Source organism: Hypanus sabinus, chromosome 1 (assembly GCF_030144855.1).
Source record: "Hypanus sabinus isolate sHypSab1 chromosome 1, sHypSab1.hap1, whole genome shotgun sequence".
Classification (NCBI taxonomy): domain Eukaryota; kingdom Metazoa; phylum Chordata; class Chondrichthyes; order Myliobatiformes; family Dasyatidae; genus Hypanus; species Hypanus sabinus.
The window spans coordinates 107,644,428-107,716,516 of NC_082706.1; the positions used below are offsets into that span (position 1 = coordinate 107,644,428).

Sequence of the window (72,089 nt, forward strand, 5' to 3'; positions counted from 1 at the left end):
AGCCCTAACGAGCTTATTGAGGTCTGAGACCTTGGTAGAAGTTATCTGAGAGCTCAAATCTCTTGGGGTGCCCAAACTAAAATAATACACTAATCTTGCTTAAAATGTTGAAAAGAATGTTTCATCTTTAACTTTATGACTTGTGGAGATCAGTTCATCTTCTACTCAACTATTTACAGTAACAGAAATTTTGACTGGGGTACCCAAACTTTTGCATACCACTGTATAATTATGCCGAGAGCTGACAAGAGTGAATGCAGTCTGTTGCTGTAATGTTTGTCTACAGTTTGTAAGAAAGTAAAGCAATACACAGCAACCTCAAGAAATCAAGCGGTGTGAACTATATTCAGAAGCACAGCAAATGGCATCATCACACCACAGACTCTGCTATGGAGACTGGCCACCCTCCAGGCGAGTTGCTGAATGGGGTTGCCATCATGCTCCTGATATGCATGTTCCAACTAATTAGCATTTCATTGTGGTTGTATTTAACTCCCTTTCTTTTGTTTCAGTCTTGTTGAGTCTTAACCAAAGCACAGGAACAGCTACATTCCCTACTTACTTTAATCCTCATCTGGGAAAGAAGGCTACAATTTAGATTGACACTGTAAGGAGTGGAATTAATTTAGTATTAAATTACTATTTCCAAGCCACATATTGGCGTTAGCTTTGAGAGTTTTATTTAATGGCCCTGTTGTCCTAGTGTTTATTATTTTTCCTTTTGTTTCACAAAAAACTCAGTGAACTGTTCGGTCTGCTTCAATGTCTCTTCCTCTGCACCTGGGCCATCACCAAACATCATGTCAGCAAGACTCGATCACCAAAATGGTCCCAGAGGAGAGAGATCAGCTGACCATGGCTCTGAAATTCATTGGTCAGCTGGGAGAGAAATTAAAGTCAGTGCAGGCTGGATTGGCAAAGGTGGCCCATGCAGTGCAACAACCACTTTCAGAGTGGCCAGCCCAATTCAAGAAAGAAGAACAAGTGGCAGCACTTGTAGCAACAGTACAGAAACTCAACATTACTGCTCTCACTGATGCTATTCAGCAGCCTTCTACCAGGAGAGACCCAATCCCAGCATCAGGACCTACCATATCCTCTTCTGCAGCATTTTCATAAGCCTCAGCCACTAATGCCCTGGTTTCCTTGGCTTTTCCTGGACCTGAACTGAGTATTCCTCCATCAGGCAGATACTCCAGTAACCCCAATGGCTACAGGAACTTTATTGCCCAGAGAGAGCTGACTTTCCAAGCCTAGCCAGGTCAGTTTGGTGATGATGCACGCAAGTTGGCTCACATGGTGAATCTCTTAGATAAGCCCCCACTCAGCCTGTTCAGTTCTCTATGGGAACAGGGATCTCCTGCAGCCCAGTCTTTCTAGTGATGTGTCGTTGAGTTTAAGAGTGTTTGATCTTACCCCTCTCATCATAAGAGTGGCCATGGAAGAATACATCAAGGAGGCACTAGCCTTAGGATTTATTCATCCGTCAACCTCGCCAATAGGTGTGGGCTTCTTTTTTGTGAGCAAGAAGAATGGCAGCTCCATCCCTGAATTGATTATTGGCCCTTCAACAACATCATGGAGAAAAACCACTTCCCTTTTTCCTCTTCATTTGAACATCTCCAAGGAGCAACCATATTTCCAAGATAGATCAGCGTAATGCTTACAACTTATTTTGCATCCGAGAAGAGGACAAGTGGAAGACTGCATTCAACACCTCCACTGGCCATTATGAATACCTCGTGATGCCATTTGGTCAGGCCAAGGCCCCACAGCTGTTGTTCAGACCCTGGTCATTAATATGCTCCGGGACATGTTGGATCAGTTTGTTTTAGTGTACTGGATGGCATTCTCATCTATTCCCACTCTTGCCAGGAACACATCCATCAGATCCAGAGGGTTCTCAGATGACTCCTCGAGAACAGTCTTTATGCCAACCCAGAGAAATGTAGCTCCACAGAAGCAGGTGTCATTCTTGGGCTACGTCCTCACTGCACCCAGAGTTCGCATGGACCCATGTAAAGTTCAAGCAGTCACAGCGTGGCTTAGTTCATTGAGGGTCAAATAGGTGATGAGCTTCATGGGGTTTGCACTTTTATTGCTGTTTCATCAGAAACTTTGGTTCCATTGCAGCTCCCATAAATACACTCATCAAGAAGATCTCACCCGAATCCTATCCAAGCATTCTCAGAACTTCACCACTGCCCCAGTGCTGCAACATTCACACCCATCCCACCCATTTGTCATGGAGGTTCAATGCATCAAATGTCGACATTGAAGTTGTAATTTTTCAGCGCTCTTCTGGAGATAATCGGCTACAACCCCCGTGCTTTTCTTTCCTGTTGCTGACTCCTACACAGTGACATGTTTTTAGGAACTGAGAACTTTTGGCTGTCAAGGAGGCCGTGGAGGTGTGGTGACACTGGCTGCAGGGGGCAGAGCATCATTTTCTGTTCTGGATGGATGACAAGAATATCTCATACATCCATGACACCAAGAGAAAAAGCTGTCTAGCCTGTTGGGCTCTCTTTTCACTCGATTTAATTTCACTCTCACTGCCATCCAGGCAGCAGGAATACTAAAGCTGATGCTCTGTCCCGCCAGTTTGACATCTCTAAGGACAACATCCTCAGATCCCATTCTTCCTTGCTTGTGCATAGCTGCTCCAGTGATTTGAGGCATAGAAGCAGAGGTTCGAACTGCCTAGCAGTTGGATCCAGGTCCAAGTGGGCTGCCACTGTGTACCCCAGAGTATTAGAGTGAGGTCACTTCCCATCTGTTTGGCCATCCGGGAATTCAACAGACCCTGGAAGTTACAAAGAGATGATTTTGGTGGCTGTCTATGTCTCAAGCTGTCCACAAGTTTGTCTCTGCCTGTCCCATTTGTGTCCATAACAGCTCCCTGCTGGTTTGCTCTGCCCACTGCCTGTGCCTCTCTGCCCTTGGTCCCACCTCTCGTTGGATTTCATCACTGGTCTGTGTCCATCAGATGGGAACACGACCATCCTGGTTCTTTAAAGCAGCCCATTTTATTGCTCTCCCCAAGCTCCCACCGGCTCATGAAACTGCCACTTTCTTGGTTCAGCATGTGTTCAGGCTGAACGACTTCCCTCAGGACAGTGTCTGATTGAGGTCCACAGTTCATGTTCCACTTTTAGAAGGATTTCTGTTCTCCTTGGGGAGCCATAGCTAGTTTTTCATCAGCTTTCCACCCCCAATCTAATGGCCAGACAGAGGGTGATTCAGGAGCTGGAGACAACCCTGCACTGCCTTGTCTCATCCAATCCCATGACATGGAGCTCCCAACTCACTTGGACAGAGGTTGCTCTCAATAACCTTCAGTTGTCCTCTGCTGGCATGTCCCCCTTTGAATGCCAAAAGAGATTCCAGCACCCACTTTCCTCTGACCAAGAGATCAGCATGGGAGCTCCTGCTGCTGAACAGTTGGCACAATGCTGCAAGTGCACTAGGAGAAGGGCAAGGTGTTCTCCGCTGTGCCCTCAGAAACAATATAGTATGCCCGGCAGGCTAATCAGCTCCACTGACAGGTGAGGCTTCTCAAGTCAGGGGAGAAAGTCTAACTGACACTTAGAGACCTTCTTTTGAAAGTTGAGAGCTGCAAATTGGCCCCACGCCATGACCATTCATAGTGGAGAAGGCTAGCACCCAAGCTTCCTATAGACTGTGCATTGATGAAGATTCAATCAGTGTTCAATGTTTCCCAGCTCACGCTGATGACTTCCTCCCTTTCTCCAGTCATTTCCCCCCACTTACCCCTCCTTCCCGCTTGGTAGATGGCTATCTTGTCTATTCAGTGTGGAACCTCCTGGTTCCTTGCCGAGTGCAGGACAGGGTCCAGTACCTCGTGGAATGGGAGGGATATGGCCCTGAGGAACACTCTTGGATTCTGACTCAAGACATTCTAGACGAGTCTCTCATCCCAGACTTCTAGCAGGCACAAGTCTCTAGCATATCAGGAGCTGCACCTAGGGAGGGGAACCCTATCCCTACCACAGAGTCTGGGCACCCTCATAGGTGGCCAGTTGAATGTGGTCTTAATTGTGGTTGTATTGTAACTCCCTTCCTTTAATTTCAGTCTTGCTGAATCTTGACCAAATCACAGCAATGTCTATTCTCCCTGCTTACATCATTAGTCCTCATGTGGGAAAGAAGACTACAGTTTAAGTTGATGGAGTAAACGAGCAGAATTATTTAGTATTAAGTTACTGCTTCAGAACAGCAGTGTTGGCATTAGCTTTAGTTGAGAATTTTAATTAATGGCCCTGTTGGCCTAGTGTTTATTATCTTTCCTTTTGTTCTACACAGTTCTTATTAAAATTCAAAGGCCTGTTCAATTCGCTTCAGTGTTTCTCCATCTGCACTTCGACCATCACTGAACACCATGTCAGGCATAGTACAAGAGATTGCAGAGCATCACTACTGATCACATTGGCTGAGTCCTGAAAGATATTGCCAACAAGAGTGAGTTTTAATCACCTTCCTTTAACAGTCAATGCCATTGTCATTGCTAATTCCTCCACTAAAGATTCGAGTACAGGAGCAGGGAGGTTCTACTGCAGTTGTACAAGGCCTTGGTGAGACCGCACCTAGAATATTGTGTGCAGTTTTGGTCCCCTAATCTGAGGAAAGACATTCTAGCCATAGAGGGAGTACAGAGAAGGTTCACCAGATTGATTCCTGGGATGGCAGGACTTTCATATGAAGAAAGACTGGATCGACTAGGTTTATACTCACTGGAATTTAGAAGATTGAGGGGGGATCTTATTGAAACATATAAAATTCTAAAGGGATTGGACAGGCTAGATTCAGGAAGATTGTTTCCAATGTTGGGCAAGTCCAGAACGAGGAGTCACAGTTTGAGGATAAAGGGGAAGCCTTTTAGGACCGAGATGAGGAAAAACTTCTTCACACAGAGAGTGGTGAATCAGTGGAATTCTCTGCCACAGGAAACAGTTGAGGCCAGTTCATTGGCTATATTTAAGAGGGAGTTAGATATGGCCCTTGTGGCTAAAGGGATCAGGGGGTATGGAGAGAAAGCTGGTACAGGGTTCTGAGTTGGATGATCAGCCATGATCATACTGAATGGCGGTGCAGGCTCAAAGGGCCGAATGACCTACTCCTGCACCTATTTTTTATGTTTCTATCACTGTAAGCCATTATTGTCCAAAAACCCAACAACACCAGTGATATCCTAAATATTTTGTTACAAGTAGTAGCCAGAGTTTAGACATCAGTGGCAAGTGACTTACTTCCTGACACCCCAGAGCCATTCCTCTATCAACAGCATATTGAACAAGACCATGATGGAACACCAACAAACAAAAAACTAACATCATCTAGAACAATGAAGGTTCCTCCAGCATCATCAGCATTCATTCCCTCTATCACTGGCTCACCATGTCTACAATGTATCGAACCTTCAAATTGCATGTAGTTACTCACCAAGGCTATTGCAACAGCACAGGCCCACATATTTTGCCATGAAGCAAGCCCATATGGTTCTGAACTTTGTGATCATCATTTTGAAATAAATGAAGATTTTCTAACTCATGTTTCCTCACCTTTCACTGTGCAGGTGGACACAGCTTGAAAAGAGATGGCAAATCTACTGACAGTGTTTCAGCACAAACTGTGTTGCATTAGTTAGAATAAGTGAAAAAAATACATGGTGGTTTGGCTTTATAAATAAAGAAATATTGGTTATCTAGTTCCTTGTAGCATTTAAGTTTATTTAAAAACTATATGCTTGCTTTATCCATATTAGGAGGGAATGTGGGAGTACTTGAAGAGAAAAAGGTTCCTTTAAGAGACACCACAATTGCTTTGTCATTGTTCATCTAGTGACTGCATGAAAGCAGAAATGAAAATGCCTTTGCTTACAGCTAAAGCTGCTGTGATGTAGCTATTGTTATTCCTTAGTTTGCGTGATCCGAATACTGTTGTTATGATACAAAGGCACTCCATTAAACAAAGAAAGCTTACAGTGAATGACAGCACTCCTGTTGTGACTTCCACAATGGCAGGCCAAGTCACCACTAAAACAATTGTACCAATGTTATTCATATGCTTCAATCCTTAAAGGTGTATACCCACTAACACTCCACAGAGTTTTAGGAGTGAGAAAAAAGCTAAGGAAAATTGCAGGAAGAAGAAACAGGGAAGAACATAAAAACACTTGAATACAAGAATAATTTTTTAATTGAAATGTTGATAATCAAGGGTCTAATGAAGTAAATAACCAAACAAATATGTGTTTGGCTGAGGTATAACATAAATAAGATAAGCATTGTTGTTTGTTGAAATAATGTCACAGAATATTTTCCTTTCAGAACAAAGTGCAGCTGAGTCATTGGCTTCACATCTTCAAAAGACAGGATGTAACGGAGTGCTGCATTCTGTCAGCACTGATGAGGTCAGTATAGATAGTGTGCTCAAGTCTGGAGTAGGTCTTTAACCCACAACATTGATGTAGAACTGAAACCTTACCCTTAAATTTAGAGCTGTCTCTTCTTTGTTCAACGTCCTTTCAGTATGGATAAAAGGTCCTGGGAGGCAGTGCATTCTGAATTGGTGCTCTTAAACTTTTTGTATACTTTCATAGAGCTATAATTTGAACAACATGCAATTTCCACTGCCAATGTCCACCTTTCTGTTAGTTACTAAAACTTCCAAATGTAGGCTTAGAGCTAATACTGTACGATTGGGAAATGTTTTTATGAGGTATAACAGCTGTAAAAAACATCCTGCAAAAACAACTTTTAATTAGTGCTTTTTCCACAGGTCACAAGTGCCATTCAGTTAAAAAGATTATATAAGGCAGCTGTGCCAAGAAACTGGATTTCATCCTTTTATCGGTGCACTAAGTAGACATTGTGTTTAGTTGCAATACCCACAAGCATCATCAAATTAGTCAAAAACACCTATCTGTGAAGATTAGCATCCAGGGCCTATTCATCATGCTTTAAAATGGGGTTTGTACTGCTCCCACAGACTTCAGCCAATTTGGTGCATTTATCAACAATTATTTGTATGCTGATAAGGGATTCAACAACAAATTATATACAGTAATAGTTACCAATGAGAAGAGAAGGGCTCTGATAGAGCGTGAAAGAAAGTAGAGTTGAAGGAACTAAGAAGTTCAGGAGATAAAATTTATAGGGCTAGAGGAATTCTGAGGTAGAGAAGGACAAGGCCACAAGGGATTTGATGAGAGAAAGAATACAAACAAATGGAAGGATTGTGGAGAAATGTTGTAAACCAACTGTGCATCTGGAGATAGCTGTGAATATCCTCAAACAAGTGATTGTGACTGCTACTAACTAGATCAGGCATGGGCAAACTACGGCCCGCAGGCCATATGCGGCCCGTTAAGCTTTTTAATCCGGCCCGCAGAACTTGATGAAATTATATTAATAAACCTTGTCAACGTTTTTTCCCCGCAATTCTGGCGTTTTCCCAACAGATGACGCACTCTATATACATTTGTGGCGACCCATTTCCTGGCACATCCGAACCGGCTCACAATTAGCCAGCGTTCCGGCTAAGGGAGGTAGCCTGCGGGGATTTGCGAGCACAGAGCTTTGGAGCCTCTGCGCAGGGGGGCAGGTTGAGGGAGGCTTAAAGTGAGGCTGGGGATTTCGAATAAAGTTTTTTTCTTCGACTGCAGTTACCGACTCCGTGTCGTAATTTTAGCGCTGCATGTAGCACACCGCTACACATTGACCTTTGTTGAGGTGCAGCGTATTACTCCACATTTGCGCTTTACTCTTTGTTCGGCTCGACCTATTTGTATTTTGTATTTCAGCATCATGAACATCAACAAAGCCAGCCACAGATCCAAGTTAACTGACCAACACCTCAGATCCATCCTGAGAATCACCACAACAAAACTAAATCCAGACTTTGATGCGCTGGCTAAAAAGGGAGACCAACAACACTGTTCCCACTGAAATTAAAAATAAGTTTCTTTGTTGTGTTATGTAAAAATGCATTTGAAAATATTTTTTTTCAATAAGCCTTACATGTTACAAGTCATTTCTGTTAAGTGATGGACATGAGTAGTGCGCAGGTGCACGTACGTTCTCAAAATAAAAAATGCGCTCCAGATCAAATAACGCGCTCCGCATACTGTTCTGTCATTGTGCGGGTCGTTGTTGAGTTTTGGCACAGGGGACAATTGAATAAGAAGGAGCAGGACAAGTAGACCTGCATCTCCTACCGTTTTTGAAATAAAGACAGTCAGGAGGAGAGTGATGATGATAATATCAGAATTTTCAGTGCTTTAAAATAATAACTGTTAGTATTAAAAAAAGCTGTATTTTATTCATTTAATTTTCAGTGTTTTAAAAGTCATTTCAATAAATAGCTAAATACCATGGGACTTCAAAGACAGATATTTTGTTGTAATGCATGTGTTCATTTTCAATTGAAATTAAAGCACATGTTTTCTACATATCCCATGATATTTTATTTTCTCTTATGAGGTGTATTACCAAAACACTCCGTCCATCTGCTCCTGGTCCGGCCCCCCTGTCAAATCTTAGAACCCTTTGTGGCCCTCAAGTCAAAAAGTTTGCCCACCCCTGAACTAGATGAACTCTTCAGGCCAGAAAATTATGAATTCAGTACTGGAAATGTCTACACTGAAAATTCATTATTCTAAAATACTAGCATATACAATAATATATTAATGTGGCGACCCATTTCCTGGCACATCCAAACCGGCTCACAATTAGCCAGCTTTCCGGCTAAGGGAGATAGCTTACGGGGGTTTGCGAGCACAGAGCTTTGGAGCCTCTGCGCCATGGGGGGTGGGGGGGGGGCAGGCTGAGGGAGGCTTAAAAGTGAGGCTGAGGATTTCGAATAGAGTTTTTCCTTCGACTGCAGTTACCAACTCCGTGTCGTAATTTTAGCGCTGCATGTAGCACACCGCTACATTAACATAATTTATTGTATTTATAAATTACCATGTACAAGAATATATTAACATAATTTATTACATTTATACATTAACATATGCAAGAATGCATTAATATAATTTATCCTCACAGGTGGGGGAATCCCATGGCTCTATTCTTTTCAGAATCAGGTTTATTATCACTGACATAGGTCATGAAATTTGCTGTTTAGTGGTAGCAGGAAATAAAAATCACTACAAGTTACAATAATAAATAAATAGTGCAAAAGAGGAATAGTGCAGTAGTGTTTCATGGGTTCATGAACTGTTCAGAAATCTGATGGCAGACAGGAGAAGCTCTTCCTAAAACAATGAGTGTGGGTCTTTGGGTTCCTGTACCTCCTCCCTGATGATGGTAATGAGCAGAGGGCATGTCATGGGTGGTGAGATCCCTTAATCATGGATACCACCTTCTTGAGGCTCTGTCTTTTGAGGATGTCCTTGATGGTGTGAAAGCTTCTGCCCATGATGGAGCTGGCTGAGTCAACGGCCCTCTGCAACATTAAGGCAATGCTATGTTGCACTTATACAGTATAGCATGTTGGTTTCCCTTTCAGACCACCTAAAATGCATTACAGCCAATAAATAACTTTTATTCAAGTACAGTGACTTTTCGTGTAGGAAGCAGAACATTTATTTGTAATCCCCAAATGCAACATGATGATCATCCAATATGTTTTGTTTTGGCAAAATTGATTGAAGAATAACTCCCACATTATGGGTTGGGGGTTGCTTTCCTTGAAAATGATCTGTATTGTGATTTTCTGTTATGCAGCATACCACATGCATCTGTCTCAAGAAACACTGAACACAAAATAAGTTATGTTTATTTATATATTTTTCTTTTCATATAACTTCTCGGAAAGTAAATTTTATTGTGCATCTCAAAATTTTGGGTAGTGATTAGTGAATGTTGTAAGGGCAAATTTCCATTAACTAAGAGTCTGTAACATAGGTACACCTGAATTGATCAGGACTCTGGAAGAACCTCAACTGCTTCAATATAGTACCAGTCATTGTTATGATCACTTGAAGGAATAGGTAGAGTATCAGCTTAAAATGTCATCTGAAATTCAGCCCTCCAGCAAAGCAACATAACACATGGTTATCAAACTATACTTTTGGGGCCAACCAGCATCATTAAAATAGATTATAAAGCCATTACCTCATTGTTGTTGGGTGTGGGTTTTCCTGTGAGAATTAGCCACCTAGTTCCTGTATTGAAATAATGACTACATTTCAAAGAAACTTCATCATGAAGAGTCACCACCCAAGGGCCAAATTTAATTCAAAACTAGAAACCTCTGAAGCTACGGGGCTTGGCCATAAGTGAATGAACATTTCAGGAGAAAAATTATACAGTCAGTGATTGGTGAATCACAGGCAGGGACAAAGGAATTAGGTGCATAATGATTTACAATTAGTTGTTCAAAGCCACACAAAGTACGCGCATTATTGGATCACCAGGCCTTGCACATATTGTCCACATCTCAGATTCTTTTGTATAATTTCTAACTATTATTTTGTTCAACCACTTTCTTACCCAATGTCATATATAGGAGTGGGAAGCAAGTGTATATATTCATCAGCTCCCCCACCCTCCTAACCCCATAAATATTTAAGCATATTAAATATACATTCATGTGTAAGATTAATTGGTATACCTGTATACTCTTCTCATCTCTGTTGTCCTCACTTCTACATTTCCTAATCTTTAGTTTCCCATGTTAGTTTACCAGTATAGCAAGCATCATACAGATACAATAAGCTGAATATTTTACTTAAGTGTTGAAAATTACACAGTTATTACTGTTTATAAGTTCATTAGAATTCCATTAATTTTTTTCCCAAAATGGTTTGATTACTTCCAAGTGGGAGGGCTTTGACATCTCAGTCAAAAAAATGGTACAATTTGACATAGTTAATGTACTTGTGTCCCTGGAACAGAGCCTGAGCTCACTCAATATTTCCCAGATTCTAGAAATATCTCAGCAGTTGAAGGCCAGCAATTCCCGTGATACAGTGCCTATGAAAAGTATTAAAATGAATTATTAATTACAAATATAAAACACAAAACAATTGATTGCATAAGTATGCACCTCCTTCAAGTCAATATTTAGTAGATGAACCTTTGGCAGCAGTTACAGCCTTGAGTCTGTGTGGATAGGTCTCTATCAGCTTTGCACATCTGGACACTGCAATTTTCCCCCATTCTTCTTTACAAAACTGCTCAAGCTCTGTTAGATTGTATGGGGATTGTGAGTGTACAGCCATTTTCAAGTCCAGCCACAAATTGTCAATTGGATTGAGGTCTGGACTCTGACTAGGTCACTCAAGGACATTAACGTTGTTGTTTTTAAGCCATTCCTGTGTAGCTTTGGCTTTATGCTTGGGGTCATTGTTTTGCTAGAAAACAAATCTCACAATTCGCAGTTCTCTTGCACGCTGCATCAGGATTTCCCAGTATCTTGCTACATTCAGTTTACCCTCTACCTTCAGAAGCCTTCCAGGGCCTGCTGCAATGAAGGCTCCTCACAATATGATGCAGCCACCACCAGAAATGGTGTGTTTTTGATGATGTGCAGTGTTTGTTTCTTTGCTAAACATGGTGTTTAGTCGGATGGCCAAAAAGCTCAGACCATGTAACCGAACCTTCTTCCAGCTGCCTTCGGAGTCTCCCACATGCCTTCCGGCAAACTCTAGTTGAGATTTCATGCGCGTTTTATTCAGCAGTGACTTTCTCTTTGCCACTCTCCCATAAAGCTGTGACTGATGAAGCACCAGTTGTTGTCTGTGCAGTCTCTCCCATCTCAGCCACTGAAGCTTCTAACTCCTCCAGAGTTGTCATAATTCACTTGGTGGCCTCCCTCAATAGTCCCCTTCTTGCAAGGTCACTCAGTTTTTGAGGACAGCCTGCTCTAGGCAGATTTACAGCTGTGCCATATTCTTTCCATTTCTTGATGATTGACTTAACTATACTCCAAGAGATTGTCAGTGAGTTGCAAATTTTCTTGTATCCATTTCCTGACATGTGCTTTTCAATAACCTTTCACAGAATTGCTTGGAGTATTCAGAGTTGCTGGGAGTTAGGAAAGAAGTTAAAAAGCAGGACCTCAAGGGTGGAAATCTCAGGATTGCTGCCTGTGCCACGAGACAGAGCGGGTAGGAACAGGAAGTTATGGCAGATGAATGCGTGGCTGAAAAGTTGGTGCAGGGGGCAGGGGTTCAGATTTCTGGATCATCAGGATCTCTTCTAGGGAAGGTCTGACCTGTACAAAAAGGACGGGCTGCACCTGAACTGGAAAGGGACCAATATCCCGGCAGGCAGGTTTGCTGGAGCTGTTGGGGAGGATTTAAACTAGTTTGGCATGGGGGTGGGAATCAGAATGTGAGTGCAGAGATTAGGGTAGAAGGACAAGGGCATTATGCTATGTGTTCTGGGTTGGTGAAGAAGGACAGACGGGACAAAACATAAATGTAGCCAGCTGGAGGGGTTGAAATATGTCTATTTCAATGCTAGGAGTATTAAGAATAAAGGGGATGAACTTAGAGCATGGATTAGTACGTGGAACTACGATGCTGTGGCTGTTACTGAAACTTGGCTGGAGGAAGGGCAGGATTGGCTAATGCAGGTACCGGGGTTTAGGTGTTTTAAAAGGAATAGGATGGGAGGTAGGAAAGTGGGGGGAGTAGCATTACTGGTCAGGGATAGTATCACGGCTATAGAAAGGGAGGACACTGCAGAGGGAGTGTCCACTGAGTCAGTGTGGGTGGAAGTCAGAAATAGGAAGGGATCAATCACTGTGCTGGGAGTAGTGTATAGGCCCCCAAATAGCCCTCAGGACACCGAGGAGCAGATAAGCAGGCAGATTTTAAAATGGAGCAGGAAATACAGGGTTGTAGTTATGGGTGATTTCAACTTCCCTCATATTGACTGGCACCTCCTGACTGCAAGGGGGATAGAAGGGGCTGAATTTGTCAGGTGCGTTCAAGAAGGATTCCTGACACAGTATGCGGACCGGCCAACGAAAGGAGCAGCCATACTGGATCTAGTTCTGGGTAATGAACCTGGTCAGGTGGCAAACCTCTTGGTGGGGGAGCATTTTGGTGAGAGTGACTACAACTCCCTTAGCTTCAGCATAGCTATGGAAAAGGATAAAAACAGACAAAATGGGGAAGTGCTTACCTGGGGAAGGGCTAACTATGAAGGGAGGAGGCAGGAACTAGCGAGAGTAAATTGGAAACAGATGTTCAAGGGTGAAAGCACAGAAGTAATGTGGAGGAAGTTTAGGGACCACTTGTGCTGGGTTCAGGATAGGTTTGTCCCATTGAGACAAGGAAAAAAATGGTAGGAAAAGGGAACCATGGCTGATGAAACACATGAGGCAACTCATCAAGAGGAAGAAGGAAGCATATGTTAGATTTAAGAAGCAGGAAGGGCTCATGAGAAATATAGGGTAGCCAGGAAGGAGCTTGTGGTGAACTACATATACCTGTCTGGACACGTCCCTCTGCTGACTGCTCCTGTGGCTCCTCCCACAGACCCCTGTATAAAGGCGATTGGAGGCACTGCTCCTCCCTCAGTCTCCAGGATGTTGTGTGGTGGTCTCTTGCAGCTAATAAAAGCCTATCGTTCACCTCCCGTCTCCGAGAGTTATTGATGGTGCATCAGAGCTTAAAAAAGGACTTGGGAGAGCTTGAAGGGGGCATGAGAAGGCCTTGGCATGTAGGATTAAGGAGAACCCCAAGGCATTCTATGCATATGTGAAGAACAGAAGGATGACAAGAATGAAGCTGAAGGATAAAGAAGGCAATATGTGCCTGGAGGAAGAGGAGGTTGAGGAGGTCCTAAATGAATACTTTGCTTCAGTATTCACAAGTGAAAAGGACCTTGATCAGGGTGAGGTCAAAATAGAACGGGCCTGTGTGCTGGACGATGTGGAAATTAAGGAAGTAGTATTGGATCTTCTTAAAGCATCAAGGTTGATAAGTCCCCAGGGCCGGATGTGATACACCCCAGGTTGCTGTGGGAAGTGAGAGAAGAGATCACTGGAGCAGTAGCTATGATCTTTGAATCCTCTTTGGCTGCAGGGGAGGAGCCAGAGGATTGGAGAATGGCAAATGTAGATCCCTTGTTTAAGAAAGGTAACAGGGAGAATCCTGGGAACTATAGACTGGTGGTCTGCAAACTATTGGAAAGAATTCTTAAGGATAGGATCTATGAGCATTTGGAGAAGTACAGTCTACTCAAGGATAATCAACATGGCTTTGTGAAGGGAAGGTCGTGCCTCACGAGCCTAATTGAGTTTTTGAAGAGGTAACAAAAGAAATTGATGAGGGTAGGGCAGTAGATGTGGTCTACATGGATTTTAGCAAGGCATTTGACAATGTCCCTCATGAGAGACTCATCCAGAAAGTCATGAGGCACGGGATCAGTGGAACCTTGGCTGTTTGGAAAGTATTCTGCCTGGAGGTTGGTGACTAGTGGAGTGCCGTAAGGATCTGTACTGGGACCCCTGCTCTTTGTGATTTTTATAAATGACCTGGATGAAGAGGCAGAAGGATTTGTGAGTAAGTTTGCGGATGACACAAAGATTTGAGGAGTTGTGGATGGAGCTGTAGGTTATCGAAGGTTACAAGAGGATATAGACAGGATGCAGAGTTGGGCAGAAAAATGGCAGATGGAGTTCAATCTGGATAAGTGTGAGATGATGCATTTTGGAAGGACAAACCAGAAGGCTGAGTACAGGGTTAAGGGTCAGTTACTTAAGAGTGTGGATGAACGGAAGGACCTTGGGTTTCAAATCCATACATCCCTCAAGGTCACTTCACAGGTTGATAGGATAGTTAAGAAGGCCTATGGGATGCTAGGCTTCATTAATAGGGGTATTGAGTTCCAGAGTAGAGAGGTGATGTTGCAGCTCTACAAATCTCTGATGAGACTGCACTTAAGAGTATTGTGTTCAGTTCTGGTGACCTCATTATAGGAAGGATGTGGAAGCAATGGAAAGGGTGCAGAGGAGATTTACCAGGATTGGAAATTAAGTCTTATGAGGCAAGGTTAGCAGAGCTGGGACTTCTCTCTTAGGAGTGTAGAAGGATGAGAGGGAACTTGATAGAGGTCTACAAGATTATGAGAGGCATAGATAGGGTGGATAGCCAGTACCTGTTTCCCAGGGCACAAATAGCAAACACCAGAGGGCATATGTACAAAGTTAAGGGAGGGAAGTTTAGGGGAGACATCAGGGGTAAGTTTTTTTTTATATAAACAGAGGGTTATGGGTGCCTGGAATGACTTGCCTGGAATGGTGGTGGAGGCCAAAACATTAGGGGTATTTAAGAGCCTCTTGGACAGGCACATGGATGAAAGAAAAATAGAGGGTTATGGGGTAGTGTGAGTTTAGTATTTTTTAAAGGAATATATGGGTCAGCACAACATCGAGGGCTGAAGGGCCTGTACTGTGCTGTAGCGTTCTAGTGTCTTCATGGTGTAGTTTTTGCCAGGATACTGACTCACCAGCAGTTGGACCTTTCAGACACAGGTGTATTTTTACAATCAATTGAAACACCTTGACTGCACACAGATCTCCAAAACAGAGCACCACTTAACTAATAATGTGACTTCTAAACTAATTGGCTGCACCAGACATGATTTGATGTGTCATATTAAGGGTTGGGGGAAGAATGAATACTTATGCAGTTACTGTGTTTTATATTTGTAATTAATTTAGATCACTTTGTAGAGATCTGTTTTCACTTTGACACCAATAAGTCTTTTTCTGTTGATCAGTGTCAAAAAAGCCAAATTAAATCTACTATGATTCAATGTTGTAAAACAATAAAACATGAAAACATTTGAAGGGGGTGAATATTTTTTTTTAAATCGGCATTGTAGATGTAAGGTTAGCAAGCACTGTGGATGAAGACCAGCATCCCCATGGCCTGTGACCAAGGTCGGTTGGGCCCCATGGACGAAATTAACCTGCACACGTTCCTCAAGACTGTTGAGTCCTTCCAAGTTGTAGGGCCACAGGATCGGAGGTCTGTGCAGGTAGGAGGTATGAGGACAGTTGACGCCCCAGCTCAGCGAGTCCTGGGTAAGAGGTCTGTGCGCGTCTGCGCTCAAAGCCTGGAGTTCAGGGACCTGTCATTCAGGAGTCCAAGAGTCGGTGAGTCTGGAAGTCGAACCTGATGGTCAATGCCCTGGGTCGGCATATTTGGAAGTTGAAGGCTGAAGTCTGTGAGTGCTCTATAGCAATTAAAGGTCTAATGTCTTGCAAGACCACAAGTCCACTGGAGGTTGGAGGCCCAGAGGCAGCCCATCCTGAGGTTGGAGGCCTATCTGTGTGTGTGAGTGGATGGGAGGGGAAAGGTGCTTGTTTCGCTATTGTTATTGTTTGTATTGTTCTGCATTAATACCATTAACTCAACTGTGCCAGCAGGTTTTACATACTTACTACTCTTGGGAAAGATCATATATTAATATCTTTTGAGATATGTTCTTTCCATATGGAAACATTTTCTATGTAGCCAGTTTGTCAAGAACTTTTACAATTTTGAAGGCCCTGCATTAGGTCATCCTTAGAACCTTTTTCTTCAGTTGGAGTCCTGGTCTATTGAACCTTACCTAAAATCCTTGCATTGTTTGCTTCCATTCTTTTAATTCTTTCTCTACCCACTCTCCATTGCTTCTTTGTCATTTTAACAATATGCCACCATAACTCTGCACAATGAGATAAATGTGGTAAGCAAATTCAAGACACATTTAACATACCTACTCCTCTTCTGAATTCTATACTTCTTAAAATAAAGTCCAGTACTTGCCTCAAAAAATAAATTGCTGTAGGAACTCAGTGTGTCAAGCAGCATTTTTGGAGGCAAAAGGATTCCTAACATTCTGGGTCAAGACTCTGCATAGATGCCAGTGCTTGGCTCACTCGCTTAAAGACTTTGCTAATCTATGGTCAACAATCATAGATGCTGCCTAACCTGTTGAGCTAACACTTTTGGCTTTTATTTCACATTTCCAGTATCTGTAGTTCTATTTCTTGCTTTTTGTACAATGTTTAGTGATTTGTGTATTTTTACTTAAAGCTGTTTCTCTCTATCTAGACCCAGATCTTCCAAGTAACAAGGTGTAATTAGATTTTGAAAAGACTTTAAATAGCCACCTAAAATTTTACTCAACACAATAAATGCTCATTGTATTGAGACTAATGTATTAGCTTAGAGAAAGGTTTAAATGGGTCATTTCCATATTGGCAAACTGTGACTTACACCTGTTTCTATTACTTGTGTCCTTATGACCACAAATGCTTCTGTTTCAGAGCCAGGAGTGCTACTGTTTACAGCATTTCTATTGAATTTAAAAGGATATCACATAGCATTGATTTTACTGCATAGGATTTAACAAATTGTAGGATGTACAACTGGTATTAATTTACCAGTTTCAACCATTAATCAGCATAATTTTAAGGTGCTATCCGGATATTTTGTCCTAGATTATCAAGATGCATTTAACATATTAAAATTTGACCCTGTCATTTAAATGCCCACATATTTTTCCCCACTGTCTTGATAACTAAAGCAGTAAATTTCTTTCCCAACCATGAGATAAAATGACTACAATGCTGCTGGTGATCTTTTGTAAGCTTTGTGGAAACATGTTGAGACTTTCCTTATTTATTCAGTTAGATACATTAGATTAAAGGAGGAAATGCATTTATAGTTTTTTTTTCTCCATCTGCACGACATCCAAAATAGTTTACAGTCAGTCAAGTGCTCTTTAATTTAGTGAATGTTGTAACATGGGGATACTTGGCAGTTATGGTACCAATACCTTCTAAAAGTTCCAAAAATGTAGTGACAAGGACACATTAAACAAGCTATATACTTCATATTATAGGCATGCATGTCCTCCATGTGGTTCTTTTGGTGGAGCCTATGCCCTTCATGGTCCCTTCCTGTCTGCTTGCTTCAGACAATGAGAAAATGAATCTATCTGACTAGCCAGAGAACAAACAGGAAAAGAAATATGATTTCCTCTCCAAATGGAATTTGTGAGAGTACATTAGAAAAACAGAGTAAAATTCACATTAACAGTAAGCCAGTGAATAATTGACTGTAAGTGCAAGCTTAGATCTTTGGTGTGTGAATCTGTAATGGTGTAAATAAACCTTTCCAGAAAGCGCAGTGAGTGCAAAAAAAATAGTGAAGGAAAAATTGAATGCCATTTGAAAGAATTATGAAGGGTCAAATCATCCCTCACCTCTACAATTGTGATCTCAGGAGAGATGTTAGGGAAGCTATAAATGAGCATAACACAGTATTTCCTTTAATAATTTGAAAGGGTAAATTTATTTTACAGAAGAACAATTACACTTTTGGGAAATACAAGGAAATTCTTGATGTTATTTAGATAAAGGCTTCATTTCACAGGACATTTCACAGATATAAATATTCAATGGAATTTTAGGGTTGGTGAGATCATTAAGAGCTCTAATGATGAATGTCTTGTCAGTTGAAAGAAAGGGAAAGGCTGGAGAAATCTTTGGGGAAAAGAAAAGAAAAGCTGGAGTTACAGAGCAATAAAGTAAATAGGCAAGAAAAACATACATACTGTACTTCTAGGTTACTTTGTCTCACCAAGAATCCTGGTGAGACAAAATAATCCCTTCTCACAACCTAACTTGTTCAAAACAAACCAATGCACTACTTGTCTCCTAATTTTGTATTAGAGGATTGGGAACTATATCCTGGGCCAACAGAGTTTTGGCTTCTAACTGCCAGAGTCAACTTTCTTTGTGCATGGTACAAGTCCAACCAGTGGGTAGAGCTTCCTTTACTTCCCACAAACTTCAATTTTGCTAGTGTTTCACATTGCCATTTAATCAAATGTTGCCTAGCTATCATGTGTTAGGTAACACTCACCTTATCTCTGGAATTCAGCTCTTTAGCCCATTTTTAGACCAAGGTTTCAATGAGATCTGGACCTGAATGGTCTTATTTAAGCTCAAACTCTTGGGAATTAAATGCCATTTGATAAGTACCTTGTCAAAGGCATTTTCAATTACTTTGCTACTGATTGATAGTTAATCAATAAAGCACCTGTATCTGATCTAACTGCATTTAAAAAAATACTAAAATTATTGACCACATTATTGGTTAGATATCAATTTAGATCCTGCATTGGTACTGTTTGACTAGAGCAGTCAACTAGTTATGGTACATCTTCAGCTTAACAGCCTAGATCTTTCTAGTTACATTTTTCTTACTGTTTTCAGTTCTCTCAGCCATTGCTTTATAACTCCTGCTGTAACGTACTTCCTGAAGACTGGCTTTTTTGATGAACCAGTATGGTTCATCCACCCAGCCCAACTACTTCTTGCATCAGTAGCTTCTTTAGAGTTGTTAGAAGCAATCAACGCCCATCAGGTCATGGAGAAGTACATCAATATACCAGGGCTTAGCAATACTGAATGGCAATTAGATTAACAAACAATATCAATGGAAAACAGATCATAATAAGCCAGTCTTCTCACCAAAGAAAATGTTCTTTAGCAGCTCCTAGTTTTCAGCCAGCCATGAGGTGCTTTACAAAGGCTATGAGAAAAAACCACAGAGAAAGATTCATTATTTGAAAATGTTAAATATGGAAGAGTTCAGATAACAGCATTCATTAACTAGTCATTACCTAATTTATCCCTACCTTTATTCATTTTGATGAAGTGTTGCAATTAAGCTGTGGATTTTAAATCACTGGCAAGGCACAGGATTTAATAGACATATACTGGTCTCTTGAAAGACCCTGATGTCCAGTAAAGCTGGCTTTGAATTTTGTACAAACCCAAGGAACTAAAGTAATTTGGGGATACTATTGAACTGAAACCAAAGGAATGCTCTGCTGTACTCTGGTCGTCATGGATACAAAAGATTCCATAGTGTTGTCCTGTTGATCTTTTAACCAATGTAACTATCAGGTTATCACATTGAGCAAACTTTCAGTTCATTGTATTTGTGAGGCTTTAAAACTGCTAAGTTTATTTTGAACTGGACTCTAGTTTATTAGTCAGCTGATGCAATTTGGCCCAAAGAGTGTAATATTGGTGATTGACTATTCCTCTGGGTCAGGAATAACACAGGATAAGTGTAGTATCTATTAACTCTGTCTCAACCATTATGAAATAGGACATAATCAATCTGAAAAGACTTATCATTTTCACACAGTTCATTTCTGACCAGGAATGAATAATAATGGCTGCCTGGAGATGTATCTCATTCACCCGGAGCTGAGAACATTCAGTTCACAGAGGAGCATTATAGACAGCTGTCAGAAAAAGGCTTACTTCTCATCAAATGCAGATGGATTAAAACACAGGCTCAGCTTTGAAAGGATTATGTCAACTAAACTCTAAACATAAATGAAAGTGGAACATGTCTCTGCAGATTTATGTGCAGCTATAGTTAATTTATTACTGCCAACTGAAGCAAACTGTTACTGTGCTTAGCTCACTGCTCTACTCTCTCTATGCTCATGATTATATAAGTAAGCACGGCTCAAATGCCATGTATAAATTAACATTATTGTTGGTAAAATCTCAGGTGGCAATGAGGAGGCAGGCAGGAGTGAGATAGATTGGCTGGTTGAGTGGTGCCACAACAATTTTGCACTCAATGTCAGCGAGACAAAGGAACTGATTATGAACTCCAGGAAGTGGAAGTTGGGAGAGAGTTCTCATTAAGGGATTGGTAGTGAAAAGAGTGAGTAGCTTTAAGCTCCTGGGCCCAACATACTGATGCAATCACATGTTGACATGCAGTGGCTGTATTTCAATAAAAGTTTGAGGAGATATCACCAAGATCATTGTGAATTTCAACTGAAGTATGGTGGAGGGAATTCTGACTTGTTGCATCACAGTCTGGTAAGGAACTTCCAACGCACAGGACTGAAAGAGGCTGCAAGGGCTATAGACTCAACAAACTCCATCGTGGGCATTATTCTCACCACCAGCAAGAACATTTTCAAGAGGTGACATCTCAAGAAGTGTCATCCATCATTATGGATCCTCACCATACAGAATATTGTTACCACCATCAGGGAAGAAGTACAGGACCCTAAAGATGCATACTGAATGATTTAGAAACAGCTTTTCCCCCTATGCCATCAGGATTCTGAATGGTCCCGAACATTACCTCATTATTCCTTTTATTTACACTATTTATTTTGTCATTTATAGTCTTTGCGCTGCACTGCTGCCACAAAACAACGAATCTCACATCATCTAAGATACAATCACAAAGAAGGCATGCAGTGGCACTGTTTCAATCGAAGTCTGAGGAGATTTGGTACATTGAAACCTGATCCTGTGCTGTCTCTATCAACATAACATTTTCCACCTAATTATTATCAAAATTTTCCTCTAATAATTATTTTGGTGCTCTAACCTTCCCTGACCACATACTCAACCAAAGGGCTGTATTTTTAAGTTTAACCAAGAGGCTATTGATTCGAATGTGAACCAGCACAGTGGGAGAGGTTAGCAGGACGGGGTGAGAAGGGAACAGTGTCACTGTCAGCTAGATATTCAGTTGTGAAAGGATATTATAACAAAATCTTACGTACACACAAACACACATACTCTCCAAAGGGAATAACAGGATGCCAATCAGGACAGGAAACCTGGAGACATTTATCACTTAATCACAGAACATGTATTTAGAATGGCACAGCAATAGAACAGGTCCTTTGGCCCACAATGTCTGTGCCAAGCACGATGCCAAATTAAACTAATCCCCTCTGCCTGCCCATGATATATATCCTCCATTCCCTGGGTATCTATGTGCTTATCTAAAAGCCACTTCATTTTGAAATGATGGGGCCATGTGGAGTAGGACCATATTTGAGTCAGCTGGGGATTTACAAGACCATTATAGCTTAGCACGACAAAGCCCATTCTTTCTGTCCTATAGAACCCTGCTCTGACGCTGTTGTTAATGACTTGCCTTCATAGTTGATGCATCCATTTGCATCCTCTTGACCAGCCAACAGTTGCTCCACTTCATCCTCTGTCATCTTTTCACCTGTTGATGAAATTTGAAGGGAGATGTCAGCACAAGGCACAAGGATAAGCCCTCACTTGAAGTGATAACCGCAGACTCCAAATCCATTATGATCACTTTTACTCCTCTCTCATTTTCTCCCCTCACACATGCCTACTCCATGTTGAAGATGAAGATGCTGTGGCAGAGATAGTGGCAAATGTCATGCAGGTTTATCTTATGGAGGGTGCAATAAGAGTTGAAGGATTTGGTTCGGCTGCACGTGATTCCAGTCACTGAATCTCAGCTGCTCTTTAAAGTGGGTTCGCAAAATTACTCTGGGCAATCAGAAATGGGCAATTAATTCAAAGTTTATCTACATCACAAGAATTAGTTTTTAAAAATGGTAGAAAATTTGTTATTCTTCAGAGAGAATCTGGGAGCAGAGTGACAAATGTTTGAATTGAGTTGAATTCGGTTAGCTGGATAAGGCAAAGAAAGGAAGGTAGGATCTTTACTAGGGTTCCTACTTAATAGCTGTAATGTTAGCAAGTCCCAATCGCAAGAATTGCACCTTAATTGACGCATTTCCACAAAATTTATGGAATCAATAAGAAAATACTCCATCAGTAGCATTTACTGATATTTGGTATTAGTTTATGTGATCCAGACTAATCTCCCTCCTTCCCCTTCAACTTCCACTAATCACCTGTCACTTTCTTCTAAAGAGCACCAACTGCCCCTTCACCCATTCTTGATGGGGAACCCACTGATTCTAAGTGTATGAAATTAATTCCTTCTGTAAGTGTCACCTGATATCATTAATCTTGCAGAAGGCAAGATCCTTTCATGGCATACCAAATAACTCAAAATTGACAGAATCCAGTTCATCCAGCTCCCTTCCTGTTTCAGGATGTTTGGTGGAGAACGTTTGTTCAAATATTTGATTGCATTCCTCCTGTCCCACCAGCTACAGGTGAAACATAACCAAAGATCTATTTTCTTTTGGCGAGCAGACTGAAACTAAAATTACTTACTAAAAGGACTGTATGGAAATGAATACACATTCTCAGATGACACATTGTACAAAATGGAGGGACATTGAAATATACCATCTTTTTGATGAGATACCATTTGCCTTTTCAGCTAAATTTAAGAATACTGTATGCAATCTTCAAAATACAACTGGGAGTTCACTTGTGCCCTTACTAATATTCCTCCTACAACTACAAAATAAGAAGATGACACTGACTAACAAGTCATTCTTTCACTTTCTGTTTGAGAGACATTTCTGTGCACAAATGGATTGCTGTGTTACAGCTGTGACTATATCTCATTACCTGACTGAAGGGTATGAGAGATGAAAAAAAAAATTTAAACACAACTTAGCAACTCACTCTTTTTTTTTAGGCTAATGATAGTATTCCATTTTTAATGGGTTTATTGTATTTTATTTGTACTGGCTATATGAGCTGACATCTGACCCATCAGCAGATTAATATTACTGACAGTGAGGTTGGAGTACAAATATCCTTGCTCCCACGATGTTAATATACGCTATTAATCTTCTGAACATTTCAAATGTTTGCAGAGAATGCTGTCTGCTGAGCCAGCAGTTTCTCTGCAGTTGATTGGTTGCTGTAAATTTCTGCAGCTTTTTTGATGGGGATAGAAATGTTAGCTCATATCTCACTCCTGGTCACCCTCTAATAAGAATGTGCGTGCAGTTACCTGGGGGTATCAAGTTAATGAGAGGACTGGATTCTACTTTGATGTCCTCTGTGGTAGAATTGGAAGCTGAAGCTCAAGGAGCAACTGTACAGTTAAAACTGGGTGACTCAGCTATTCATGATTCTAATTTCTTCCTTTTTATGGGACCTTTTTTAAGCAGGCAAAATGAGCATCTCCCTAAAACTAACTGTTCCTTCTTTAAATATGCATAGAGGGTCCAAATATGCCATTTTACCTAACTGATTGTAGAAAGACAAACCAAACTGAAATTCTCTTTCAATTTTTATTTTATATAGTGTGTTGCCTCATCCTATGGTCATTTAAAAACATTTCAGGATCTGCAAATCTAAAATTAAAAGTGATTGCCAGTTTGAGAGCAATACTTCCATGCCCTTGTGTTTCTGCTAAATTATTACTTCCCTTTTTAGTTGCAATGGCTCACAAATGCGAAAAAAACTTTAAATGCGTGAGGAATCATTTGGCGATAATTCTTTGACATTACTTCCTAAACTTCTGACTTTTTTTCAGTGAACGGAGACACCATCACCTCCAAGTCTCAGCTATCCTGACTTAAACTTAGGCATTTCCACTGGGTTCAAGTCCGGGAAGTTCCACGTTTGTCAGCACTATGACACCCTCACAATGTAGACTGTAGCAGTTCAAGAAGAAAGCAAACTACTGTAGTGCAGTTTTGGTCTCCAAATTTGAGGAAGGACATTCTTGCTATTGAGGGAGTGCAGTGTAGGTTCACGAGGTTAATTCCCGGGATGGCGGGACTGTCGTATGTTGAAAGATTGGAGCGACTGGGCTTGTATACACTGGAATCTAGAAGGATGAGAGGGGATCTGATTGAAACATATAATATTATTAAGGGATTGGACACGTTCCTGATGTTGGGGGAGTCCAGAACCAGAGGCCACAGTTTAAGAATAAGCGGTAGGCCATTTAGAACGGAGTTGAGGAAAAACTTTTTCACCCAGAGAGTTGTGGATCTGTGGAATGCTCTGCCTCAGAAGGCAGTGGAGGCCAATTCTCTAGATGCTTTCAAGAAAAAGTTAGATAGAGCTCTTAAAGATAGTGGAGTCAAGGGATATGGGGAGAAGGCAGGAACGGGGTACTGATTGTGTATGATCAGCCATGATCACAGTGAATGGTGGTGCTGGCTCAAAGGGCCAAATGGCCTACTTCTGCACCTAATGTCTATTGTATCACGTTCTACATTGTTCATCGAGAGTGAACAATTGAACCTAATGGCATTTCTTTATTACTGTAAGTATTAACACTCTCATAAACTAACTAATAATATTGGAAGACAGAGGTGAAAAGTTATAATAATTACAATTACTGTTTCTGGGACCTAGGCCTTTGCTATTTATTATATATTTACCAGGTCAGTCATTAATACTGTATAGCTTTAGGTCACTGTCAATAATGTTGGACGACATCTTGTCCTCATGTCTGCTGTGACACAATTCCATTTTAGATACTCTGACTTAATACCCGAAACAGCTATTGTCCCCCCCCCTGTAGCATTAAATTGGCAGATGTCTCCAGCAGGTGCAAGAAAAAGGACAGCCCTTCTAATCCATTCAAGGGCATGTTGTTTCAGTAATGTCATTCTTCCATATTGGGGAATTTTCTGAATGAGCTAAATTCTCAGGATCAACTAGGAATGGGCATATCCTTGTAAGCCTGGAACAGAGCCCAGTTTGGGTTATCTCTCATTAATGGCAAAGCCTGGCTCTACCACTGTGCTAAATCCTTACTATAATCTCAAGAAAGACCAAGGATAAGAAAAGCAATTGAGGATACTGAGATCCCTTACAACCATGTCAATTATCTTCCTTTGAGCACCCTATAGTGTTCATTTCATTACCTTTCTTGCCAAGATATTCAAAACACTTGTTCAGCCTTGCCATGCAGAAATCTTTCAGTGTCTGTTCTAAATTTATATTCCACCTGTGTTCTTTTACAATGGCATTCAGATTAATGAATAGCACATAGGCAAACATGGGCAGTTTTAACCCACACAGGCAAGGAGGTACGTAGCATACTTCCACAGACTTAATTTTGTTTCTGGACACCATTCTTATTGATTGCAAATTCTTCCAGATTTCTTAAATAATTCTCAAGTGGAAATTAACAGCTAGTAGTCATGGTGCTCGGCTTATTTGGAAATGAATTCAATAATGATTTTAAAAAGAGAAAAATAAAGGATGTATTAAGAAAGGCTTCCAGATGCCACTTTTTCTTCTGAATTGCGATTGACTGCAGCCTGCAGTTTCCCTTTTAAGAATGTACTAACTGAGCGATCTGGTGCTTCTGCGATCTCCTGACGGATTTGGCATGGAATGCAAGAATGGCTGTCCCTGGGTGTGGCTGTGTTGATCCCGAATGGTGGACCATAATCCCTTGGTCAGCTCCGTTACGCTGGGTCAATCAAAGTGTCGAGCAAGATTAAAATGAATGAGGATGAGAATGTAAAACGAACGGGTGTTCAGTGCCATCCACCTGCGTTTGACGAGTCTTCCTCTCGCTGCTGCCAGCAGAACGAGCAGGAATCTTGGGTTCCATCTGCATGATTTGATCACCTCGGCAGCTCATGGATGTGGACTCACTTTTTGGCTGCAGTTTGATGTTTAATGTCCTCAGCACTGAATATACTTCACTATTTGCATGATTTGATCAGGGCACTTCAACGTGGAACTGGATCTGCGGCTGTGGCCTGCAGCCATTGACACAGTGCCAAACTGGCTGACTCTGTGGCTGTAGTCACGGCCATCAGTTCCTGGACCAGCTTCACTCACCTCGGTGGCTTGTAGTTGTGGACTTACTTTTGGGGATTCTGCGGTGTGCTGTCTAATCAAACGCGTGATATTTGTTCACTTTTTATTTTTGCACTTTTGATGGTCTTGTTGTGCGGGGTTTTTCTTTAACCGGGTCCTACAGTGTTTCTTTGTTTTGTCTTTTGAAGTTTGAACTTAAATGTAGTTCCCAAAAGTATCACATGATAGACTTTAAAGAAAAGTAAAGATCATGGGATTATAAGGGAAATGGTACAGTTGATATAAAGGACTTGATTTTCCAATTTAAAGAAAATATGCAGTGGTATCCCCATCAATTGGGACTGCTGTCCATACTTCTATACATTCATAAACTGGGCTTTAATATGTGGCATTATTTCAGGTCTGCACATGAAAAGAGCTTGAAAATGAAGTATGTTCTGTGAAGAATAATAAACTTAAGGAAGGTATAAAGAGTATTGACATGGGCCAACAGATGGCAGATGAAATTTAGTGCAGAGGTAGGATGAATGAGGAGCAGCAAAATACACTACACAATGCAATTTTAAAGGAAATGCAGGAACAGAGATCTATACAAACCTTTGACTATGTTTGAACAAGGATGTCAACTGGCCTTATAAAAAGACTTCAAACACAAAATGAGTCTATAAATCTAATCTATTGAACATTAATTAGGCCTCAGTCACAGCAATGTGTTCATTTCTGAACATCACATTTCAGGATTGTTGCTAAAGACTTAACAGATGGTGTCAGAAATCAAGATCTTAATTTTTATGGAATAACTGGACAAGTAAGTGTTTTTCTCAGGTTGAATTAATCCAATGAGATAAAGAGCATTACAACATTCTCTCAGCTTTGTTCAGCAATTGTAATACATTAGAGATTAGCTCATTTTACTCAGACTCAGAGTTGGAAGTAGCTATGTGGTTGTAGTGAGATAAGAAACAACAGGTTCACACTGTGACATCTCTAATAGCATACAGAGCCTCAATGGTAGGCAGAAGAGCTGGATGTTAATATGGTAATAAGAGACCTAGAGGCTTAGGCTAAAACTCCAAAATATACAGTGGTGAGACCTGGTCAAGGGATCTATATGGGGAATGTAATCTATGCATGAACTGTCAGGAGGAATCAATTCCATGTTTCTCTGTGCCAGATTGACCTTTGAAATTATGTACTTTGCATCTTTTATCACTTAATCCTAAAATTACATACCCAATGTGGCTAAGACATGGCGAAGTTCAGCTCCCATTACTGTGCCATTTCCTTCCTTATCAAATACTCTCAGACCTTCAACAAAGTCTTCAAATGTTCCTTGATCCTTAACTTTGCAGATATGTTGATGCATTGGCAGAAAGGTGTCAAAGTCCAACATCTTGTTGTTCATCTCTGGAAGATAAATGAAGATAAGATTACCTTACAAATAACATCCACGTTATGCAAAAATTGCATAAAGCATTTTTAGATTTCAATACTTGCATGCTGAACAATATCTTCCACTGTAATTAGAACAGAAGGTACTGGAAATACTCAATAGGTCAGACAGTATGTCTAGATAGAGAATGAGGTCAATTATCTATTGCAGCACATTTTTGTTTTGTTTCTCATTCCTCTATTCTCCCTCTATTTATATTTCCTTCAGAGAGATTAGCATGAACATCTTCACCACTGTCCTTTAAATCAATGCTATTCGAGGTCAAGGTCATCCATTTTCTTTTGGTCTTCACCCTCCCACATTTATCACTTTAGTTTTCCCCATCCCTGCCCTTCTCTGCAATTTAGAACATGTAGGCCCTTTCTAGTAATACCTCCTCAATGGACAATCACTTCTTCCACGAATGAATTCATTGCAAATAAGTATGTCCTTAGGTCTGGAAACCCAAAATGCACACAATATTCAGCTGTGATTTCACAGGATTGCAGTAAGACCACTTCAGTCTTATACTTGCATCCTGTTGCGATAAAGACTAAAATACCTTTTAACTCCCTAACTGCTATACCTGTATGTTAAATTTCAGCAATTTAGTAACATGGACATCTAGTTTTATTTAAACTAACACCTTTCAATCTCTTATCATTTAAACATTTCTCTGTTTTTATGCTTTTGTTTTTACTAAAGTGAATTAATTAATTTTTTCAACACACACATAATGCTGGAGGAACTCAGCAGGTCAGTCAGCATCTATGGAAAAGAGTAAACAGTCTACCTTTTGGCTGAGATCCTTCATCAAGACTGGGAAGGAAGGGGAAGATGCCAGATTAGGAATATGGACGTAGAGGTGCAGAAGGTGAGGGGATGAAAGTCCAGCTAGATGGTGATAGATGAAGCCAAGGGGGAATGAAGTAGGAAGCTGTGAGGAGATTGGTGAAACAGGCAAAGGACTGGAGAAAAGGAATCTGATGAGAGAGGATAGTGAACCATAGGAGAAGGAGAATGGGGAGATAGGCAAGTGAGGAGAAGAGGTAAGAGGCCAGAGGGAGGAACAGAAGAAGATGGATGAGGAAGGGAAGAAAATAAATTACTGGAAGTTGGAGAAATTGATAGTCTTGCCATCAGGTTGGAGGCTACCTAGACAGAATATGAGGTGTTGCTTCTTAGCCTCATTGTGGCAGAATAGGAGGCCACATGTTGAAACGGGAACTGGAATGAGGATAGGAATTAAAATGTTTGTCCACCGGGAAATTCCACTTTCCGATGTCCTTTCAGTTCCTTTGTCAAAAATACTATTCTCTTTTTCTCAGTTCCTTTGTTTTCACTGCACCTGTTCTCAAGATGAGGCTTTCCTCTCCAGGACATCAGAGATATCCTCCTTCTTCAAAGATTGAGGTTTCCCTTCCTCCACCATTGAAGCTGCCCTCACTCGTATCTCTTCCATTTCCTGGATGTTTGCACTCAACTAATCTTTCTTAACAGGGATAGAGTTAGTCTTGTCATCACCTACAACTCCATGAGCCTCCACATCCAACAGATCTTCCATCATCTTCAACAGGACCCTATCACCAATCACATCTTTACCTCCCCCTCACTCCCCGCCTTTCATAAGGATCGCTCCTCCTGTGATTCATTCCTCTCCATGTATCTCCCTCCTGGCATGCATCCCAGCAAGCGGCAGAAATGTTACACCTGCCCATTCACCTGCTCCCTCACTTCCATTCAGTTCCTTCCAGGTGAGGCAACAAGTCACCTGCAAATTTCTTGGTTTCGTCTACTGTATCAGTACTCCTGATGCAGCCTCATCTACTTTGCTGATATTTTACATAAATCGGGGGATCACCGATTTGTTGAGCACCTCTGCTCCAACTGCAATAAGTGGAATTTCCTGATAGATAACTATTTTAATTCCTATCCCCATTCCTGTTCCGACATGTTGGTTCATGGCCGCCTCTTCTGCCATGATGAGACGAATCATGATCTGATTCTTCTTCTGCAGCCCTTTGTCCATTTCACCTATCACCTTGCAGCATCTTACATCATTCCCCTCCCCCACCCACATGGCTTCACCAATCACCTTTTAGCGGGTCTTTCCCCTCCCTCACCTTCTCATTCTGGCATCTTCCCCCTTTCTCTCGAGTCCTGATGAAGAGTCCTGGCCCAAAATGCTGACTGTTTTGTCATTTCCATAGATGCTGCTGCACCTGCTGAGTTTCTCCAGCATTTTGTGTGTGGCTGTTTATCAAACATGAATAATCTTTCATAAGTCCACATTGACTCTGCCCAGCCCTGTTATTATTTTCTAAGTATTCTGTTACCATAATAATTAGTTATGCTTTTTTACTACTGTGGATGTTCTGCATTTTATAGTCTTCTCTCCCTTTTATAAATGGAATGGGATTATATTTGTTAACCTTCACTTTGTGGAAACTATTTTAAAAAAAAAATCAATGATATTTTGTATCTACCATCTCTGCATTTAACTCTTTCAAAATCTTAGGATAAAGTCATTAGATCCTAGAGTCATAGACAAGAAGTACAGGACAGAAACAGGCCCTTCAGCCCATCTATCCCATACCAAAGCCATTTAAACTGCCTACTCCCAACAACCTGCACCTGGACCACAGCCATTCACACCCCTATCATCCATGTACCTATCCAAACACTTCTTAAACGTTGGAATTGAATTCTCATGGACCACTTGTACTGGCAGCTCATTCCACATTCTCATGACTTTTTCTCCGAGTGAAGAAGTTTCCCTTCATGTTCAGCTTAAACTTCTCACCTTTCACACTTAAGCCATGACCTCTGGTTGTAGTCCCACCCAACTTTCAACGAATTATGAACCTGTATTCCTAGATCCCTTTGCTTTGCCACACTCCTCAAGACCAGAAGACATAGGAACAGAATTCAGCCATTAAGCCCATCGAGTCTGCTCCACCATTCCATCATGGCTGATCCCGAATTCCTCTAAACCCCATAACTTGCCTTCTCACCACATCCTTTGAAGCTCTGACTGATCAGAAAACAATCAACTTCTGCCTTAAATATACCCACAGATTTGGCCTCCACTGTAGTCTGTGGCAGGGCATTCCACAGATGTACTACTGTCCGGCTAAAAAAAATTCCTCCTTACCTCTGTTCTAACAGGTTATCCCTCGATTCTGAGGCTGTGCCCTTTAGTTCTGGATACCCCCACCATAGGATCCATCCTCTCCACATCCACCCTATCTAGTCCTTCAACATTTAGTAGCTTTCAGTGAGATCTCCTGCATGCTTCTAAATTCCCAGTGAGTATAGGCTGAAAGCTTCCAAACGGTCCTCATATGTTAACCCCCCTCATTGCCGGAATCATCCTCGTGAACCTGCTCTGGACTCTTTCCAATGACAATACATCCTTTCTGAGATATGGGACCCAAAACTGTTGAGTGGGGCCTGACTAGTGTCTTATAAAGACTCAGCGTTATCCTTTTGCTTTTATATTCTATTCCCCTTGAAATAAATGCCAAAATTGATTTGGTCTTCTTTACCACAGACTCAAGCCGTAAATTAACCTTCTGGGAGTCTTGCACGAGGACTCCTATGTCCCTCTGCACCTCTGATGTTTGAACCTTCTCCCCATTTAGATAACAGTCTGCACTATTGTTCCTTTTACCAAAATGCATTATCATACAATTTCCAGCAGTGCATTCTATCTGCCACTTTTTTGCCCATTCTTCCAATTTGTCTAAGTCCTGCTGCAATCACATTACTTCCTCAGCACTACCTATCCCTCGACCTATCTTCGTATCATCCACAAACTTTGCCACAAAGCAATTAATTCCATTATCCGAATCATTGACAAACAATATGAAAAGTAGCGGTCCCAATACTGACCCCTGAGGAACACCACTAATCATTGGCAGCCAACCAGAAAAGGCCCCTTTCATTCCCACTCGCTACCTCCTGCCTGTCAGCCATTCCTCTATCCATGCCAATATCTCTCCTGTAACACCATAGGGTTTCATCTTACTAAGCAGCCTCATGTGTGGCACCTTATCAAAAGCCTTCTGAAAATCCAAGTAAGTAACATCCACTGCCTCTCATTTGTCCATACTGCTTGTTACTTCCTCAAAGAACTCTAACAGATTGGTCAGGCAAGATTTCCCTTCTCAGAAACCATGCTGACTTTGACTTATTTTATCATTAGTCTCCAAGTACCTCGAAACCTCATCCTTAATAATGGACTCCAACATTTGCCCAAGCACTGAGGTTAGGCTAACAAGCCTATAATTTCCTTTCTTTTGCCTTCTTAAAAGAGTGGAGTGACATTTGCAATCTTCCAGTCCTCCAGAATCAAGTGCCCTACCGTTCACTGCATAAGACCTACCCTGGTTGGTCCCACTGAAGTACAAAACCTTACACTTGTCTGCATTAAATTCCATCTGCGATTTTTCAGACCATTTTTCCAGCTGATGCAGATCCCCCTGCAAGTCACGATAACCTTGCTTACTGTTCACTACACCCACAATCTTGGTGTCATCTGCAAATTTGCTGATCCAGTGGATTTATCGCTTTAAGGCCTATTAATTTCTCCATTTTTTTTAGCTGGTACTGTCTCTCTAAATCTGTTCTCTACTACTGTTGCAGTTTTTGCCTTAAATATTACTTTCAAACTATTGATTAATTTTTGATGTTTGATTTTGTTTGCCTACCGTGAAACCTTTTAATCTACCACAGCCAACACATAACTCATACCTTCATGTATTGCTTTGTGTGGATTTAAGATTCTAACTTCAGATCAAACTAAATTACATTTCAAATTTAATTAAAAATTCTGATCAATATACAATTAGCTTGTGTAAAATGTTATAAAGTAAAACTATTAATTACTATGCGGCTCAGCAAAAAGATTATTCATCATATTTATAGTCATCAAATAACTTTCCTCTGTTGGGACCTGCTCCAGTTTCCATGGGAAATGACCTGCTTATGCTGGCAGCTGACAGCCAATGTAGAGGAGTTTCTGAAAGCTAAATACAGGCTGCCCTTTGGCTCTGTGTCATAATTTATGCATGTTTTATATTGAAGTTCACATCCTCACCTTAAATTCTGAAATTGTTTGAGAAAGCAGTGATAATTCTCTGTGGCACAGGTACTCCATGTGATTAATTTCTCACCACCTCCCAAGGCAGGTGACAGAGATTTAGAGGTTGAAATTAATCTTGAATTAATGTGTGGTACATTGGAATTCACATTTGTCTACTTTAATGGTGTGCTTTCGGGCCAATTGAGCGATCTGGCACTTGGCTGTCTTCGAGGGTGTTTGATGAAGAAGTGTGCGGCCTTGGGGCCAAGAAGTCTGGAGACAGTGGCAGGGGTGGAGGTGGGGGGGGGGGCGCAAGCCCATGATCAACTATGTTTCTCGCCAATTGGAGTGTTGAGGAAGATTGAAATAATTGATGTGAGAACGGAATGCAAGAGGGTGCTCAGCGCCGTCTACTAGCTTCTTGCTCACTGCTGCTGGAGGAAGGTATCTGCATGTGATGGTTTCCCTCAAGCTCGATGCTGCTGGAGGATTGTGCTCGAGTCCTGGAACTCAGCAAGGTTCAATCGACATGGTTTATGGATTGGACTCTGCAGCTCACCTTATGATGCCTGGACTCAATCGATTTTGCATTTTATATTCTGTGTTTTTCGCTTGCTTTTTGCCGCTGTTTTTGTGATTTGCTTTTTTTTGTGTGTGGGGGTTGGGGGTTGATGTTTTTCTTTGAGCGGTTCCTTAGTTTTCTTAATTTCATGGCTGTCTGTGGGAAGGTGAATCTCGGGGTTGTATATTGCATACATACTTTGATAGTTGTACTTTGAATCTTTATTTTTAACCCTTGTGAGTTTGTGGTTGATCTAGTGGTTCATTTTTGAAAAGGTGGTGGATTATTATTGTATTTAAATTTTAGTTGATCATGTCACAAGGGAAATATGGTAACTGAAGAGAAAATAACTTCCATATTCAGCCCCAAATCTGATTTCCCACCCATCATCTGTGCCACTTTACCACATTTCACCGCCAATCTCTGCCTCTTTGATCCCTAACAGTATTTCCCTGCCTCTGGGATCTATCCAAGTGCATCCCCTGCACCTTTTTACTCTCATCTGTTTCCATGTGTTCTTCACTGAGACAATTCCCTTCCTACTGAATTCTCTAGAGTTATGTCATTTGACTGTCTTCATCTCACTCCCTCTCTCTCTTCAAATACTTATTAAGTGAACATGGTTTCTGCCTAAATCAGCCTTTCCATAGTATCTTCCATCAGGGAAAAATCTTTCCTATGGCTCCCCTTTAACCCTTCTACCAATTGCTTTATATTGATGCTTCTTGCTTTTAAGCCCCTCTGCAAAATAAAAAGGTTTTGTTATTTTTATGCAATCTGAGCCCTGACAGTCTTGTATACCTCTCCCTTCAGCATCTCCTGTTACAAAGAAAGCAACACCAGCCTATCAAACCTGTCTCCATGTCAACAATTTTCCTGTCCTCACCACACCTTTGCAGATCTCCTTTGGACTGTCTCCAGTGTAATCATATCCTTCCTGTGAATAGAATTGTACTAGCGCTGACTGTGGAATAACTAATGTATATAGTTCTAGATTAACCTCTGTGCTTTTATATTCTCTTCCTTGGCTAATAAAGGAAAGCATCACTTATGTATATCAATGACATTTAGCTGAGGAAGCAGGATATCTATAAACGCTCACAGTATCCTATTGACATTGAACTGAGGAAGCAGGGTGTCTATAAATACTCAGATTGTATCACTGACATTTAACTGAGGTAGGAGTATGTCTATAAATGCTCATTCTATATGACTGGTATTTAATTGAGCAACAATGATATCTATAATTGCTTAGATTATATCACTGACATTTAACTGATATAGAAGAGTGTCTATAAATGCTTATACTATAACATGAACTAAGGAACCTGGCTCATGCTAAGAACACTGACGTTTAATCACTAGAGGAATGTCTATAAATATACCTTTATGACATGTAACTGTTTGTCTATGGTTTCTCATACTCCCTCACTCATCTCTAAATTAGGATTGAGTTCATGGGATTTAATGCAATAGAGGATTTTATAACTTTGAGGAGGATAAAAAAATTTCTGAAAACAGGTTTCTGAATAGCTTTGTGGAAACTCCTTTTATTATACACTAATTCAAGAAACAGGTCCACCACTGACATCCCCAACAAGAGATAGACCTTAAGTACTGACCTTGTAACAGACATAAGAATGTTTTTTTTAATTTAAAAAGGGCCTGTGGGACAGTGATGGTCTCCCCCTAGTTTAATCTTTTCATTTTTTTGGTTTCTGCAAACTCTTACCTTCTTGTTTGGGTCTTCCTAAGACCTTCATGACCTCTGCATTGGTGGGGTTCTGACCCAGGGCACGCATGACGTCACCACACTGGGCATAAGTAATCTTCATCTCTGAGTTGGGCGTTCTGTCAAACAGAGTAAATGCTTCCTTGAAATCTGAAAGAAAGAAGCAGTCTGAGAAGGAGCAAAGGAACATTCTGTGCTTAATTGGATTTTTTTCCATGCCTTAATTAGACTGATATGGAATACTGCTGATTTCAGGTTCCTTTTACCCTCTTTACAGTGATTATATAACATATAACTGTCTGAAGTGTACCCTTTCCCAATTATCTGCTTCTTGTTGACTGATACATTCTAGTGACCCATTTTAATTATGAATTTATTTGTTTCAGCATTTAATTTCAGGAATAGTATATGGAAAAGTATTAAATAGAAAGTGAGTGAATCTCACTGCAGATGTATCAGTAGACCTCAGCTGTGTGCCTGTGTCTGCATGCTGTGTCACTAATCCCGGTGGGACAATTTGAAACAATGGTAAAGGGAGCAGAGGTAATGTGGCCTCCTTGCTGTAATTTCGTAATTCCAGATGATTACCAGCACCAAAAGGAGATGTGCATTTGTACCTGAAAATTGCAGCTGGAGTCATACACAGCCCACCATAAAAATTCCTCATGGTAGGCTGGTCCAAAGGTCCTGGTGAGTTGGATGCAAAATTGGCTTGGCCATACAAGACAGAGAGGGTAGTGGTGGAGGGGATATTTCTCTGACTTGAGGTCTGTGACCCGGGGCATTCTACAAGAATCAGCACTGGGACCTCTGCTGTGTGTGATATATGTGTAAATTATCTGGTTGAAAATATAAGTGGTCTAAGTAGTAAGTCAGCAAAGACACAAAAATTGGTGGAACTGTGGATAGCAAGGAAAAATGCAAAAGAAACAGCTGGATATAGATCAATTAGAGATCATGGCAGAGGGAATTTAAACTACATAAATGTGAGGTGTTGCATTTTGGAAGATCAAATGCAAAAGGAAAATATGCAGAAAATAGCAGAGCCCTTTGGGCCTCTGACATACAGAGTGATCTTGGGGTGCAAGTTCATTGCTCCCTGAGAATGGTAAAGCAATAGGATAGGGTGGTAAGAAGGCATCGATGTTCTTCCCTTCATTGTTGGACACTGATTATAAAAGTTGGGGAGTCATTTTGCTGCTGTATAAGACTTTAGTTAGCACATTTAGAGTATTGTGTGAAGTCTTGTTTCCACAGTAATAGGGGGCTTTGGAGAGGATACAGAAGAAGTCAGGCAAACTTGGTTTGTTTTCTCTGGAGTATTGAAGGCTAAGGGGTGACCTGATGGAAGCATACAAAATTATAAGAGGCACAGAAAGGGTTGATAGTCAGAGACTTTTTGTCATGGTGGAAATTTCAAATTTAAGGTGAGAGGAAGAAAGTTTAAAGATGTATGAGGCAAGGTTTTTTTTAAACACAGTGATAGGTGCCTGGAACACACTGCCAGGAGAAATAGTGGATGCAGATGCGATAGAAACATTTAAGAGACATTTAGACTGACTCACGAATGGGTGTGAAACAGGAAGATTTGGGCCATGTGCGGGCAATTAAGATTAGTTCAGATTGGCATCATGGTTGTCCCAGACTTGTTAGGATGAAGAGCCCTGGCTTGTGCTATACTCATATTATATGTTAAAACTCCTTTTATTATATTGTCTCTAAATCTGTCAACAAATATGTGATTATCAATTCATCCAGAAATAGCCTTGCAAAGCATATTTAAGTATGAATGGTAGTTTTGATTGGAATGTGCTGCCTGAGAGGGTACTGAGAAGCAAATTCAATAGTAATTTTCAGTACGTTATTGTTGTGGAGACTACAGTGAGTGTTGGATAAAGAGTAAGTGAATGGAGACAATTGGATAACTTTTGTAAATAGGTGGCACAGGTTTGATGGGTCAATGACATTGATATTTGTTGTAATATTCTACAATAGCATGAACAGCTTTTTATTAACCTCCCTCCTCTGTAACGATACTGAGCTCACACAATGTCAATGGTGTCAGTGCACTCACCTTCAATCTGATCAGCAGTGAATTCAAGCTGGAAAGGAAGGAATACTTGTGTTAGGCAAAAGATTTAACTTCTTAAAAAAGTTAAAATAATTATTTAAATATGATTAAATATACACTATTGTACAGAATCATTTTTGCCTTTAATTGGAAATAATTTATATAATGCTTCAAATGAAATAAGATATCTCAAGGGAAATTATGGGAGCAGCATCAAACAATATTTGTTGTACAGTCACATAGAGGGTTATAAGAACAGATGAAAAGTTTCTTCAGAGAGATAGTTTCTTTTTGGGGGGAGCATCATAAAAGAGGAGAGATGGGAAAATGTAGGAAGGGAGAGGTTCAGACTCAGGTAGCTAAAAGACACGAGTCACTGATACTAGAAATACTAGAATTATAAAGAAACAACTTGTGAAACATCAAGATTTCCCATGCAGCCAAAAGTCTTAGAAATTTAGTTCATATTGTAAGATCGGAAAGTATAGTAACCATTATGTATAACTTCCCAAGAACCAATAACTAACTGAGCAAACCATTATGGTGATGCTAGTTAAGGAATAGATATTTACTAGTATATGGTGAAAACCCCCTTTTTCTTTGCCAAATTTGTGGCATAATCCCCTTTTGCTTTTCTGATTACATTTTGGCAGTCTGACACTCAGACATCACGATGGCAGAGACAATCATCCTGCTGCATCACAGCTTCAGCAACTGTGGTTCAGTCCTGACCTCTGGTGCTATCATAGTGGAATTTACAAGTTTGCTCTGTGAATACATGTGTTTCTGCCTGGGGCTCCGATTTCCCTTCACATCCCAAAGATGTGCAGCTTGATGTGTTATTTAGCTACTCTGAATCACCCTACAGTGGACGGGTGGTAGGAGAATTAGGATGGCATTGAAGGGCACATGAGACATGGAAGGAAAGGAATTGATAGGCTTGCTCTGAAAACTGGCACACACTTGATGGGCTGAATGGCCTCCCATCAATGTCCAGAGAAAATATGAAAATATTGAATATCCTTTGTATATATGACTCATTCTTCACAATCTGTCATAGTTATTTTGCTCTATGCTTTCTTGATCTTTTATGCTTTAAGAATGCAGATTTAACAAGAAACAGAGTCATAAACAGCACATAGAAAACCTACAGAGGTGACACCTAGTGTCAGGGTTAGAGTAGCAAAGAAAAGCAGTGCTAACTTGCTTTTGCAGCCTGGAATGAAGGCTTTGCTATAGGAGTACATATGAGAAATAGTCAAACAAATTGGTCGCTTTACCACTTAAAATTTGAGAGTAAGAAAGGAGTCATCAATTTAAATTTATAATAGATTATTCAGGACACACCAAGAAATGCTCCTTCACAGAAAGAATGCTCAGTGTGTGGAATGTGTCTGTTTCTTTCTGTGTGCAGAACGATTGTTGCATTTTATTTAACTGCAGGATTGTTCTTCACTGAGGGAAGTGATTGGTTGTTCTTTCGCTATCAGGATGTGAAATCAGTTTTAATAATAACTTCAACGTCATTCCTTTCTGTCAGCTTTGTTTGTAAAATTAAAATATTGGGAATGCTGTAAATTTGAAATAAAACATTAAATGTAGGTGATATTAATAGATCAGGCAACAGCTGTGTAGAGAGAATAATGCAGAAACATTTCAGGTCAATGATTTTTCAACAGATTAAAAAATATAAAAGCATGAAAAGAGGGCAGGGAGGAAAATGCAAAGGTAAAGGAAGAGAAATCAGATGAGAAAAAAAAGTATGTCTGTACAAGATGAAAATAGATGTAATTGAAATAAGCAAAGGAACAAAACAGGACAAACATTACTGGAAATCAGAAGAAAAAATATAATATTGTACTGGAAATACTCAACAGATCAGATTACCTCTGGACATTGATGCAGTTAATGGGTAAGATCAATAACTTTTCAAATGTTTTAATGTGGTGTGATTGAGAATATTAGGATTACTGTCTGAAATTGTTGAGTTAGTTCAGAAAATGTCAGGTATCTAACAGATGAGATGCTGTTCCTAAGGTTTACTAAGGCCTAATTGGAGTCATGTTGGTAATCCAGAACAGAAAGCTCAGAGTGGGGGTGGGTGGAGGGACAGAGCAGAATTTGTGGGCGGGGGGTGTGAAAATCTATAGTTAGAGATGACTGGAAGCTTAAGGGTCAAGTGCACTGGTTGAAATTAAGCATTACAAAAAATAGTCAATTCGTGTTTTCAGGCCTTATACTGTGAGCTGTGAGAAAAGTATATTACTTTGAACTGGAGGAACTGTCTGATACCCTTGCTGTAGGGGAGGGAAAGAGAAGATTCAGGTGTTGCATTTCTTGCAGTTGCAAGGGAAGGCACTGTCATTTAAGGGGAAGATAAGGGTTTTGAATGTTTAGGCTGGTAGGGTGGAGGACAAGAGGAGATGGTTCTCAGAAAGAGGAGAGCCATGAAGGTACAAGTTTAGGAAATCTGTTGGACCCAGCAGGAAGCTTTGTGAATTATACCAGAAGGAATTTGTAGTTGTAGAGGACAGATTATGTATCAGAACAACTGATAAGGAAAGTGGCTGTGGCAGAACAGATGCAACAGACGCTGCACTTGTAATTAGGGAAGTTATTCAGCTGAGCAGATCCTTGGCTCCACAATCCACACTTTAATCCTCTCTGGTGTTCTGTCTTTTGCCTCCCTTTCACAAAACAAGTACTTTTGCCAAATGTTTTGTCACTTGCGGATGGCTGTAAAATAGATGGTGCCATTGGTAATATCAGGATCTACAAGGCAGATCTTAAGCAGCTGAGTAAGTGGGCTAAGGAATGACAAATAGAGTTTAATTTAGATACGTGCAAGAAGCTACGTTTTGGAAAGGCAAATGTGGATAGGATATTCACAGTGGAAGGTAGAGCCCTGGGGGACGTTGTAGAACAGAGGGATGTAGAAGCACAAGTACATGGTTCCCTGAAAGTTGCATCACAGGTAGACAGGTTGATGAAGAAGGCTTTTAGCATGCTGGTCTTCATTAGTCTGGGCACTGAGTATAGGGGCTGGGATGTTATTGCAGCGTACAAGACGTTGGTGAGTCTGCTCTTGGGATATTGTGTTCTGTTTTGCCACCCTTCTGTAGGAAAGATACCATTAGGCTGGAAAGAGTGCAGAGGAAACCTACAAGGATGTTGCCAGGATTTGAGGGACTGAGTTACGGAAAGAAGGTGAGCAGTTCGGAGCTTTTTTTTATTGGAGCATAGGAGGCTGAGGTGTATAGAATCATGAAAGGTATAGATAGAGTCAATCCACAGTCTTTTCCCAAAAAACAGAAGGCATAGATAGAAGGTGAGGGAGAGATATTTAATAGGAACTTGAGGAGCAAAATTTTCAGATGGAGGGTGGTCAGTATATGGAATAAGCTGCCAGAGGAATTAGTTGAGGCAGGTACATTGGTGGATAGGAAAGGATTAGAGATGGTGTCCAAACACAGGTAAATGAGACAAGCTTAGATAGGAATCTTGGTCAATATGGACAAGTTGGGCTGTACGACTCTATGACTTGCACTAATCTTTTATTGTGGCTCAATGAGAATAGTTTGATAATGTTCCTCAGAAGTGAATTTGGATGTTCAGCTACATAAAAGGTGCTATTTACAAGAACTGGGCAAATGTGACTTTTTCATTTTCTGCAGGAAATGGAGATGTTATTCTTGTACACATGACTAAACCTCATGGATAAAATAAAACCCGATTTCTCAGCTTTAGTGATTCCATGATTTGCAAGCAGAAGATTGAACTTGTTATTTATCCATCAAAGTGCCAGAGACGGTGAAACATGCAATAGGTGTAGAATTAACCCTACCCCCACTCTTTGATCATCTTCACTGACGGGGAGTTTTGTGGTCAGTGATTGATCAAAATGGAGAAGGAACATCCAGGAAGGTACCAAGACCTTGAGACTATTTATAGGGAGTGCACAGCCCAGCAAACATGGTGAAAGGACTGCACCACCTCCAAAATTACCCAACCACCTCATTAATCACCTCCAGGAGTGAGGCAAGTTACCTCGGCACCACCAACTGCCCAACTAAACATGCTTTAGCATTATTTCTTTTGAATGTCTTGTTCCAAGATGAACTTAGCCTCAACTCAAACCTCATATTTGAACAATCAGATTTACTATTTCCATATCGGCAATTTCTTAATTCATCTTGCAGCTGAACGATACTGCCCATCATGAAGCACAGACACCCAATATTCTTTAATTTTGCTTCTAGCTTGATTATAATTTTCATAAATTTCTTCCTAGTTATCAGGTGAACACAATGAAGTCATATTTATTCCTTGAGAGTGTTAAACTGGGCTTTCCTTTCAGATAGTAGCATTGATTTTTGCAAATGGGTGGCTAAAAGGGCAGGTCAGCTGGAAGACAAACGAGAGAAAATCTGCAGGTGCTGGAAATCTGAGCAACACACACTGAGGGACTCCAGCAGGCCAGGCAGCGTCTGTGGATAAAAGTACAGTCGATGTTTCGGGCCAAAACCCTTCGGCAGGACTGAATCGAGGTTCAGCAAAGTATTACCTGCGGCCAAAATGAGCCAAAGTGGCAAAATATTTCCCTTACACTAATAAAGTAGCTCTCCTTTCACAGCAATCCAAGAGCTTTTATAATTATTTTTCTGGGTGCTTCGGTCTCCTCCCACATTCAAAAGATGTACGGTTAGAGTTAGTGAGTTGTGGTCACACTATGTTGGTACAAGAAGCATGGCGACATTTATAGGCTGCCCAGCACAATCCTCACTGACTTTATTTGGCACAAACAACTCAGTTCACTGTATGCTTCAATGTACATGTGACAAATAAAGCTAATCTTTAATCTTTAACAATATATATTTTTAAATGGGAAGAGTCCAGGTTCCAATTCACCTTTTACTATCTACCCTAGCAGCCATATGACACAAACTTGCCAAGCTTGTTGAGCCCAATTCCACACTTTGCCAGCATCTGAGCTTTTAATTTTCTAGAAGTGCACCATAACCACTACAGGGTACAAACTACAAAATGCCAAATCTCTGTTGTCTCCAAGCTGTTCCATTCGAAGCTCTGTTTACTTACTGCTCCTGACTTTGACATCGAAACCTATGTGCTTATTGACAAGCCTCTGCTCACTCTCCCCCTCCACAACCTCTTAAGTAAAACTTTTATAATTTCAGATGCTCAATACAGTGAACTCTTCCATTTTGTAGAACATTTCCCATGCCAAAGTTTATTTTATTTTACGAATTCATTTAGAACCACACACCAAAAAGAAGCGATCTGATGCCCCTTATTGATGGGGAAGATGTACTCACAGTTACTGACTTGGGGTCGAATTCTGGCTCCTTGGGAACCTCTGGCTCAGGACGCTTCACCTCCTTCTTCGGCTCCTCTTTCTTGGGCTCGGGTTTCTTGGGCGGCATGTTTAGGTGTCAGAAAGAAATGTCAGGACAACAAAGGGAAAGGACAGAGGCTGAGCAGAGAATGGGGACACGAAGTCTGGGACAGAGGTCTTTTATCTCTTGTCAGCTCTCTGAAACATGCCACAGTACCGTTTCTCCTTGCATTCCAGGCCTGGTATACAATCTTCACTATAAATGGAAAAAGCATCTGTTGCTATTTAAGAGCAGCTGAACTTACTATTGTTACCAACCAGTCTTAGGTAGAAAAGACTTAGAGTCGACAAATCACAAAGGTGACAAAGTCACAGTCCAGATTCTCCGTCACAGCAGCAACAACTTCAAAACTTTCATCAGAAGTTTTCAATAAAATGTAGTTTTATATGAATTGTTTATTTTATTCTGGTTTTTAGTGTCAGCCCACCATGTTCATACTGAATATTAAGCACCCATTTACACAAATCCTATGCATTTTCCATTTTATTCTCCCTGCATTCCTGTTTTATTTTCCTCATGTTGTCCTATTCTCTCCTCATATTCTTTGCAAATGAGCTTAGAGAGTGAGTTGTTAGTGTGATGATTTATTTAAACCCTCTGAATAAAAGACTGAAGACCCAGTCCAAGAATGGAGCACACCATCCAGTTCAGCTGTGCAACTCAAACTTGTTTCTTCTTCTCATACTTCTTTCTGATTGAAGATTCCGCGGCAGTTTTGGAGACTAAGGAAGTTCTGCAAATGCACTGACCAATATTTCTTCTTTAAATTATACTGGAAAAACTGCAGTTCAATTTATAGGCTCTGCACGTGTGTGAACTGCTGCTTTTACTCAAGACTGTTGCATCTTTAGTTCTATAAATGCCTTCTCTAGTTCTGTGGCATTAGGTGCTCCTTTCACACAATTGTTGTTGGAGTCCATTCACACGGTATACTTGGTGAATAGCACGCTGGGGGGGGGGGAGCAGCAGAAACACCTCCTTGTTATTCTGTTTGGATATTTGAAGGTTTTGCAAGTGTATTTATTCAAAATTTAATGGTGGATTGAAGGAAAAGGAGATAAGGGGAAATTTTGATTTGAACTGAAAGTTACTTGGTTTTACAGTAAAATGCACAGAAAAGAAAAAGGTCATGGTGCATTTGTTTCAGTGTCCACATCATGCAGATAACTAGAAAACAATAATAATGGAGAAATCGACTAATCCTCTCAGCTTTTATACATTAGCTTAAGGTAAATTAATTTATCTGGTATAGACAGTAGCAGTTGTGTGTAGCTCTGAAACCATGAGACCTCTTGTTCTGAAGCAAGTTACTTACTAAATGTCCCATCTTAAATTATTAATTTCTGAGTAAAATCTGATTTGAAGTAATCAATATTCAGGGTCTGTACAGGAAACTGTTGCAGAAATTGATCAATGTACTTAACAATGGATGTGATCAGAATAATGTAGTTCAGTTACTCAGCTTATGATAATGCAATAACATAAAGTAACTATTACATACTATTAGCTGTTACTTTGACATAAATGGAATAAGATTCCAGCATTGTAGCTTTTGTTCACAGGATAGAACCATTTCTTTGGAGTTGTGAAGAATGAGGGAGATCTGGTAAACACACAAGGTCCTTAGGGAGCATAATAGGGTAAACATTGAAATGTTTTCACAAGTGGGAGAGTCTTGAACAAAGTGACACAGTTTCAATCTTTTAAACCTGAAGCGTTTAGAAGTTTCTTCTTGCAGAAGTTTCTGAATCTCTGAAAATTATTTACTACAAAGAATGTGGAGTGTGGAGATCACTAGAAGGATTTAGAGGCTTCAAAAGTTATGGGGAGTAGGCAGGAGAATGGGGTTGACAGGGAAAATGAATCAGACATGATCAAATGGTGGTGTAGACTTGACAGGCTGAATGGTCTAATTCTGTTGTGTTTCATAGTCTACAGTGGGGGTAGATACACTTCTGAAAGATTGGAGAATTGAGGGTATGGAGATCTGGCAGAAAGGAAGAGGTGAGGTCCAGATTAGATCAGCCAAAATCATGTCAGGGCAGGGTTGAGGGACAAATTAGCCTCCTGTTACTCTAATTTTTTTGTGTTCTTGTGTGTTTTCTTGTGTTTTTTTTGTATTACCAGAAACCTGGAATTGATGTTACCAATAATCAAATTTATCTTTTACCCTTCTGCCACCTACCTTTTACTCTCCTTCACTGGAGGGTCCATCGGACTTAACTTGGCAATGATTACCACTGAAATCAAAATAAAAGGAACAGGAACAACAATGAACGTGCACAGTTACTGCAAGGTAACGTTATCTAACCTTGTCTCCAGTTACTGGATCAGATCTCCCGTCTGAGATCTAATAGTTACTTATCATCTTCCTGTCTAATGACATTTAACCCTGTGAAAGAAATGTTTAAATCCAATAACAACAATTTTCATATATATATAAGATCAAAGTACTCTGTAAAGAAAAAAGTACAGACTTTAAATTGTAGACCAATTCTCTCGTGATTATTGCAGATGATTTATTATTATTTTTGACTAAATATTCAGCTTGAGAAGAAATCAATGATGTCTTGTAAGAGAAAATAAGAAAGAACCTTTTGTAAATGGCTCCCCAGAGAGGTGATATGCAAATATCCTGATCTACTCAGTCTATGAGTTCTTTACTCTTTGCACATTAACTCTTTCAGCGATTAGAATTCTGTCATTAAACTCAGTGTTCCTGGCCAAAGATGGTAAAAATCTCATTATAGTTCTCATTCCTAATCACTAGTGAGTCATTCTTGTGTCTTGACCACAAGAAGGGTGAGAGAATGTCAGCTCTAATATCATCCATGGCTGAACAGCCAAACGACGTGGTCTAGTTTCACACAGGGAGAATGATCATTAAGAAAATATTCTGAGGATCACAAGAGCTGACAAAATAATTACATTAGAAAAGAGAATTGAATCCAGGTGTCATCCACCCTCTAAAACCAGTCTACTGAAGGACTGGTTTTTAGTAAATGCTATATTAATATTCAAAAAATGGGTAAATGTAGATGAACAATATGCTTCAGTGTTTGAACTTTCATCCCGACAACAGTTAATGTTTCACAGTGGGAAACCTAAAATGTGTCAAGTCTCTTTCGGCTCAAAATGATGTCACACCAAAGTCATCCAATGCTGCTGGAATTATCAAATTGCCCCTCCTCTCCCCTTCCCTTCCCTTGGAGCCTGTGACATGCCTGATGAAAGCTGTTTAAATAGCCTGCTCCACATCTTCAGTCCAATTCTGGACTTTCCCCTGGGAGGCACCTGGCATTTGTCCTCTCAAAGACATCCAGATTGATGACAACAGTAGTTACTACCCAGCCCCACAGCAAATGACCTTTTATTTTTAGTAATATATTCTGGAACCTTCTGGCAGATAGTATGCTTTGTCTAATGTACTGAATAAAAGGGTAGCAAAGCATTCAGAATTCCGACAGATTCTTCCCAATTTTTTATATTTCTCCATCACATTGCCCTCACTTTCCACAAATTTTTGTTATTCTACAAAGTCAGATTATTGTTGATATCTCAGATTGAACCCAATGGAAAATGTCATTATGATAGTGACATGGGTGAGAGGCCAGGCCAGAACATTCTCCAAGCCATGCCTCCATTCAGTGTGACTCCAGCTGGGAATTTACAGTTACAGAATTTACTGTCTGGATTCACTGTAAGGAAACTGACTTATTCTTTTCCATTATCTGTGGTGTGAAACTCTTGCCTCAGTTTTCATTTTATTGTACCATTTGCTGGCTTTCAAAATCAAACAGAACTTTATTATTTGAGATCTTTTTCCCAAGATTCAGATGCTCAGTTCTAAAAGCTGGTGTGTGCCTTCACCTATTTGGTGCCCATGTAGTTTGTTGCCTATGAAGGTGTAGGACAGAATGCTGTTGCTACCATATGTCAACTTACTGGTTGTATCACTTTCCCTTTGACTTAACTTCATTTTAGGAGCCAACAAAATAGCATCTCATTAAACAGAATAAGCAATAAGCAATGATCAGTAACAATAATAAATTTTGCAAACCTACAAGGAGCACTGCCACAAGAAAGCAGCATCCATTATCAAAGACCCCACCTTCCAGGCCATGCCCTTTTCCCACTGCTGCCATTAGGAAGGAGGTACAGTTCAAAAGTTCAAAGTAAATTTGTTATTGAAGTACATACAGTGTATGTCACCATCCTCAGACAGTGTACATCCTAAGTAGGTACAGAGGAGATGTCAGGGATAGGTTTTTTATGTAGAGAGTGGTGTGGGTGTAGAATGGGCTGCCAGCGACAGTGGTGGAGGTGGATACAAAAGTGTCTTTTAAGAGACTCCTGGATAGGTACACGGAGCTGAGAAAAATAGAGAGCTATGGGTAACCACAGGTAATTTCTAAGGTAAGGACATGTTCGGCGCAGGTTTGTGGGCTGAAGGGCCTGTATTGTGCTGTAGGTTTTTCTATGTTTCTATTCATATTATTGTGGGCATACTCAGTAAATCCCCATAAGTGAAAGACAGCACCAACGTGGGCATTCAACCAGTGTGCAAAAGACAACAAACTGCAAGTGCAAAAACTATTAATTAATTAATTAATTAATTGATTGAGTAATAAGCAATAAATATTGAGCATATGAGATGAGAAGTCCTTAACATTTAGTCCATAGGTTGTGGGACAGCTCAGTGATGGGGTGAGTGAAGTTATCCCCTCTGGTTCAAGAGGGTGATGGTTGAAGTGTAATAACCTTCAACCTGAACCTGGTGGTGTGGGTCCTGAGGCTCCTGTATCTTCTTCCTGATTGCAGCAGCAAGAAGAGAGCATGGCCTGGGTGGTGGAGGGTCGCTGATAATGGATGCTGTTTTGCTGCGACAGTGCTCTGAGTAGATGTGCTCAATGGTTGGGAGGGTTTTACCCGTGATGGACTGGGCTGCACCCACTAATTTTTTTAGTATTTTAATTCAAGGGCATTGGTGTTTCCATACTAGGCTGCGATACAACCAGTTAATATACACTCCATCACACATCTGTAGAAGTTGGCCAAAGTTTTAGATGTCATACTGAATCTTCACAAACTTCTAAGGATGAAGAATCTTCTTCATAATAGCACTTTCTCTACATATGGGGTCCAGGACAGATCCTCTGAAATGGTAACACCAAGGAACTTAAAGTTGCTGACCCTCACCACCTCTGATTCCTGATAAGAACTAGCTCATGAGCATCCAGTTTCCACAACCTGTAGTCAATAATCAGCTCCTTGGTCTTGCTGACATTGAGTGAGAGGTTGTTGTTGTGGCACCACTCAGTCAGATTTTGAATCTCCCTCTTACAGTATATGCTGTAACCTTTGATTCAGTGATGTCAGGAGCAAACATAAATGAGGCACTGGAGCTGCGCTTAGCCTCACAGTCATAAATATACAGTGAGTAGAGCAGAGGGATATGCAAAAAAAAAACTTGTGATGCACCTGTGCTGATGGAGATTGTGGAGGAAATGTTTTTGCCAATCTGAACTGACTGGGGTCTGCAAGTGAAGAAATTGAGGATCCAATTTCACAAGGAGATATTGAGGCAAAAATCTTAAAGTTTATTGATTGTTTTTTGAGGGGATGATAACATTGAACGCTGAGCTGTCGTCGATAAAGAGCATCCTGATGTAAGCACCTTCACTCTCCAGATGTTCCGGGTTGAGCATTCCAGGACCTGTTGTGATGGTAGGCAAAATTGATTGGATCCAAGACACTTCTCAGGCAGGAGGAGTTAATATGTTTCACCAACCTTTCAAAGCACTTCTTCACAGTGGATGAAAGTGCTACTGGATGATAATTATTGAGGCAGGTTACCAATATTTTCTTAGGCACTGGTATAATTGAAGCCTGCCTGAAGCTGGTAGGTGCCTCAGACTGCTGATGCAAGAGGCCAAAGATATCAGTGAACATTCCAGTTAGTTGATCAACACAGGTCTTTAGTGCTCAGCCAGATGCTTTGTGTGGGTTCACCCTCCTGAAGGATGCTCTCATGTTGACCTCAGGTTCTGAAATCACAGGGTCATTGGGGGCTGTGGGATTTCATGCAGGTTCCTCCATGTTTTGATGGTCAAAGTGAGCATAGAAGGCATTGAGCTCATCTGGCAGTGAAGTCTTGTTGTCACCCATGTCATTTGATGTCACTTTGTAAGAGGTGATAGCATTCAAGCCTTGGAATAGCTAGCGAGCATCTTTCAGTGATTCAAGCCTGATCTGGAATTGCCACTTTGCACGAGGTGATTTTCTGTTATTCCTACATGGACTTCTTGTATCTTTCTTGGTCGCCAGACCTGAATGCCATTGAGCTAGCCTTCAACAGATTGCTGAAATCATGATTCATCTGGGGCTTTTGGTTGGGGGAGACTCTGAATGATTTTGTAGGGATACACTCATCTACAATTGTTTCTATAAAGTCCGTGACAACCATGGTGTATTCATTCAGATTCTCAGAAGCATCCTTGAGCACAGCCCAATCCACTGATTCAAAGCAATCCCATAAGCGCTCCTATGCCTCCCGCAACCACCTCTTTGATGTCCTTTTCTCTGGAGCTTTGCTCTTTAGCCTCTCCCTGTATGCAGGTAGAAGATCTGCCAAATGATCAGACTTCCCAAAATACGGTCTAGGCATTGCTAATTGTAGTACAGCAGTGGTCAGGTGTGTTGGGACTCCTGGTGCTGCAGATATATTGATGGCAACTGGGCAGAGATTTCTTCAAACAAGCCTAATTGAAGTCCCCAATGATTTGAAATGTGTCGGGGTATGCGCTTTTTTATTTGGTGATAATATGTAATAGTATTCAATATTTTGAGTGCCTGATTAATGTTGGCTTTTGTTGGTATGTAAATAATGGTCAGGATATCGGAGAACTCTTGGTAAGTAGAACGGTTGGCACTTAATCATTAGATGTTCCAGGTCAGGGAACAAGAGTGCAATGAGACCATTGCATCCCAGCACCACAAAACTTATCATGAAACACAGAACCCCACTTTTTGCCTTCTCTGAATCAGTAGAGCTTGAAAGGAAATTATAGGCTACAGATTGCAATGAGAGAAATTCAAAAGAGGTATATTTAGAAGTTTTGTCAGCAGCCCACAACACATTACCGTGGTTCATCAGCATCATCTTGGAACATTTCAGGTGTCAGCCTGAAACATCAAAACTTTGTTTCTTCCCATAAACGCTGCCAGACCTGCTGAGTTTGAGTATTTTGTCTAACTTGATGTTGTTTGAAATAATTTTTTGTCCTGAACCTTCCCAGTTAATGAAATTCTTACCTAATGTCCTATCAAGTCTCCTCATATCTACTTTTTAACTTCTCCACTTATAAAACCTGCCATAGTGAATTAAATGGCAGGTTTTAAACTGTATATTCAACATCAAGCCCTGTGTAGCAAAATGCCCGCTATTTGCGAAAAGGGTCAGGCAGCATCTGTAGAAAGAGATATTTAGTTAATGCTATTGGAACAGACTCTTTGTCAGTGGCCAGTGAGCTGCAGTGTTATCTGTTTCTCTTTCCACAGATACTGCCGGACCTGCTGAGTGTTCTGGCATTTTTGGATGTTGTTTCAGACTTCCAGTATCTGCAATTTTTGGTTGATTTTCACTCATTATAAAGCATTGAGATATAATGAGACTGGACTAACATTCCTTTACCTGAAAGTCAACAAATTAAGTCATATTAAATGGAACCAAGTAACAATTCTGTTGGTTTCATGAGCCATAGGATAGTGGGAAACTGCAATTAGGATAAGAGTCTATTTAGTTCTAAAGCTCTAAAATTCGGGTGAGACACACTGTTCAAGCTATGTTAAGGAAGCTTCACCTTGTATCTAACACATGTTGTGAGATGTTTTATGAAATTTATGCAGAACATGATGTACTGGATTTCCAGCTGGAAAATTAATGAAAAAAAAATCAGAGATATTGAGAAAGATGTAGCACAGAATCATTTTGCGTCTGAACTCAATAACTTTAGAGTTATTGCATTCTTCCATGATTATTATGTGAAATTACTTCATCCAAATGTATAAATGAAGTTTACCTTTAGAGTTCCTGATCCTGGTATACTAAAAGCTCTAAGTTTATCTTTCCAATGTTAAACTGCACTGTCAAAAATCCCATCTCATTGGCTCACAGATATGCCATATATCTGTGTTTCTTACATTGTGTGAAGTACAAAGGAAAAATGAAAGCCTCAATAGATATATTCTTTTATTCATTATTTATTGAGGCCAGAGGATGGCCTATCCCAGCCAGGCTCCTATCATTAAATGAGCAAGTAAGGAGTTATTTTTAACCATTTATTTATGTGAAATGGATATCACTGATAAAGTTAGTACTTTTGTTCATCCCAAATTGTCCTTGGTAACCGTTGCAGTCCTTCTGATGAAAATATTGGTTTGAATTTCCAGAATTTTGCTTCAGCAACATAAAGGAAAGGTAATATACTTCCAAATCAGGACACAGATTCTTCCCAGTTCATAAACACCTCCCTTATGCATAGCCTGTACATCTGAACAAGCATTTGAAACACTGCTGGAAGTCACCACATTGCACCCAAGAAGAATACTTTCTAATTGACACGTAAATACTTGTTTTGCAAACCCTATTAGAGATGTGTTATTCAGGCCCCTGCCTACAGCAAAATCTTTTAAAAGAATATTGTAGTTAGCCAGAGACAGGCTTAGGATAAATTATCAGCTGTGCCATTAAGAGCAAAACCAGATTTAAAATGCTTCTTCAGACTACCTATTCCCATGGGACAACCCACCTCTGTGGGCATCTTCCGCTGTACGAACTTGGTTTGTTGTGACATTTCTAACTTGTGACCTGTTCAGATTAGGTACAGTTCTCAGGAATGGAACCTTTCTGTAACCTGGGGAGGATTAATTAGATGTTACTTTTAGTCTTGTTAATTTCTCTAATACCATTCTTTTAGTATCACTAATTTATTTCAGTTTTCATTTTAAGTGGACCTGCTGCTCTTCGATTTCCTCATTCCCCTCAGCACTGTTGCTTCAGTTTTAAAGTCATGGGTGAGCATATTTTTTCCAACAGACAGATGTACCTTGGAAAACTCAGTTGTCACAGTAACCCAATGCTTTAAATTAATCTGCTCATTAGAGAGCCTGCCATATATGACGTAGACCAGAGAGGATGAAAATGAAAAATTTCAAGAATGCACCAGATTTTCAGTAAGAAGCAGAGTAAATTTGCTAAACATTCTGCAGGCGACTTCAACTCCTTTTGTGATGAAGCTCAGAAACACTGAGGCCACACTAGTGCTGGTCCTAAAACATAAAACAGTGCAGCACAGCTACAGCTCTTCAACCCACGACGTCTCTGCCAAATTAAACTAACCCCATCTCCCTGCACAGGGCAACTGTGTAATATTAAATGGCTCCCTGGTATGAGGGGATCTTGACTGCACAATCTACCTTATAATGATCTTGCACTTTGTTGTCTATCTGCATTGTACATTCTCTGTAGCTGTTTGACTTGAAACTGAAATATTATTTTACCTTGTTCTACTTCAATTCACTGTATAATGATTTCATCCGTGCGAACAGTATGGAAGACAAACTTTTCACAGTATCTCAGTACACATGATGATATGCCAATTCCATATTCATCTGCCTGTCTAAATGACTCTTATGCATCACTATCACATGTGCTTCCACTACCTTCCCTGGCAGCAGCACGTTCCAGGTACTTACCACTCTTATACCGTGAATGATAGGACACCGATGAGTGTTCTGGACAGGGGAACCCATACGTGCATGTGCAGGGTTTGCTGAAAGTGGCCTTGCAAATAGACAGGGTTGTGAAGAAGCAACACACACAAAATGCTGGAGGAACTCAGCAGGCCAGGAAGCATCTGGGAAGAGTACAGTCAATGTTTCAGGCCGAAACCCTTCAGCAGAGTGGTGAAGGAAGAGCTCAGCATGCTGGTCTTCATCAGTTATAGCACCAAGGTTATGAGTAAGGACATTTATTGCAGTTATACAAGATGCTGGTGAGGCCACAGTTGAAGTATTGTGTATAGTTTTGGTCACACTTTTAAAGTCATTGTCAAGCTGGAGAGGGTGCAGAAAGACTATAGGGCCCAAGTTACAGGTGAGAGAGGGGAGTCACATTGGACCTTATTCTCTGGAGTGCAGGAGAAAAAGGGAGTGAGTTCATAGGTTCAGAATATCATGAGGGGTGTAGATAAAGGAATAACCTTTTCCCCCAGGGTTGGGAGTCCAAAACTAGATGGCACAAACGCAAAATAAGAGGGGAAGAGACTTATGGAGCCTGAGAGGTAACTTCTTTACATAGAGGATTGTGAGTACCTTAAATGAGTTGCCAGAGGAAACGGTCAGGGCAGGTAAAATCAAGAGGCATTTGGATAGGTTCATGGAGGGGAGAGGCTTGCAGGGTTATGGAACAACCATGAACAACTGGAACCAGCATGGACCAGCTGGGTCCAAGGTCTTGCTTCTGAGCTGTATAACTCCTGACTATATAACTCCGGAGTAAAATAATCTTGCCTTCTAAATCTCCTTTAAGGTCTTCCCCTCTTAACACTGGTGTTTGACATTTCCACCCTGTGAAAGTGGCTACCTAAGCTTCTCATAATTTAGTATACTTCATAAGAAGTGACCCCTCAGAGAAAACAACCCAAGTTTGTCCATCCTATTCTTATAAGTATACGTACTTTCAAATCCAGGCAACATCCCAGACAGTTCCTTCTGCACCCATTCCAAACCCTCCACATTCTCCTTGTAAAATGACCCAACAGCAAACAATAATCAAAATGCAGCCTAACCAAAATTTTATACAGTTGCAACATGACTTACGTATATTTACACCCAACTCCCTGACTGAAGGTTAGGGCACCGTGAGCCTCCTTTACCACCCTATGCACTTGTGTTGCCATTTCCAGCGACTAAGGATATCTACCGCAAGATTACAATGTACACCAGTGCTCATAAGGGTCCTGCCATTTACTGTATACTTTCCTCTTACACTTGATTTCCAACAATGCAAAACATCCTATATACTTGCCTGCTTAAATTCCATTTTCCATCTGTATTTCCAACTGATTTTCACTCCCTCGCATTGTAGGATGGATATAAGATTTTAGACAAATAAATTCTAATTAAATTCAAATTTCAATGTAAATCCTACAGTATTAGCTATATTTTTGATAAAAACTGATTGATCCCATCAACTCTTAGTGACTTATGTCCCAAATGTCATTCATGAAGCCCAACAACCCCATCTCTGTGATATCAGCCCTCCTTAGGTTAAACCCTAGAGTAATAACCTGCAGCACTATCATAGATATATTGAGGCACAAGGGTTGCCATATATGGAAGCTTTCATCAAGTCCGAGATCCATCTGATCACTCGTTCCAGCTATAGCACAACTACTTCCACTTATAAGGTGCTTTAATTGAAAAACTTTTCAAAACACTTCAGTTGAGCAATATCAAAAATTGATGCTGAGCCACAACTTACTGCTGTAGACATAGCGCATTATAAACCTGTAGGATTTAAGCAGGATTTTAAAGATGAAAATGTTGGTATGCAGATTTTTGGATATTAAACAAGTAGAAGGATACAGGGTTAGAGTGAGAGAATTGGCAAAATTATCCAACATAAAAATACCGAATAGCACATTAAGTGTTAATCTTGCTTACACAGGTATAAGATCATGGAACTTACTAACATGTGGAATTTCTGCATCCAAGGAAAGGTAGAAGCATAAGAGCGCACTGTCAGCACAGAGCAGCTGGGCTCAGTGGCTGCTTTGTATGTGATAGATTCTATGGAATTCTTTACTAAATGATTGAATCTAGGAGCTTTATGAAAAGGGAAACAGTTCTTCTACAGTCTGAAATAAATCAACTGACCAACGACAAGATGGCATTTGGATTTTAAAGTGAGGAAAAACATGTAAAAATTAGGTAATGCAGACAGTGCCCCTACTATTTCAGAAATAAGTATACTAATTACCACAGAGCAGACACCATAGCTTGGAGGCAAGTTAGGAGGAAGAAGCAATAGATGACTGTAGTTTACTTGAGCCATGTTATTAAGAGACAAAGACAGTGAGGATCTTTGTCTGTGCATATAAGGAATGGAATGCTCCAAATTTTATGGTTTTCCAACACTTCCCATTGCATGGCAATTCAAATTGGCCAACAATCTGAACTGAGAATGCTGCTTACTGGACACCAATTTGTATATACTAGAAGGTTACACACCATGGGCGATTAAGCAATCAAACTTTGAGCTATAGTCCAAAGAACTGGTAACATCCTGCTAATAATAAATAAAACACAGATTCATATGATTTGGCTCAGTACGGATGCACATAATTTATTAGTTTTACATTGAAAACATTCATGTATTTCAAAATAATCTGGTAATCAAGATACTGTTTACACCTCCGAAGAAGACTGAATATAGGATATATATTTCACTCATGAACTGAAGTGTGACCTATCATTTGCTTGGGGTTGTTATAAACATAAATATGTTTCCATGTTGTCCATATTCCATGCAAGAGGTCTCCATTAGCCGCTTTCTGATGGTGACAAACTAACATTTCCAAGTCAGAGAAAAGTCCTCATGCTGGATATGAGGAGGAATATGGAAGCACAGGGATCAAATTATCCTCCTTTTTTCCAATCAGTGGGATAAAGCTCCTTCAGAGCAGAGAGTCAAACTAAGTAGTCAATAATGATTTGGAAACGGAACTCATCTCAGCATATTAACAATTGGTCAGACAAGTACTTTCACTTTTCTATTGCACCTTTAATGTAGTAAAATATCTATGCACTCAAGAAAGATCACAGCTCGAAGTGCAGTGTCAAAAATCAGAAAAGTCATTAAAAGAGTGTATTACAAATGAACAAGTTGTTCAGTAACATTGCTTCCCACAAGCTCCCACTACAGTCCAGTAAAGGTCACTTGCAAAGGACTCAGTTCAAGTGTCCTGTGGAAAGTGCATTGTTCAGTAAATCTTTATCAACCACATTAAATGACATAAAGATACAAGTGTAAGGTTAGTAGAATAATGACTGGAAAACTCATACACAGACTCTCAAGTCTGATAGAACTAAATGTTCTATAACATAAACATAGAAAAGTACTTGTGTACCCTTAATTAGATTTGAACTATCATTCCGGGAACCATATATTTAAAAGAAATTACATTGAACATAGGTCCCAAGCAGTGCAAAAAAAAATTATGTGTTCCAGAGATAACTGCATGGAAATTATAAAGTTATTTTGTAACATAAAAACTTTAGTAAGTTATTCCACACTGCAATCCATTTGGTAGAAGTCTCTCCCAGTCACATTTTCAAGTCTAATACTAAAAAATCTGAAGCAATATATGAAATGCAGAATGAATGAGAAGAATTTGTAATACCAGCACTTTATATGAGAATATATTTAAAAAGGAAACATTAGAAAGCAGGAGAATGAGATCAAACGAATTAAGTACCTGCACAGTCATGATGGGCTGAGTGGCCATTTACTTTTTGATCTGAAGTTTTTTTTGGATCTGAAATGAGCTGTATTTCAATGAGATATAGTTTCTCTATGGTGTATTTTATCAGATCTAACTAGTTGTGGTCGAGACCAATGTGCAACAACAGGCTCACTTTGTGATGTGAATTAGCCATTTCCAGCTGTTGAATGCAACTGTGATATCAACAAGGCCCTACAGTTATTTACAAACAGAACAAAGACAGGGGAAGCAGAAATCCAAAACTCCCCCCATGTGCAGGGAAGCGAATGACAGAAATCACTTCCATTTTTATTCATGAGCTGAGGTTTACTGTTAGCATACTTAAAGGATAACTATATAGTGGCAGCAAAACACAAACACTTACTATTAAACTGTGTAACTGAGGACTGACATCTGCAGTAGATTATAGCAAAATGCTAGAAAGTAATTTCAGTGTAACAATATTATCTAGAGACTGTAATATTATCTGAACCTCGATTGCAATCTCACCACTCTGACAATCAATTACATTCAATAAGTAAATGAACTCAATCCCTTAATCAACACAAAATGCTGGAAGAACCCCTTAATTAGATTTGTGTGGAATTCACTACTGAATACCTGTTCTACAAATTAACTATCCAAGCACTTCAAATTTTTACTCCAATATTTCATTAGTCCATAGTAGTTAACAGTACAATATTAAGAATAGAATGCAATTAAAACAAAGAAATTAATTATGTAATATACCTCCAGGAGGAAAAGTATCCCACAGCAGCAAAATTCAGCTAAATGTTACCTTCCTGCTTAAAACAACCTCTTTAGATACCCTCATACTTGCAAAGACAGTATCTATAATCACACAGCCAGTGGTTTTTGTTAAATAGAATATTGCAGGTGGTTTATATTTTCATCACATCCATTCTAACATCTGGAAAACTTAACTACCCCCTACTCCCATCCATCCAGCTACTGAAATATAGTTATTGTAGTGCATTTAGATATTAGCAGGTATGATAGTGTGGCCATCGCTGAGATGTGGTTGAAAGAAGATCATAGTTGGGAGCTAAACATCAAAGGATACACCTTGTATCAAAAGGACTGGTGGGTAGGCAAAGCTGATGGAGTGGCTCCGTTGGTAAAATATGAAATCAAATCCTTAAAGTGGTGACATAAGATCATAAGGTGTAGAATCCTTCTGGGTAAAGTTAAGAAGTTGCAAGGGTGATAAAGGCCCTGATGGGAGTTATATACAGGCCCCTGAACAAGAGCTCATGGTGTTACAGGAAAGATACTAGCATGGATAGAAGATTGGCTGATTGGCAGGAGCAAAGGAGGCCTATTCTGGTTGGCTGCCAAGTGGTGTTTTGCAAAGGCCGGTATTAGGACTGTTTTTTTCATGCTATACAGCAAGTCAACGATTTGGCTGATGGAACTGATGGTTCTGTGGCCAAGTTTGCAGACGATACAAACACGGGTGGAACAGCAGGTAGGGTTGAGGAAGCAGGGAGTCTGCAGAAGAACTTGGGACAGTTTGGGAGAATGGGCAAAGTGGTAAATGGACTATTATGTAAGGAAGTGTATGGTCATGCACATTGGTACAAGGAATAATGGTGTGAACTATTTTATAAATAGGGAGAAAATTTAAAAATCAGTGGTGCAAAGGGACTTGGGAGTCCTTGTGAAGGGTCCCCTAAATATTAACTAGCAGGCTGAATTGGTGATAGGGAAAGCAAATACAATGTTAGCATTCATTCCATGAGAATTAGAATATAAAAGATGTTATGCTGAGTCAGATGGCATTTGGAGTATTGTATGAAGTTTTGGACCTCTTATTTAAGAAGAGATGAGCTGGCATTGCTTCGGGTCCCAGGAATGAAAGGGTTAACTTATGAGGAGTGTCTGCTGGCTCTCACTGTACTCATTGGGATTTAGAAGAGTGAGGAGGGGGGTTGTCTCTGAAACATGTTGAACATTGAAAGGCCTGGACAAGGTGGATGTGGAGAGGATGTTTTCTCTTGTGGGAAAGTCTCGGATTAAAGAGCATACCTCAGAATAGAGGGACATCCATTTAGAACAGAGAGAAGGAATTTCTTTAGCCAGAGGATGGTGAATCTGTAGATTTCATTGCCACAGATGGCTGTGGAGACCAAGTTATTGAGTATATTTAAAACAGAGGTTGATAGGACTTGGTTAAGTCAGGGTGTCAAAGGTTTCAGGGAGAAGACAGGAAAATGGGAATGAGAGGGAAGTGAATCAGTCATGATTAAATGGCAGAGCAGACTCGATGAGCCAAATAGCCTAATTCTGCTCCTATGTATTATGCTGTCACCTTCCATAAAGTTCAGCAAACTGAGGAACTATCTCCCTCTGTACCAGGATCTCACCTGTGTCCCTCAGCATCTTTGAACTTGTGCAAGTCAAGCTTTTATATTCCATTCCTTAATCCAACATGGCAATTCCAACCAGATAGATCTTAGAAAACCAAATGGAGATCACTAACAAACATACTAGTGAAAGACCTGTCGCAGAATTTTGATTTTCTGCATGAGTTATGGTCATTTTTGAACTGCATCCACACAAGCTACAGTAGACGTGGGTAAGTGCCACAAACAGAAAATAAGAACTTCTGTGTGTGATTACAGTTATCAACACATGACCTTTCAACAGCTGACCCACAAACATTAAAATGTATTGTAGTGTTATATTCAGCCACCACTGTACAATTATCTGGCTCAAACATTCACACATAAAAATATACACAAGCCCTTCAAAGGAAGTTTATGACCAATGATTAATTCTAATCAGATATTCATTCTTGACATTACTCTAACAAACAAGGAGAGAAAACTGAAGACCAATGTTAAATATTATGATTGTTGTAAACATTGAAAATCTTGATGGAATTTTCAAAGGACAAATAGCACATGAATTAAGTTTGAATCAGAAGAAGAGTGAGACAAAGATTAGAATCAGAAAACTGAATTATCAGAGTATATGTGCAAATTTTATCTGGTTTAGGGACAGTAGCACACTGCATTAAAAATCATCCTAGAAATGTATAAACAGACTCTTCCACATTTGAACCCTAACACATACATACAAAATTAGAGTTTTCTAACAAATATTAACAGGGCATAAAATTCTATTATCTTTACAACTTGTATCAGTAACTAGACAAACATGTATGCGTCAAACAATCAACCTTTCTGAAATGGTAGGCTGCCCATTAGCCACGGACACAAGGAAGACAAGGAGCACCCGTAGCAAAACTGCAGAAGAACTCCCTTTGGAATGCTAATTTAGTACTTCTCGCACAGATCCTGATGCTGAAGGAAAGCACCTAATCCATGACAAAACTAGTTTGAGGGGCTCCTTTAATTGTACTATTTTCTGCATAATTACAGAAACAAATGATTAATAAGTTACTTTGGATTTTAATAGACATTTATAAGGGATTTATTATTCTACTAAATGGATGCCTTTAAAACATCTGCAGACTGAACATTGATGACTAGGAAGTACTAGCAACAGTTGCCAGTCTTTGTTAAGAGATTGTAATAGTCATTGGACACCACCAATGAGCCATCAAAAATGGTGTCTAATTTTCACCCCACAAATGTACCATTGTTTTGACACAGGTACCAAGTACTAGACTCCCCGATATAGAGAACGTTGACTGCCCTATGCACTGAGAAGTGGTATGCATCCTACACCAACTCCACCTTCGTGGCACACCATGGGTGCCATGAATGTCCAGCTATTCATCTCAGCGTCGTACATTTCCATAGAGTTCAAATTGTATTGTCCATCATAACCACCAATGGCATACAAGCGGCCACAGTTTGACACAAGGGACACTCGACTTCGACGAGTGTTCATGGGAACAAGAGGATACCACTGGTCTGAAGAAGAGTTGTAAACCTCCACAATACTCAGGAAACCTGAGCCGTCATAACCGCCACAGACATACATCTGGCTGCCCAGGGTAGCCGCCCCATGGCGACAGCGTTTGTTGAGCATACTTGGTGCAGGGTACCAGGTAGTGGTGTGATGATTGTAACATTCAACCTGTTTTGCATATGTGTAAAAAAAAGATTTAAAACAGGAGTTAGAAAAAGAAATTTAATTCAGCTTGCTCGTTCAGATTAACCTCCCAAAACCTCAACTAATACTATACTTTTCAGCTTTTCAAAACTTTTGTTTTCATCACTGTCCAGAAGCCCCCCTCTGCAAAAGACTTCAAATGAATGAAGTTCAAGGTATGGTTTCCACATTTACCCTGGAATTAATGACAAGGTGACATTTATCACCTTTAGCCTTCTGCACCAAAAGTGGTGCTGGTTACAGGCCTTAACACGAACCAGCCAAAATCTTTTACATGAAGATACTCTTTCCCTATTGAGTAGAAAGTTTGAGATTTTAACTTGAAAATCTTGGGGAGTACATTCAAATCACAATAGCCGATCCTTAATTTTCTATACAGTGAAGCTCTTGAATCGGCAACTTGCTGCAGTCCCTACTATATGTAGGTGGTGCACACTACTGCTCTGATGCATTTGTAGAGGAAGAATGCATTATTGGGCCAGTTGTGTTGCAATTATGAGTACATGTATTTGATCTATTTCTATTTTCCTTGTAGCCTGGCATATTGTGCACTCTTGCACATTAGCTGTTGTCTGTCCTGTTGGATGCAGTCTTTCAGCGACTCTACTGTTTTTTGGATTTACCATGCATGCTCACAAGAAAATGAAATTCGAGGTTGTGTACGGTGACATACATGTCCTTTGATAGTAAATTTACTTTGAACTTTGTTTAACTGTTTTTCACCCAATGTTTTTTCTCATTTGCTCCACTACACACTTCAAATACATCACTACTACCTTTCTTCCTTACTTGAGCTTGGCTGTCAAAACATACCGTGTTAAATATCTGCAATCCATCATGGCCTCCTGAAACATAGATCCTTCCTTCAAACACAGTGACTCCTGCTGCACTGCGACATGCATTCATTGGAGTCACTGTCACCCATCTGTTGGAAACCAGAGCAAAGATCAATTACATTCTGCTGATAAACCTAAATTTAGGTAGCATCAGTACAATTAATGTTATCCTCTTTATTTTATAAGTATTTTCATAACCTTAAAAACTCACTTCCTAGATCACAAACAAGAGAAAATCTGCAGATGCTTGAAATCCAAGCAACACAGACAAAATGCTGGAGGAACTCCGCAGGCCAGGCAGCATCTGTGGAAAAGATTACAGTTGATGTTTTGGGCTGAGACTCTTTATCAGGACTGGATAAGAAAAAGATGCAGTCAGAGTATGAAGGTGAGGGAAGGGGAAGAAGAAACACAAAGTGATAAGTGAAACCGGGGTGGTGGGAGGAATGGGGTGAAGTAAAGAGCTGGGAAGTTGATTGGTGGTGTCTTTCAATAATCAACTTCCCACTCTTTACTTCACCCCTCCACCACTCCCCTCCTGGTTTCAACTCCCCTCCCCCTACCTTCTTACTCTGTCTCATCTTTTTTTCTCCAGTCTTGATGAAGGGGCTCAGCCTGAAACATCAACTGTACTCTTTTCTATAGATGCTGTCTGGTCTGCTGAGTTCCTCTAGCATTTCATGTGTGTTCCGCCTCCTAGATCAGTTTTTTGATCACTCCTTCTAATCTCTAGTTTAGGAGTCTATTCTTCCTTTACACTGTACCAGAGTGGCTTGGCTGTTAATCTTAAGAAAAACTGTGAGATTAATGTTATAAAAAGTGCTGTTGGTATCAGCTAACTGATTCTTTAATTGGTGACGGCTGTGGCCCAATCGTAGCAGTCTTGCCCGAGTCAGAAGATGTGGGTTTGCCATGCTAAAGATCTGAATACAAGATCTAGCTTGATGACTACGTTACTGGAGATACACTGGACTATAGGATACTCTAGCTTCCCAGACCTTTTCTTCCCTCAGATGAGCATAAAAGATATTGTAATTGCATTTAAAAAGTATGACTCCCAAACTAGCACGTATCTCTGAACAAAAGAACCAAAGTGAATATTTTGCTATTTCTGTATAGTGGAGCTCGCAAGCAAATTAATTAATCTCCTACAGCACCACAGTCACTATGTTCAAAGAATAATTTACCGGCTGTAAAATACTTGGTACTTCCCAAGTCATGAAAAACTAATAAGTTACTGTATCTTTGTCTGAAGACAGTTGATAGGAGACCCAATTGATAATTTGCTCAGGTTTTGATCCTGTATTTGATACTCCATTTAATAAATGGAATAAGTGAACCTTTATTTTCCAGATTGCCACCTATCCTTCTTTTTCCCTGACTTGTAAATCTGATCATCTCAAAGTTCTCCTCATTGATGGTAAATAAAACAATCTGTTTACCCAAAAGTCCTGTGCATTCCTTTTTAATGCTACATTACAATTTTCACAAAATAATCTTATTGTCATAGTATATATCCTTAGTGATGGGTGCCAATACTATTTACATTAACAACAATTCTTGCATTTACACAGCAGCTTTCACATTTTGGATATTTCAGTGTTTTAAATCAAATAGGGTACTTGCAAAATATAGGCATTGTTACCTGTCATAATAAAGGATACTGTCGAAGCAAGTTTCCACAAATAACAAGATAATGATCAGAGAATATAGTAATGTTAGTTAAATAATAAATATTGACTATAATTATCATACTGGATTCCAAAGTTCATAGATGAAACCCTGGTTTACTACACATTCTTGAAGTTGGTTATCCAGTTTTTGTAGTGGACCTTGAATATAACATTCCAAATTAGAGGCAGCATTCATGTATTCAAAAATACATAATTTGAACTGCATTTAGTTTGCCAACACAAATCTTAAGATAAACACAAGCAGCATCCATCATCAAACTATGCTCTCTTCTTGCTGTTGCTATTGGGAAGGAGGTGCAGGAACATAAGGTCCTTATATCACCAGGTTCAGGAACAGTTATTACCCATCAACTATCCTGACCAGTGTGGATAACTTCACTCACATCAATTCTAAACTGATTCCATAACCTGTGGACTCAATTTCAAGAACTCTACAACTCATGTTCTCAATATTATTTATTTGCTTGTTTGTTTTATTTTTTATATTTGCATCCGTTTGTCTTCTTTTGAACATTCACTGTTTGTCAGTGTGTGTGGTTTTTCTATTGATTCTATTGTATTTTTATGTTCCTTTATGAATGCCAGCAAGAAAATCAATCTCAGAATAGTGTATGGCTACACATAGGCACTTTGATAATAAATTTACTTCGAACTTTGTATTTTCATAATTCCTTTATTCATCATGGGATCCTCAGTTAACCATTTATCTTTCATGGTTAAAAATGGACCATTAAGATATCTTACTTGTCAGTTTCTGGAGCATAACATTCCACTGAATTGAGGGAGGAGATTCCATCGTACCCACCACAAACGTAGATATGTCCATCCATTACAGCTGTCCCCATTGCACTAGAACAAAGAACAGAAATACACTGAGATACTAGTTATTTGCTCCCGAAACCCAGGGATCCAATTATATCATAGACAGAAATAACTTTTCTGAGTGTGCATGAATTAGGTCAATCTATCTACTTCGGAAAGTACAAAATGATGTGTGTGTCATTCTTTGCAAGTTTGATTTGACTCAAAGTTCTCGTCACAACTGAAGTAATGTTTCTAATCAAGCTTTTTCTTATCAGTTACTTCCTTACTCGATGCCACTTGGAAGCACTGAAGTTAGTGCAGTATAATTGTGGGAGATTGTCTCAGACATTTCACTTGCGATCACAAGACTCTGTTGCACAATGATAATGTAAGTTGCCACAGGCCTGTTACCCTTGTCCGGTGGACAGACAGTTGACATGGAAGCTGTGTAGCCTCAGCTGTAGCGAGAATTAGGCCCCAAGCCTTGGGCTCGTCTGGTACTGCAGGCCAGGTGAGAGACACTGAAGTGCTATAGTGTGGTTTTTTTTTAAAACTTTTTTTTATTGCATTTTTAAATGGTTACAAAGTATGAAAAAACAATGTATATAACCCATACCCCCTCCCCTTAACCCCTCCCCCCTAGCTGCCCTATAGAAAAAAAAGAAAGAAAGAAAGAAAGAAAGAATGTCTGGTTGTTGGAAGATCTCCACATGATCCATAGAATTCTGAGCTCGGCTGGGCCTGACCTCTCCCATCGGTGCTGCCCTCCTGTGTTCAAGTGGTGGAATGACAGGCTGGATTGCATGCATCTGTACGCTGCTGGAAGACTATCATCAATTGTTGGATATTGTCACTCAGGGTCTTGAACTATATGGTTTTTTTGAGTGAATATGCTTCTTTGCTCAATATTTTGAATTATGTTTCTTGCTATTTTTGAATGCTTGCTTACTATTTTGCACCTTGGCCCCAGAGGAATGTTGTCTCATTCAGCTGTATCTATGTATGGTTTGAATGATATTTAAACTTGATTTGATTTGATTTGATTTAATTGATTATATCCCTCTAAGCAATTACCCTACAGGCAACTTACTTTCAGGCCAAAAGTTCCAGGACCCCCAATTGTTCCATATAATTCAATTACCTGACACCAGGGCAATCTGATGGCTCTCTGCTGCACTTTCTCTACATACAAATGCCCAAGCTAAGGCTCAATTTGGCACGTACCCTCACAAGTATTGAACTCATTTCTAGACACTGTGGGTCCCAACTTATTCTTGTTCCCCAAAGTTCAAAGTGTATGTATTGTCAAAGTACATATATGTCACCATATACAACCCTGAGATTTGTTTTCTTGTAGACAGAAGTTTTGTAAGCAGACTGCAACGTGGTCGCCATGTTTCACCGGCACCATCTTACAGCTTTTTGGCAAGCATTCTTGCCAGACTACCTTTATAGTTATGTAACTCAAGGATGGAGAGGATGATCAACATTAAAACCAGTTTCAAGATATGGTTCAGTTTTGCTGCCTTTCAATGTCAAACAGACTGATTGAACTTATTATGCAGAGATGGGAAGCATCCAACACTGAATCATATATAGAATGAATTCTAGTGCCCATAAAACAAAGAAAAGATAATCAAATGGGTAAGGGATTGCTGCTGTAAAAGATGGTCCCTTCTCCCATTCTCTCTGACACATGCTGTGCTCTGATCCAAGGATACCAATCTCCTTCTTGCAACTAGACTTCAATTGTTAGTATAGCATGAAATTGGAATCAACACGATGTAAGTAGTTCAATACAACACAATGTAGTCAGCCATTAACTTACACAGGCAATCCCTTGTTAAGTTATTAAAGCACCAAATTTAGTGACTTTTTCCCCCATTCTTCAATTTTTTCTCTGTTCTCCCCAAAACCTCTCATGTTCAGTAGTAGATGCTAACTGCTAACGCATTTATTAATACCTCTCATAACACTGATTGGTTGCAGTATTTTTTTGATCATCTAATCCAAATGTGCCCACTCTTGTATTTTCAAAAGGTCATCTACTTGGGATACTTACTGTTTTGCTGGGAATTTCTACAAACCTCTGTCCTTTACAGATCATCCCAAAGCAATGAAATGGTAATCTCATCATTGCCTGGTCTGTGTCGAGTAAACGACCAAGGCAACATCCAATAAGTACCTGCAAGGGCTGTGGCTGTATAATATTGCATCATGAATGGCCTGGTGAGCACAAGTCATTGCTGTGGACTGGCAGCAGGTGCTCCACATGTGATTGTCCAGATCCCACTAATTTTCTCATCACCTCCAGTTAGATGTGATGAAGCTGCTCTCCTCTTCCCTCTCTCTCTGCTTGATTGCTGAGCTCTGACCTTGCAACCCCTGATCAGGGTCATGTGAAGCCATGGGAGCAGGTGATCGATGGTTGCACGAGCACCCAATGCATATCAGAAGTCCCGGTTATGTGGCCACTGACGCCAGGCAGACAATCTTTGAAAAGTATTGATAATGGCTGGGGTCACCCGTCTTGTAAAGACACTGCCCAGAAGAAGGTAATGGCAAACCACTTCTGTAGAAAAATTTGCCAAGTACAATCATGGTCATGGATAAGACCATGATTACCTACGTTATATGACACTGCACATAATGACAATGACTGTGCAGTAGTGTCAGCAGGGTTTGAACTTTCGGCCTGGTTCCTGCCCTCCAGCGACATGGAGGGGAAGGATTCATGTCAGGCTCCAACTCAAATGAGTTGGTGTGACCTCTCAGGCAAACACAAGTGAACAGATGGCAAAATTCTGAAGGACAGCAGATTTATCTTACAGTCCTGGCCAACATTAGCCTGGAGTAAACATCATTACCACACACTATCTAGTTATTATCACATCATTGTTTGTGGGAACTTGCTGTGCCCACATGGGCTGCTTTGGGATGCTGCTAGGTCCAGCATACATAGTGTCAAGGTCATGCCCATTTGTTCCTACCTGCGCTTACTGTTCATGCTGGCCACTTTGGTCCATTTGTCCGTCTCTGGATTGTAAACTTCCACTGTGCTCAACCTCGACTGCCCATCAAACCCACCTATTGCATACAAGAGCCCGTTTACCATGGCCACACCCACACGGCTCCGGGAGGTCATCATCTCCTGACACCGCTCCCATCGATTGGCAATGGGGTCAAACACCTCTGCCACATTCAAAGAGTCACCTGCAAAGTCAAACATGCAGCAGAGAAGCTGTTAGGTGAGCAAGGAGTAGAACCTACAATACATTCCCATTATACCAAGGCAATCTAGCATCCAGCTATCCAATTACAGTTCAACAGAATAGTTTGCTTACAACATTTAAATAATATGTACAAAAGTGCACAAAATTGCCAGCTAGCATTGTATTCTAGTGAGGGCCAACAGATGGACCACATCTTTCAATGGTCCCGCACCAGGCACACAGCCTTTCCACATTTGAAATGCTTTGTGGCAACAGCATCCAATCAGTACTTTCAGCAAGTCTATCACGAGCACTTAAAAATTCTGTTTGGCCAGTTATCCTTTCCCTTCTTCCAATGCATTCCCAGAAATACAAACACGCCAAGTGGGGAGTGAGTGGCTAATACATTTATATCAATGAATATAAATATCAATGCATGGACTACCTCATCAATTCCAACTTTGCTGCCTCCATTTTTGAGCGAATTTCAATATTCTTATATTGGGGCGGCACGTTAGTGTAGTGGGTTCAATTCCTGCTGCCGCCTGTAAGGAGCTTTTACGTTCTCCCCACTACTGCATGGGTTTCCTCAGGATGCTCCGGGTTCCTCCCACAGTCCAAAAGTTGGTAGGTTAATAGGTCATTGTAAATTGTCCCATGATTAGGCTGGGATCAAATCAGGAGATTGCTGGGTGGCATGGCTTGAAGGGCCTATTCTGTGCTGTATCTTAATAAATAGATATAAATCATACAATCTGCATGAGATTACCAGGGTAATGTGTTCTGTAATTTGTCAGATTCAGAGATACAATTGTATGAGAAACATACACAGACACGAAGACCTTGACTGTCATCCAGAAGCAGAAAACTAGGGTGATGGCAATGGACACAGATTGTTCAAATTCCTTGAATGATATTTGCTGCGGCTGGATCTTTAATCTTTAATAATTTTTTTAATCAAATTTCAGAAAATGCAGTTTATTGCTAACTTACTACAAGCCTCCAGCCAAGAAAAAAATTGCTAACATCTCTGCTGTTTGTTGATGAATAGAACACGAAAGCTGCTCAATGAGAAACACAAAATGTCCTCCAAAGGAGCCAGAATTTTTGAACATCCTGAGTTAATACAAACCAGCAGAATTGAGACCTCCCACGGCATAGATCAAGCCAGCAATAGAAGTGCAGCATCTTGGCCGTGTCTTGAAAGATGGCAGGTGTGGTCGGCGCTCCGGCATCAGATGGTAATCCTTTGCCTCATCAACAAGGTCCCTGCAAAACAAAAGGTCAGACTTGAACTACGTAGATTTACAATAAAATGATCTATCATCCCACATAACTGAAATCTAGAACTCATCTACCCATGTGGTCCTGGAAGTGCTAGCAAGCTACTGAAACATCCCAAAGAGTACAATTTTTACATATAACCACTCAGGTCCTTGCCAACGTCATGTGAAGGAGCAGGGCTTAGAGGGACATGGGCTGAACACAAGAAATTGGGACTAGCTGGGTGGGCACTGGGGTCAGTATGGACACAATGGGCTGAAGGGCAAATATCGGTGCTGTATTGCTCTATAATTATGTAAGAGCACTCCCCAAGAGATTTCACTGGAAGACAATTAGAGGCTCACCCACTCTTTCCACCAACAAAACTTGCCAAGCAATGCTAGGACCACAAATAATATTTGATGGACTGAATTCTAAGATCTCTGACTAAGCTCGTCCAACCATTCAATGTGATCATGGCTGATCTACCCAGGTAGAGAGGTCAATCTATCTCACCTGTAATTATGACAATGAAGAAGAAAGGAAAGTTGTCTCTGACAAAATGTAATTTGTACGTTGTTTCTGAACCTTGCTGGAGGAATTACTACGTGACCTTACCTGCACTTGTGGCAGCACCGAACCAAGTCATCCTGTTGGACCCTATCAGTTAGGAACTGTGGTCGGCAGAGAGGGAGGCGTACTTTGGTTAGCAGCTGAGGCAGATAGTTCTCTCGATTTTCACGATTAAATCGTACCCAAGCAAGAACTGCCTCAAACACCTGCAGGACAGAAGGAATGGCAAATGGTTAAACAAAATACCAAAACTATTCTAGCCCTGCCTACTCTTCTTCATTTTCTTGGTGCTCTCAAGACTCATGTTATCAATTCAGTTTTGCTAATAGAAAAAACATACAGGAATGTTTACATTTTTAGGATTTAAAAAAGATATTGCATACATTTCTAAATGGCCACATATGTTAATCATTTATGAAGATTAGAGAGATGAAACAACAGTAAGGAGAGTCAGGAATAATCCAAGGTATTTTATTCTTTAAAACGAAACCCTTCATCTTTCCCTAAGTTTTTCCTGCAATCAATCATCCACCCTCCTCACTTAGCTTTCTTTACGTAAACCCGCGCTCCCACCAAGTCACTCAAAAACTATAAATCCCCATACCTGTTCTTCGGATTTCACATTGAGCTCATCTCGAGCAACAAGTTCCAATACCTCCTCAAAGGATAACGCCAAGAACTCCTCAGACATGGACACCTCCACAAAGTGCTGATGAATGAAACTGTTGGCTGAGTCATAAAGGACAGTGCACATCATCGTCTCTGCAAACTGACGCACACCCAGGCAGTTTTTAGGATGCAGCCTGAAAGATGAAGGCAACATTTGTTACTGGAAAATGATATCCAGCCTTTGGTGTTGAGAGGGATTATCATAACCTATTAGCACTAGAGTGAATTATAAATTCAAATCTAAGTGATGTAATCAGTACTTCATGTCAATGTTGAAATATATCTTGGCATTCAGCAATGCTGCTGCAGGACTCAAGGGCAACCGAGGAATAGCATGTTAAAAAATGGAAGGTAATCGGTTAAATATCTTGAAATTAATTCAAGTGTCTGAATTTGTTTCTCCTTTGGAGTTCCTGCCAAGTGAAATGAAATGGAATTACAAACATGTGCCAGATCTAACTTGCTGAAATTCAGCACCCATATCCTTGGAAATGGATATCCAGTGGACTCTCGATATTGCAATACCATCAGTATATCAGCAATAAAGACTCTCTCAATAAGCTCTGGACTTTCATATTTTGAGAGATTTACTCTCCACAGTAATGAGTTGGCTTCAGAATAAGGGATCACCGAGATTCACATTAATTTACTTATCATGTGTAAATACACCCTATCCTCGTTATATGTCTCTTCAGACTATGCAGATACAGTTACGTGAGGAACCTATTTCTACCAACATCTCCTTATATGCATCCAAAACTCACAGTTATGCAAGGAGCACTGCTTTCCCACCAATACAAGTCATACGCGCATGCCTCACAGTCTCACTCCCGTCAGTCTCGCACTGGTTTTCGTAAGGTGAGGATCTGCGATCTTGCACTCTTAAACTTCTGTTGGTTTTACCGATGGTACAGTGATTTTGTGCTTGAAATATTTAACTATGCCTCCTAAGTGTCCGATGTCATATCCTGGGTCATCAGCCGAGCGGCAGAGAACCGTTTTAACACTTAAAAAAGATTGGAAATTATAAACAACACGGCATCAGCTGAAGGTAACACAGCTCTGGGATGCTACTGCCAGGAACAGAATCTTGCCTTTAAAGTTCTTTTGTTGCTTGACAATGCGCCAACCCATCCTAAAACAATTGGACAGCATTCATCCTAACATAACAGTGCGTTTCCTGCCGCCTAACACAACATTGCTGATTCAACCACTCGACCAAGGTGTGATCCATATTCAAGGCCTTTTTTTTACGGCGAACTATCTCCCAAATGCTGCAAGCAACAGACGATTTTGAAAATCCCGGGAGCTTATTAACGGTGAGGGAATAGTGGAAGTCAGAACAATTGGCACAAATGGCGATGGACATGAACCCAAGTTTAGAACGGAGTCAGCATTTCAGTCATTCCCTGCCGTCAACCATTCTTCCCTACAAGCCAATTTATGCAGAAAAACAAAATGCTGCCAAGCAAACAACCCTCACCACTTTATTCAAACTGGTGTCATCTCCTGCTGCCGGGAGTTCTAAGAGTTCCATGAGTCTTCCTTCACTCCCTGCTGTGCTTGCTATAATCCCGACACCACAACAACCACTCATCTCCCAGAGCGAACACACCTGCCACTGCTGGTAAGTACACCCTAGTGTGTTAACTTTCTATGATTTATTATGTTGAATATTACCTTAAATTGATGAAATATACTAACGTTGCCTTGTGGTACTGCTTTTGTGTCGTATTGGTATGAAAATGTGAATAAATTACAGATAAAACACACTTAAGAAGCCTTCTGGAATGCATCCCTATTTTCTCCATTTAAATAATTATCCACATTATGTGTCGACTGCAAGAAATGTGTCCCCCGCATATAACAAGGATAGGGTGTAGAAACATTATCATGAAATGTGTTGTTTGCATCAACAATATAACCTAAGGATGTGGTGGGGACAGCCTGCAAATGTCACCACACCTTCTGGCTCCAACACAGAATGCCCAAAGTGTTCAGCAAAACAACACAGAACACAGCAAACAACAAAACAACAGCAAGACAAAACCCTTTCCTGTCTGCCACCCACACAGACATCCTCCAACCCTCGGCCAGGCTAGAGTGAAGTCGGGGGGTTATTCGGGGATCGCTGTGCGGTGCAGCTCAAAGGACTGGATGGGCCTTTTCCACATTACAGCTCTAAAATTTATAAAACATGACAGCCCGCCAGCAGACTTGCAAACAACATGCTCATTTAAAACAGAAATGAGAACAAATTTATTCTTTTTTGGGGGTAGTATGAATCTTTAGAATTCTCTACCAATGAGGACTGAGGAGGTGAGATTATTAATATACATTCAGGGCAGAGATTAATTTTTAATGTACAAAGGAGAAAAACCATGGAGTGGGAAATTAGTGCAAAGACGAAGCAGATCTGCTAAGATCTTATTAAATGGAGAAGATGCTGAATCATAGTGCCATAAAACATAGGAACAGAATTAGGCCATTCCACCAGGGCTGATTTGGGATCCCACTCAACCCCATATACTTGCCTTCTCGCCATATCCTTTGAT

General features: G+C 40.4%; 2 protein-coding genes across 2 annotated transcripts in view; both read right to left on the bottom strand.

The window, feature by feature from the left end:
• Nucleotides 1–18,400: 18,400 nt before the first annotated feature.
• Nucleotides 18,401–45,148, bottom strand: LOC132377825 (myosin light chain 1, cardiac muscle-like). Its single transcript, XM_059944265.1, has 8 exons — nucleotides 45,015–45,148; nucleotides 42,749–43,024; nucleotides 37,419–37,446; nucleotides 35,345–35,494; nucleotides 27,766–27,939; nucleotides 21,980–22,057; nucleotides 19,519–19,579; nucleotides 18,401–18,525 (listed from the first exon to the last, which is right to left on the bottom strand). The coding sequence occupies exons 2-7, from the start codon at nucleotides 42,854–42,856 to the stop codon at nucleotides 19,551–19,553; spliced, it is 567 nt and encodes a 188-aa protein (XP_059800248.1). The 5' UTR covers nucleotides 42,857–43,024; nucleotides 45,015–45,148; the 3' UTR covers nucleotides 18,401–18,525; nucleotides 19,519–19,550.
• A 10,070-nt stretch (nucleotides 45,149–55,218) lies between these two features.
• Nucleotides 55,219–72,089, bottom strand: part of klhl18 (kelch-like family member 18) — a 23,341-nt gene continuing 6,470 nt past the window's right edge. Inside the window, exons 4-10 of the mRNA XM_059973880.1 lie at nucleotides 69,470–69,668; nucleotides 68,911–69,071; nucleotides 68,162–68,298; nucleotides 66,808–67,030; nucleotides 63,758–63,862; nucleotides 61,297–61,408; nucleotides 55,219–60,447 (exon numbers count right to left, since the gene is read on the bottom strand). Of these exons, the coding sequence (XP_059829863.1) occupies nucleotides 60,061–60,447; nucleotides 61,297–61,408; nucleotides 63,758–63,862; nucleotides 66,808–67,030; nucleotides 68,162–68,298; nucleotides 68,911–69,071; nucleotides 69,470–69,668 (1,324 nt within the window). The 3' untranslated portion in view covers nucleotides 55,219–60,060. The remainder of the gene's footprint in view (nucleotides 60,448–61,296; nucleotides 61,409–63,757; nucleotides 63,863–66,807; nucleotides 67,031–68,161; nucleotides 68,299–68,910; nucleotides 69,072–69,469; nucleotides 69,669–72,089) is intronic.

What these genes read in the sequence shown, in the direction of transcription:
- LOC132377825 (XM_059944265.1), bottom strand. Translation starts at nt 42,856, where the DNA reads ATGCCGCCCAAGAAACCCGAGCCCAAGAAAGAGGAGCCGAAGAAGGAG. An exon ending in TCGACCCCAAGTCAGTAACT is followed by an intron (nt 37,447 to 42,748) that starts GTGAGTACATCT and finishes CTTCCTTTCCAG; the next exon opens with CTTGAATTCACTGCTGATCA. An exon ending in CCATGTCTTAGCCACATTGG is followed by an intron (nt 22,058 to 27,765) that starts GTATGTAATTTT and finishes TTTCATCAACAG; the next exon opens with GTGAAAAGATGACAGAGGAT.